Genomic DNA, 72,089 nt, shown 5'->3' on the forward strand with positions numbered 1-72,089 from the left:
GGACGGCTGCCGTGCCCTGTTCTAGGGCCCACCTAGAAACACCAGGTTCGTGAAGATTCCAAACTGCAAATAGAAAACAATCCACGCTGCTAGTTCTACCAGTGCGCCTGGAGAGCATCACTCAGAAAGAAGAAACAAGTCCATCTGTGATTTTCGCCTTGAGATACAGGTGCTTTTCCTTTGTTCTGGTATCGCCCAAAACAAAACACACAGGTATGTTTGGTTTGGTTTGGTCTCATCCAGGAATACGTCATACATTTTCGACCCTCAGCACGGAAAGGAAGAGCGGGGGTTTAGGAGGAGAGCTGAGTGTGGGAAGGGCAGTAAAGCTTTTAGAGAAAAAAACAAAAAACACAAACAATACAAAACGAAAGTTGCAGTCCAACCGTGCAAAATTTGCTTCTCTGGATAAAGCACTTCTTGACAGGTTCACAAGAGTCCCAGGCCCCTCCCGAGTCCTCCCATCCACCCGGAGGGAAAAAACACAGAATGCAAGTGAGGCTGCTCTCGTCCTCAAGGCTCCGCAGACACGCAGGGCACCCACGTGGAAGACGATCCGGGGCCGTCCCTCGCCGGGCGCCCGCTCGGGGCCTGACGGCAGCCTGCGGGCCACCCCCATCCTGGGGTCGGCAGGACCCCCGGCGTCGGGACAACAACACAACGAACAAACAAAAGGGAAGTCAGCGGTGCCCACCACAAGAGCCGGTGCTGACCTCACAATCACAGGTACACGTCGCTCGAATGGATCACTGCAGTGCCCCGGAGACCTCGGTTCCCGAGGAACTGTCCGGATTCCAAGCCAGTCCTGGGGATGGCGAGAGAAGTCGTTCCTCGGCAGTGGTGTCTGATGGGAGGCTGGGCCCGCGCGTCCTGTCCTGGCGAGTCCCGCGGGTCGCCAAGGCTGGGTTCCTGCGTCCTGACGGCAGCTTCCCCGCCGTCTGGGGGGCGCGGCGCTTATAGAGGGAAAACCAAGAAGCCGGAGAAGGTGGAGTACTTCCAGCCCCCCATGAGGTTGCCCCTCTCCAGTTTGAGATGTACTTTGTCTTCCCTTTCCATGAGCAGCAGGACGCCGTTGCTGGCAGCTTCCCTGGTGACATCCTGGTCTCCTGCGAACGCCGAGATCACGGGGTAGCCGTTCTGCATGAGGCTGACCTGAAACGCAGAGCGCAGAGTCAGCAGACCACGAGGGACCCCGCGTCCACACCCTTTGTTCCGACCTGGTTCAGAGACACCCCCCTCTCCCCCAGCAGCTCAGGCTGCTGGTGTGCTCGGCCTCGCCCGGGATGGGGAAGGGCTCTGGGCAAGGAAGAATGATCCCTTCAAACAGGAAAGGGTCCAGCCAGTTTCCAAGGCTACCCACCTGGATGGTTTGTCTGTTGTACACTTTGACCACGTGGAAGCTGAAGCTATAAATCCCTTTTCTCGGTGCTACAAAGATGCTGGAGGCAAGATCGAAATGGTTGCCGATATTTACTAGGACCTGAAAAAGAAGAGGGAGTGAAGCACAAGCGAAGCAAGGCAGCCCTCGCCTTTTGTTTTGATCAGACTGGGATCACCACCAGCTCCAGAGCCCTCACCAACCACCGAGCAGCAAGCAGCCCCAGCTCAGCAGCCCTGGGCTTGCCCAGGAAGGAGCGCCGAGGTGAAAATATCCTGCAAGAGGAGGTGATTTCAAAACCACTCTCAAGGGCTTTCTGTTGCTGTTTTTGTTTTAAAGCATTTTTTTATTTATGCACTCAAACAGCAGAGGAGAATTCTGTGTGTTGGTGGCAAGGGCAGAGAGAAAAGAATGGAAAGCATTAAGCTCAGCTCACAACCTGTAAACTGACTTTGTTTCAAGAGTTTAGGGGATTATAGAGACTTCAACAGGAAGCTTTGTTTAACAACAGAGCCTCCTACAGAATGGGTAGAGAATGGGCTATGGGGCAGGAAGTCAATTAAATGAGATACTTTATATAAGATCAAGCTTGGGACCTCTTTGGTTATGCTCCAGGAGAGAATGTTCTGCATCTGGTTTTTAAACTCCCTTGTTTCCCCAGCACCTGGCACCCTCTCTGAGAGCAGGACAGTAGTTGCTTCGGGGTGGGTGCTGAGTGAAAGAGCAAACCTGATAAGCCCTGGCTGCCCCTGTGGCACCCCGCTTTCCTCTGAGCAATGTGTCTGTTCCCCTAGCTGAGCTACGACATACTACAAACAAGCCTGAATTAATAAAAGGAGAATGAAAATAAGAGCTTGGGGACCCTTAGCTCAAACTAAGGGACCTTCTACAACCTGTAAACATAATGACAAAATTGGCCACCAGATATGAAGTCGCATGGCCCTGCAGATGGCTTTCCTCAAATAAAACCCAAGGGGTGTGTGTGGGGTGCAGACTCCAATGTCAGAAGCAGAACTCAGAGTGGAGGGGCCCCATTGTTACGCAGGCCCTTGCAGATGTTCGAGAGAGAACCTGGCCCCTTTGTCTGAACAATGCCCCCATTCCCACTCACGTGCACCTGCACAACTCTGACAAAAATAAGAAACTCTCCCCCTGCCCCGTGTCGGCTGCTTCTACCACAACCAGCCAGCAGCAACAGCCAAGCCCGAGGTCAGAGATTCTCGCCTCTGCTCAGAAGGTCAATTTCAAGGAATACCTTTCGCTGTCGGTTCTCACTCACTCACTACAGAATAGAAGACGAGCATGCAATTCCCACAGCAAGGCGGAAGGCTGCCAGCAGCGACTGCTGTAAAGACCTGACTGTACCCGCTTCTGCAGCGTGGCTCTGACCGCCACCTCCCTCCCCGTCAACTGGGGGTGTGCACAGAGGATGCTGGGCGCCGCCGTTGAGGGAACAACACTTCAGGGTGCGCCTTCTCCACTAGGAAGACCCCGTTCTGATTCTCATGCCTTAGAAAAGAACACGGAGAGTTCTCCAGCGAAGCCCTGGGAACTGCTTCTGCCTCTCACCTCAAATCCTCGCCCTGAATCTAAAATTCAGAACACTGGTAAATTCCAGGCAACACCGAGCAGCCCTGAAAGTGGCTCTCGGCTATACCGGGCTGGAGAACCAGGGAAGCACCTCTGAACCAGCCTTGCCACAGTCGTTGGTCTATAAAAGCAGTGCCCGGCTACTACTTTCCTGCCCTGCATCACAAGGCTGTCCTGACACCTATATGAAATGACGGATTTGAAAATACTGTCGATACTGTGGAAAGCATTGGTAGGGGAAGAGTAGAAATGGTAATAATGATAATTTAGAAACACATAAAGAAGAAACTATTAATAAGCAATGCGGTTCCCAAATGCCTCTTTCATTGTTGTCGGCTTTATTTGGACATAGTTAAAATAAATACGTTTTATGACTCGTAAATAAAAAGAGATTAAACAAAGAGACCAAAGAAAGGAAACCCAAATGCATGATCCTAACACAGATTAAAATAACTGAAGACACTGCCCTAGAAGGAGGCAGGCTTATCACTATTTTTGGGTTAAGAGCTGGTAAAGAGGAGATAAGTGCATTCGATAAGCTCGGGTGTGCTGTGGGTGGCAGTTGAGTTCCCCATTTCACCGGAAGCATGCAGGAAGGGACTCTAGCTAAAGTCTGGAGGCCACTATAATATTTTCCATTTGTTTCTGAAAAAATAATAGAGAGCAAAGGGGGGAGAACACATGGGCAGGTCACGGGGGCTGGCGCCGGCTATCAGCCTCTCACATATGGGATTGCAAAGACCTGGTTCTATTTCTGAACCTTCAATCTGCCAAACACGGGAGAATCGAGCTGCTCAGGGCTCCTTGTCAGGGTCTTTGCTTTGTTCTGCACTTCTCTGACCCCACTAGAGCACTCTGTGCCTGCCACCCCACTCAGCACGTCCCCGCTGCCTTCTCCTGAGCACCCTCTCCCCAGTCCAGCCCTCAAACGAGCAATAGGTAAATAGTTGCCTAGTGCTGGCCGAGACCTTCCAAGAATCTCCTTCTCAAGGATGGCGGGTTTTAAATGAGCACAACCTTCAAGTTCTCCGGCACAAACAGGGCAGCTCTGTGTCACTTTCCCAGCCAGGAGGAGTCAAAAGGGCATAGTTTCCGCTTGGGAAAGAGCTCTCAGGTCTCTCAGGCTGACGGGCTCTCAGTCACCAGAGCTCCCAGGAAGCCCGTCGCTTTACAGAGAACCAGTCACCTTGTGAAAAGGGGAACTAGGAAGGAGAGCGTCCTGGAAAAGCGAGGAAGGAGAAGGGAGGGCTGGGAAGCCCGGGCGCGCGAGGGCGCGCAGAGTGGCCGGGGTGGGGTGGGGGGGCGGCCCGCTGACCTGGTCGAAGTAGATGGTCATGGTGCGGTTGCTCATCTCGGACGGCTCGTGGTTAGTGCTGCGCGTGGCGGAGAAGGCCACCTTGGCGCTGCCGGAGCGCACGGAGATGCCCAGGGACGAGGTGACGGCGCCGTCGGCCGACGGGCTGGAGTCGCACACCACCAGGCACTTGCCCTCCAGCACGATGGGCTCCGTGTCGTTCTGCGCCCGCACGGGCCAGCCGGCCGGCAGCAGCAGCAGCAGCAGGGCCAGCGCCGCCCCCAGCCCCGAGCCGCCACCGGCCGCGCGCAGCGCCCCCCGGCGCCTGGGCAAGGTCAAGCGCCCGGGCATGGTCAGCGGCGGCCCGCGGCGGCCCCGGCCGGGCGCCCGCATCCGGGCTGGGGGGCAGCGGGGGCGCGCGCGGGCCTGCGCCGGGCCGGGGGGAGCCGCCTCGCGCCTCGGTCCCCTGCGCTGACGGCCAAGGCCAGGGTCGTCCTCAGAAGAAGGGCTCGAGCGGACCTGTCGGGGCGAAGAACCCAAAACCTTAAGACCGGGAGGCGCGGCGGGGCGGGAAAGGGGGTGGGGAGCGAGGGTCCGAGGCCACCCCCCTGGGCCCGCGCGCAGCCACCCCAGTCCCAGAAAAGCCCCCCGGCGAGCTGGACCGCGAGTCCCTGAAGGTCCCCGGGCGGCGCGCCCCGAGGGTGCGGGGAGGCAGCGGCGCGGGGAGCCCTGCGGCTCTGCAGCGACTCGCCCTGGCCGAGGACCCTCCGCCAGCCCCGCGTTCAGGGGCGGAGCGGGACCCGAGAAGCTTCCAAGCCTAAACGAGCCCCGAGGCTTGGCCGCCGCCGGCATTTCAGCGGCATTTCTTGCAAGCCACACCAGGGACCTTTCCAGGTCCCTCCTTCCCTCCCAGCACCTGGTTGTCCTTCCTGGAGAGGCTTTTTAGCAGCCAATTCAGCGAAGGTTTTGTCCATTCTCTACCGAGAGAAGAATCCGCCAGGGAACTGCTTAGGTGAAAAAGAGATGTGACAGGTAGATGATAGATAAATAGATAGATAGATAATGATAGATGATAAATAATGATAGATGATAGATCGATGATAGGTAATGATAGATGATAGATGTTAGATGATAGATAGATAGATAGACAGACAGACAGATAGACAGATGATAGGTAGGTGGGTGGATGGATGACAGCGCGCGCGAGAGAGCGCAAACACCCACTTCAAACGTCCCCGCAGCCCCTAGCGAGCCTCCTGGAAGACGCCCCTCGGGTTCCTCTCCGGCGAGGCGAGGAAGCGAATTCCCAGCTTTTGTTTCTAGACCTCGGGCTCGCCCTTCCAGGCCAGGAGGCGGCCCCTGCAGATTTCCGCTAACTTGGGCGCCCGGTGCCACTTTTACCCTGTCCCTTCTTCTCCCGCTGTGGCTTCGGGCTGTGCCTCGGGGAAAGGGCGATGGGTCAACCGGACGGGTCAAGTCCGTGCCCAGGTGAGCCACGAAAAGCCAAGGAGCCCGTGCCGCACCGCCCACACCCTCCCTCCGGACAAGTGCTCCAAGCTTCTTTTTAAGAAAGTGAAGTTCTTCCTTGGTGGCTCTCCTCGGCCCCGGGACACAGCGATTTCGAGGCCCTCCTTCCCTCTCGGCACCCAGACCCTAGCCCCCGCGGTGCCCTCGTTAAAATACTTCCCGCGACGCGCTCGGCAAGGCGGACCCCGAGGGCAGGCCGGCCTTTTACCTGGAACCTGCATGCCGGCGGGCGCCGCGGTCCGCGAAGTTGTTCTGCTCAGAGGAAATGAGCCGAGCGGGGGCAGGCGCGGGGAGGACGCCGAGCGCGACCCGGGACCGCCCCGCCCCGCCCTGCCCGCCGCCGGCCGCCGCGGGTGCCGGCCCTCGCGGCGCCCCGCACTCCGCGCCCGGCCCGCGCCGCGCCCCACCGCGCCCCGCACCCGGCCCCGCACCGCGCGCCCCGCACCTGCGCGCCCCGGCCGGCCGCCTCCTGGCGGCTCCCGGCGCCCGCGCGTTCGGCGATCCCGCAGCGCGGCTCCGGCCAGCCCCTCGGCCCCGGCTTCCCCGCCGGGCGCCCGCTCCCCGCACCCTGCCTCCGCACCCCCGCGCCGCGCCCCCTCCACCCAGGGCCGGCGCTCACCCCAGCACCCAGCCCGCAGTCCTCCCGGACGGCTCGCCTTGGAAGATCAGGCTCCCTCAAAAGCGCCGCTCGCGTCTCTTCTTCTCGATTCTTTTTCTTTTCCAAAAGCCCTCCAAGTCTTAACCCCGAAGAGCGTGGCCACTTTCATAATTAGGAAGATCCACAAAATAAAAACAGAGAGAGAGCAAAGGCGAACCACACAGAGCGTAAAGACAAAGGCGACAGGACCGGGCAGGAGGGGACCGCGTGGGCTCCGAGGGCGGGAAGGCCGCGGCCCCGGGGGCGCCCGCTCGGGAAGTGCCGGCCCGGCAGGGGCGCAGGCGGCGCGGCCCGCGGGGGTGCGTGCCCGCTGCTCCGCGCCCGGGGTGCGTGCGGCGCGCCGGCCGTGGCGCGCGGCTCTGAAGACGGCGACCCGGAGCTCGGGCGCCCTGGGGAGCGCGCGGGCCGAGCGCTGGCACGGGCGAGGGGCGCCCCCTACGGGCGCCCGCGCTCCCGGGCGCAGGTCCCGGCCCGGGCTCCCGGCGCGGGGTCGGCAGCCCGGGGGACCAGGGTGGGACGTGCTGGCGGTCTTCTCTGACCCCAGGCGCCAGGCCTCGGCGAAAAGATGCCCAGCGCGACGCCAAGAAACATCACGCGCGTTGCTTCCGGGGTCCTTCAGTATCCGCGCCCGTGCAAGAGGAAGCCCTTGGTTTTGCAGATCTATAACTACTGCCGGGATGCGCTCTGCCGCCGGCAGGTCATCCTCGGCCGTCACCGCCTGCGCCGTTTGGTCGGGTCACCGAGCGAAGACGATATTTTAAATAGGAACGCCCTTTTAAAACACATCGTTGCCAAAAAAAAATACTTAGCCCTTTGGCTGGCACGGGATGGCTTTTCTGATAGGCTACTCGAAAATAAACTCTAAGTCTGCTAGTGCTAGTCATAGGAACAGACCGTGGGTCCTTCTTATCCCTGGAGATTTCACACCTAAGCCTCTTGGCTTTGGCAGTTTCAGTCACGGCTCTGGTTCCACCCTATAAACGTGGTTCTTTTCAAGTAGGGGGGTTTGGACGGTCTTATTTCCCCCATAGGTTTCCCGTGGCTGCTCTCCCTATTTCGAGCTGCGGGGCATCAGGGCATCGTATCCGGGCACTGAAGATGAAATTCACCTCAAATCCCTTCAGCTGTGACGGATGTGTAGGAAGGAGGGTGAAATCAGGAATGCATGCTGTGAGGGGACACAGTCTATTGAGTCTAGTTGTAAGGAATGTGACGTGAAAAATCTCTGAGCCAAATGTTTTCTCCTTAACTAACATGCAAAGTAGTGCAAAATCTAATATAGTCCCCTGACTGATGATCCTTCCAAAAAAATTGCACCAAAAATACTTCCTAAAATTATCACTCCATCAAAAAGGGTGCAGCTTTTTGTGTAAGTGTAAATAGCAAAGGACATTAGATCTATGAAAGAAAGGGGGGCACAGACTGATAATTAGACCAATTTGGGGTGCTAATTAAGTAGCAATACCTCTTATCCATAATTCTGTAAATAACATTTGATTTAAGCTACTTTCTTAAATGCTGTGTTATAAGCATTTCCACACACATGAACCCAATTATAATCACATTTGCAAAAGAAAACCACTTCTCTTTGTGGCAATGAAAATGTTTAAATTATAAAAAAGGACACTTTTAATCTATATCGTAAACTAAACTAAATTATGAAAGGAAAACAAGAAACATTCTTACATAATGGGGGAAATAGGTTAGGCTTAAATTTAGGCTTGAGATTCTTTTTAGAAGGAAGTTAGTAATTGTGAAAGGGAGCAGATTGACGGAGTAAATGAATATCATTTATTCACTGACTGATTATTCTACTTAAAAAGAGAGAGTAAGTCAAGTGATGCAATTTTAACCCCTGAACATGCTTAGAAAAAATTTTCAGAATAAAACTAAAATTAAAAGATAAGAATTTTTCACTTATCTCAGTGATTACTTTTTCTGTTCTAGATATTTTTCCCAATGCTACTAAAACGTTCATAGTAACATTTATTTTCTTAGGTATAGAGAAGTCTCCACAGACAATAAAAAACAACAGCAACCGTTTATCGAATACAGTTATTGCACCAAGCCCTATAGCTGTGACATGTTATCTAACACCCGCAACCATCCTATCAGCTTATGGTGGTGTCGGGGAGCCAAGGGGAAGGGATTGTATTGTTAAAGGGGGGAGGATGTTGGGGGCAGGATAATTCAAATTCCCCTCCTCTCATTTTTTCTAAATATTCATTTCTAATAAACTTAAATTTTGGATAGAATCTATCACTGAAATATATTTTCAGCAAGCATTTTTATTTCTTAAACTAACCAGTACACTATATTTAAGATTTTATTCTATGTGTGTCATTCATAGGATCTGTCAACTATTTCATACTCTCAGATAGGAAACTGTATTAGACTTTTTAAAATAAACATTTCAACATTACTAGGCAAAGTGATTGAGATGTGGATTGAATTATGCACCCCAATTTGGACCTGATCTTGGTCTTGGACCATATTGGTGGCTGTGGGCTCATTGTAAATAAAATCTCTTTGAGATGTTATATAAATTTTGATGTGGTCCAATTGAATCAGGTTGAGCTTTAACCTGGATTACTGGAGTCCTTTATTTATTTATTTTTCCTCTCCTCTTCCCCCCCTCCCAAGTTTTCTGCTCTCTGTGTCCATTTGCCGTGTGCTCTTCTGTGACCACTTCCATCCTTATCAGGGGCACAGGGAATCTGTGTTTCCTTTTGTTGCGTCATCTTGCTGTGTCAGCTCTCCATGTGGGCGGTGCCATTCTTGGGCAGGCTGCACTTTCTTTTGCACTGGGCGGCTCTCCTTACAGGGCACACTCCTTGCGCGTGGGGCCCCCTACGCAGGGGACACCCCTGCGTGGCACGGCACTCCTTGCGCACATCAGCACTGCGCATGGGCCAGCTCTACATGGGTCAAGGAGGCCCGGGGTTTAAACCATGGACCTCCCATGTGGTAGGCAGACACACTATCCACTGGGCCAAGTCTGCTTCCCTGGAGTCCTTTATAAGCAGAGAGAAAATCAGATTGAGGCAGAAGCAACAGGGAGCAGCCAGAAGCTGGAAGTCAACGGAACCAGGAGGAGAAAGAAGACACCACCACGTGCATTGTTATATGTCAGAAAAGCGAAGGACCAAGGGTCACTGGTGGCCAGCCCCAGAACACCACAGTGTTATGGGAGAAAGCATCACTTAGGTGATGCCTCAAGTTTGGACTGCTCCTACTCTCAAAACCATGAGCGAAAAAGTTCTGTTGTTTAGGCCAACCCATCTGTATTAGTCAGCTAAGGGGTACTAATGCAAAATTGGTTTGTTTTTATAAAGGGTATTTATTTGGGGTAGGAGCTTACAGATACCAGGACATAGAGCATAAGTTACTTCCCTCACCAAAATCTATTTTCACATGTTGAAGCAAGATGGCTGCCGATGTCTGTGACGGTTCAGGCTTCCTGGGTTCCTCCCTTCCAGGGTCTTGCTTCTCTCTGGGCTCAGGGTTCCTCTCTTCCTGGGGCTGGCTTCTATTTCCTCTGTGTGCTTACTTCCTGGGGCTCCAGCTTAAGGCTTCAGCATCAAACTCCAACATCAAAAGCTACAACATCAAAAACCCTCAACTCTGTCCTTTGCCTTGTTTTTTATCTGCCCTAATGACATGGCCTAATCAAATCATAACTTAATCATGCCGAGGTGCAGACCAGATTACAAACATAATCCAATATCTATTTTTGAAATTCATAGCCATATCAAACTGTTACATCATCTATGGTATTTGTTTTAGCAGGTAGGAAACTAAAAATTATTGTTTCTAAAATTATTATATTTCCAACATGATGCAACCCTATACTAAAAGTTTTGTAAGATGTGGAAAATATACAACGCTAAATATTGCACCCTTAAGTTTATACTTGTTAAATTGTTTAAATATCCATGTTTCTATTTGTCAAGGAAATAAAACCTTTGTTGAAGTACATATTAGTTTAAAAATACATCACAGCAATGAAAATTACAAATATTCAATGCTCTGTGGGAAATTTTATCTAATGAATTAACAAAATACGTAAAATTCTATAAAAATTGGGACCACTTGTAATCAGTTCAAAACCAAAAAAAAGTTTGTCTATAAGAGCAACTGGTTATTTTCATTGTAGACTGAAATTACTAAACAAGCAGTTTTGAAAAACTGGTCAAATTAGCTAAACATTTTGTTGATGCACTTTATAAAAATCCAGATTGGTTGAATTTCAGCATGTTAAGATATTTATTTGCATTATAAAGTCATTTTACATTAAACAAATCATCTTTTATTCAAAGAACAAATTGAAATATTTTAATAGTTTAACACACTATAAACCAGCTATTTTTCCTGACATGCATTTCAACATTCATTAAGCATTTCTTAAAAATATGAGCTTTGAAAATTTTGCTTTTATTGGTAGACTAATAAAATATGTCTCTGAGCACAATGTGATTCTATTTCCCCAATATTACAAAATTAAAATATTGTAAAAGAATACTTTTTATTCTTCTAGAATGCCTTTTGGCTTTTCCCCCAAGATAATTCTAATTATCATGTTTTTGGGGGTGAACATTAGCGTTTATGAGACTTTATAATGCAAAAAGTATTGAAAACACACGAAGTAATTTGTTTCCTTGTTACACCAATGACCCACGCTACATAATTCTTAAGATATATCTTTAAAATGTTATGCAAGGCAAATCAACAGCCTCATGGATTTCTAGTATTTGAAATTTGGGACATGAGCAAACTGAAAAACTCATGGTTTTTATTCTTTTCACTATGTCTCATTGTCTTTCATGCAGGCTAATATTTAATTTATTTTCTGTCATGGTAGGAAATATCTCTATTGCTTTACCAACTTGACTCAAGTGCGTAATGTCAGTCATTTCAATCCTATCAAAAGCATATTTATAACCAGGATGCCATTTATGAATTCTTATTTCTGAAGAAAAGAGTTATTCCTGGATGAAACTTGTTTCTGCAAGGTATTGCCAAATAGTTCTATTGGTCCAGAGGTAGTAGAAAATCATTAACATGCAACTAAAGTGTTACCTATATATATATTTAAATGCTCGTTCTTATAATTTTGCAATTTTCTATTTGGAATTAAATATGTGCATGTTTTCAAGGCTCTTTATAGTCAGAATATTTTGAGTACATGTAGTAAACATGTCATGTGTTTCTCCCAAAAACTAATGAACAGGAAGGGCAAGCATGAATAAGAAATAAAAAAACAAATGACAACTGGTTGCTTTTGTACTTTTGGAAATTTTCTATGAGCTTATAGATAAATGTGTATGTCCCTCTTAAATCCCCCAGTAGGAATAAATTACAAAGATTTGTTTTATGTTTTATTGTTACAGAATTCTTTAAGCCAAATTCTGAAACTAAATTTCAATAAGGTTTAAGTATAGTAGGCATATAGCTATCTTGACTCTCTGAAATATGTTTTATTTTCTAATTTTCCTTCAAATTAAGGGCTGTTGTTCTGTGTCTTCTTACCAAAGGACATGCTCACATCCTCAAAAAGCAAAAAATTGCAGAACAAGATAGAATGAAAGGTGTGAAAATTTGGGAGTTTTGGGGGAGAAGCATCTGGTAGGTCCTGGCTTTTTGAAGGCGCTATGAGCCTGCGTTGGTTCCAGTCTGCAGGGTTGGTGAACCAGTTGGCACAGAGCTGGTGACACCCTTGTCACCTCGTCACCACTGCCTCCACTAAGCTGCCTTCCACGGCCTTTGTGTCCCAGGAATCACAAGGCCTTTCTGTTTCCATTTTCTCATTTCTGTTGCGTTGCTGCAGTAAACTGAACTACTGATGGGAATATTTTAGACCAAGGTAGAACCCATGTATCTAAAACACTGCCTAGATCTGACCACAACTTTTGTTTTGTTTTCAAAATCTACTTGACAGCACTGACTAATTACATCATATTTATCGTACAAACAATATTAACTGTTGATCTTGAGAATATTCTTTGAAAAGAAAGCATCCTAAAGGAATATTAAATAAGGCTTCATAGGACTATTATGGGTTTTTTGTTTATTAAATGTTTTTTAATTTTTTTTTTAAAGATAAATTACAAAAAATGTTTCACAAAAAGTATCAGGGATTCCCATATGCCCCACTCCCCACACCTCCCACCCTTCCCCCAATTACCAACTTCTTTCATTAGTGTGGTACATTCATTGCAATTGATGAACCCATGTGATGAACACATTTGGAGCAATACCACTAAACATGGATTATAGGGCTATTCTGTTTTAATCCTGAGCACCTTGAAATACAGTGTTTCATAGAATTGCCCCTTTTCCAAGATGAGAACAGCTAGTTATCCCTCAGGAGCCATTCTTCTGATGTAATCCACTATAAAAGCCATTTGACACTGATCATAGATTTTAAAGAGAAATAGGGTTATCTTCTGCACAGAGATTAGAGTGCAGGAGCAAATATGTTTAAGCAACGCTTCTCTACCTGAAAGCGGAAGCTGAGCTGGCTGGTCATTTGTACAAGCAGCAGGTTTGCAACTGCAGACCTCGGGTTCTGATCAGGATCACGTGGCCTCCACATGCCCTGGAGGCCCACCCTCCTCGCTGGCTTTCTTCACCAGAGCTCGCCCAGACTACGCGGATGGAAGCTCCTGCCAGATCCGTGGAGGAGAGGAGGCAGTCAAGGGGAGGTGCTGCTCGAGCGTCCCAAACCGTAAGTTTATCCGGGGTATGCGGGATCCTGTCAAAAAGGTAATCGATTTTGATTCGGTTCATCTTGGGTGGGACCCGAAATTCTCCATTTCCAGCAAGTGTGCTGGTCTGTAGGCTGCACTTTGAATTGCCACAGTCTGTTCCTTTGATTTTTCAGGTCACTGGTCAAAACCTGGAAACTACTCTGAAGGTTTGCTATGAAGACATTTGTGAGGAGAATGGGCTTAAATAAAAGAAGTTACACTCACATCAGAAAATAGCATGGCGACTCCATGATACAAATGGAAGCCAATAGCCAACGGTATGGTTTATACGGCTATTCCATTTTGCTATTGCCTGCTGAAGCTATTTTCTCAGGTTTGAGGTGATATATAGTCTACCCACATTGTTTCAAAAAGGAAAGAAATCACGTACGTGTTACAATCCTATACAAAATGCTTTTTGCTTTACTAAAAGCTCAATACTGGCAAGACAAATTAAGAATAACTGAGAAAACAGGAGAAACAGCTTTCTAAGTGTATTTTTAATTGCAAGGCAGACAGTTTATCTTCTGGTATAAGACTGTACCAGGAGTTACACCACAATTGTCATGGAGAGGCACCAGTTCACTTCCATATCACTAGACAAATGCCTGCCTGGGGCTAAAAGTTTTATAATGTTTTTTATGTGAAATGTATAGTAGCCCTCTGTCTCCCCAGTCAAAAGGTATCATGGTTCCTGGCAGCACTGGTAAAGGGGATAGTGAGATGACTATGGGATCTGCTAAGAACTGATATATATAGCAAACCTGTACAGAGGTATAAAAGCAAATATTCTTCAGATTGTAACATCATAATACTCTTTTATTTGAAACTTGGGCTTTGCCTACTCATTGCCGGAAAGTTTGCTATTAAAAAATTACCTTTAAAATAGCAAAATGTGGGACAAAATTCATCCTTGGTAGGTTGACTAAATTTATGCTTGATAAATCATTGTTCCGATTTCTCATGATAATCTATAAGAAAGTATATGCATTTCCCTCTAGGATTCTCATCATTGCCAAACAACAGGCATTTGTTATATTTCTAACATATCTGAAACATAGAGTATATTGCACCATCATTTCTCAAGAGGAAACTATAACCACTTAAGGAGGTGAGGAAGACACATAATGAGTCACAATGCAAAAAGGCAGGATAGTACCAACTGACGGGCAAGGTTGGAATTGCAGAGGGTGTAGGCACAGTCAAGTTTGAAAGCTGACATTGTTGGATGGATTCATGATGTGACTGAAAAAAGAAAGAAAATGCACTTTCACTAGCCAAGAGACAGTCATATTGTATTTCCTAGAATCCTAACTCTAAGCAACTCAAAACATTTTTATCTAGCTCTCAAAAATACTGAAATAAAAATTTCACATAAAATGAATTGCCACACTTAATGGTTATTTTTATAACTTTCTTAATTCTCTATGTGCCTTTGTAAAAACATTTTGTAAATAATACAGATGAGATTAAGTTTTTGGTTTAGTTCAGGTTAGGGGTTCAATTGTGTGGCCCCAAAATACACGGCCAAGTCCTAGCCCTCGTCCTGGCCACGGGACGCCATTTGGAAATAGGGTCTTTGAAGAAGTAATTAGTGAAGATGAGGCCGAACGCGTGAGGGTGGGCTCTAAATCAATATGACTGGTGTCACGATAAGAAGAGGAAACTGGACACAGAAGGAAGCTGGGGAGAAGGCCATGGGAAGTTGGAGATGGCCTGTGCCGCTTGAGTTCTGTGGCCAGGAGGCAGGAACGGCAGGGAGGGCTGGCAGGCCCCCTCCAGAAGCCAGGAGAGACGCATGGGACCGAGGCTCCCTGGCAGACTGCTGAGGGATCCTGCCCTGCTGACCCCTGGTTTTCTGACTTCTGCCTCCAGAAGAGTGAGACAAGATATTTCTGTTGTTTCACACCGCCCCGTTTGTGGTGCTTTGTCACGGTAGCCCTGGGACCTTACGACAGTTCCCAAGGTTGTTTAAGATGTCCTGCACAGAATAGTCTTTGTGTAAATAGGCTAGCATTTATGTATTCCATTTTTATTTCTGTGCATTACACAATTCCCTAAAATGGCATGTGGTTATATTCTTAATATTCACATCGTCTTGTTTGCAGCTCTATCAAGGGGTTTATAATCAGACTTACATTAGGATTACTTGGGTATGTGTCTTGCTTAACCACAAACTGTCACCTCTTTGCAAACAGAATCCACGACCTTTTGTTTTGTTATTTTTCAATACACCTACCACAGCACCTTTGTTTTTCCGGTGTCCTGTGTATGCATGTTGATAAAGTGATTCTGCTGCTCATTAAATAGTAATTTTAGGTGATTCTATCATATGTCTTCATGCTCATTTTCAAAAATGCCTAATAGGCAAAATGATTTAAATAAGTAAAAAAATTCAGATGTTGAGATAAAATCCTATTTTTGTTCATTAACCACTCAAGAAAAAGTAGCCTGAAGAAATTCTGATTTTGTTAGAGTATTGTTTTGGCTTATAGGGCTGTCAGATTTTTTTAGCCTGGTTCATTGCAAAATGATGTACAACCGGAAAGATGGAGCACATTTCCACTTGCCCTTCTCTTTGTATTTCTGAGAGGTCTAAGTTTTGACTGAAATAGAATTCAACAAAAGATAACAGAATTAGGCAGACTGAAAATTTCACAAAACTTTCAGAATTTGGAAGATAACTCTCACATAGGCCCTTCAAGTGTACACTCATTAATAAACTAATTCAGGATTGATATGTGTGGGTCTCCAGACAAGTACACAGGTGTGGCATATGTTTCATGAAACTAAGAAGAAAAGGTTTCGATCCATTGAAAGTAAACAAATGCTGAGATTTTTCAGATAGGTATATAAAACATGGAAATTATGTGAGCATCATTATGTTAATATTAATTAACTATGGGGTTAATTAATATAGGTTAATATTAATTACTATGGGCGAGCAGATGTAGTTCAAGTGGTTGAGTGCCTACTTCCCATGTACAAAGTCCTGGGTTCAATCCCCTGTACTTCAAAATATATATATATGTAAATACACACACACACATATATATATAAATTACTGTGGCTTTTTTTAAAAACAAATCAATTTTGTTGATATATATTAATAAAGCATACAGCTCATCCAAAGTGCACAGTCAATGGTACTTGGTATAATCACATAGCTGTGCATTCATCATTTTAATAATTATTAAAGCATTTTCATTATTTCAATACTAATAATAGTAAACAAAAAAAACAGATAAACAAAAAAATTCTTCACCTCTCTCTGACTCTTTATTTCATTCAAGAAATAAATTTTTCTAACCTCCATAACTTACTTCAGTTAGTGTGAAAGCTCAACTGATGCTCTAAACTCAGAATTACAACTTTTTCTATTTTATGATTTTTTGATTGTACCATTATGCTGAACTTTCACATATAAAAGTCAACGACAGAGATTTTCAAGAGCTGGTTGTCCATTTCCCTTGTAGGTATTCTCCTAGCATTTTGTTGCTCTGTGGTATCCCCCATTCTGTCACAGCTTTCTGAATGTCACTGCTTGTTAACATGTCCATCAGAAAAAAAAGGATTTTTTTATGAAAGAAAGAAGCTTGGTGCATCATACAAATTATACTTTATACTAAACTAATACTTCATATTTCTTTTCAAAATGTATAAAAATCAGCAAATGACTGGCCTAAATGTGTGGTCCAAACAGTCTTCTCTGTAATGTGACTACTAATGACCTTAATAACAGAAGAATAAAACTGTAATTCACAAAATGTGTGGATAAAGGTAGTGACATTAATATTCTCACTTCTCATAAGAGATCTTGAGATGCTTACTAAAATGATGGAACAATTCATTATTTCCAAGTGTAAAGACAACTAATAATGCCATTAAAATTATATGTCTCTATAGCACTTCATAGAGAAAGGAGAAATAAAGCAGGAAATCAGTAGACATTGAATAAAGTTGATCAACTGATAAATAGAGATACAAGCATTTTATTTAGACTTTGGAGAATGGCAGGGGAAAGGGAATAAAAAGAAGTAAAAAAAAAAAAATTCCCTCGGGCATTAGGAAGGTGTTAGGCAAGAGACTATAATAATTATTCAGACCGATGTGTTTCTGTATTTTTTAGTTTGCTACAGTGTGAGCGTATTACTTTGGGAATTATTTATCTTTAAAACCATGCAGTTCCCTCTGATATAAGTGTGCATTTGAACTAAGTGCAACGTGGAGGTGAAGAGGAAGGGTAGGTCCTACAGGTATTCTTGCCAATGTCCAAAGACGGAGGCTTGTCTTGAGCTTTTCTCTTCTTTGGCCTCACCCCTTGATCAACCTTTCCATTTGGGATTTTTGACGACAAGTGCATTTGCGGAGTAGGGATCTGTCTCCTTCCCTTTGGAGTTTCAAAATGGAAACAAGCAAATGAAAGAAGCAGCCATGATCTTCTTTTTGAAGCTCCAAAGGACAAAGAAGAAATATATCCTAGGAAAAATAGTAAGGAATCCCAAGAGACAAAGGTTAGTAAATCAACTAGCAATTGTAAATTGTATAGATATAAATGCTTCAAGTGAGGTTCCCTCAGGAAAAAGATTAATTTTAGGGAAGAAAGGGATAGAAAATATATTTCAGTGATCTGAAACTCAGATACATCTTTATGATTGGATAATTTCAGTAAAAAGGCTAATTTGCCATTCTGTGGATGCACAAAGTAACTGCAGGAAAACTGCCTAATCCAAAATATGGACTTTGGGATGCAAAAAGGAGCAATGAGAGCAGAACAAGCTTATACGCCATAACTCAAGCCTAGAAAACTGTCAAAAAATTATAAGAAATTCATTTAAAAATCACACTAATCTATCATAAGCTGGAGGTAAGTATTTGTATTGAGAAGGAATAAAATAGGGGCATAGGGATACATTTGTGTGGGGCTTTGTGGGCTTGAGGGGGGCTAGGGAGGGGGGATGGGTAATATGGCCCAAGAAATTGGGGGGAGGGTGGGGGAGATTGTCAGGAATGTGGTTGAGAGTATAATGTTGAGAAAACTTTTTCAAAAATATAATAAAGAAGGCTACCTGTTTAAGATGCTTGAAGGGGACAATCTGACACAGGACAGGCTTCTAGGGAGTGTGTGAGTGCTCATTTTGTCATAATGGGTTATATCATTGGATGGAGACCTATGCAATGAGAGTGAAGGTATACCCACATCCTGAGGAGGCTTGATGTTCTCAAATAGAGGGAATTGTATCTCTCAAGAGAAATGGTGGCTCCCAATGCATTAGGATAGTCGAGCATGTCAAGCCCTCAACATTCTTGCAAGTATCTCTGAACATGGCCCTTCAAGCAATGAAGAGTGATTGTCGCTGTGGGCCCTGAGGGGAGGGGGAAAGAGGCATTGAATAGATAGAATCAGTGTAACTGTGGGGCAATGGAAGTGTTCCACAAGATTATGCAAGGATGGATGTAGGACATGTTAAATTACACCAAGAATGTATAGGGGCCTACAGGCTAAAATGAAAATCATAATGTAAAACATAAGATAACTGAAAATTTAGAAAATGTATAGTCTAAAATATAAACCATAATGTAAACCCAAGTGTAACCTTGTTTGAAAGCTATTGTCTCAGTATCTGTACATCAGTTGCAGTAAATATATATAAACATGTAAAAAGATTATTGCTGGGGAAGGGACAAAGTGTCTGATGTTGAATATGTGGGAGTACCATATATTGTATATGTGAATTACTGTGGTCTAAAACTTTTGTGAAGACAAGCTTAATAATTAGAAAAGAAAAAGAAAAAGAAAGGACATAGACACTGAGGAAGAGACAGAAGAAGTTGCCTTGCCAATGTGCATACAAGGCAATACTTACTACGGTGATGGAAGGCAAAACATCAAAAACAAAGCTTTTTCATTTTTTAATTTTTGATACTCAAATTTATTTTTACTTTAATTTTTCTAAAGTAGTTTGTATTCTATATCTAACCTTTAAACCCAATCATTATATTCCATTTTACTATTAATGGAACCTGACAATATATTGGGCTTCATTTTCAGGGAGGTTTTCGGCCACAGAGGGGTTCGTTGGTGGTGGGTGAGGAATACTGGTGTGGGGACTTATTGGTGGGGGGCACATGGTTGGGAGGGAGTTCTCCAGGGCATATGTGAAGCATGCATAAAAATGTTTGGATATTTTCATAGTGGTTACAGTTGGGGAAGATAGCTTGGGGAGTGCTGAGTTCCTGGCTGAGGGAGCTCTGTCGCATTCCCTAATCTCCTGAGTGCAGTGGCTAAGTGGCAATCTCCTGAGTGCAGTGGCTAAGACCGATAAGGAAGGATGGTCCAACAATGAGCCCTTAATGTTAATGACTATGCTTGTGAGTTTGTGTGCCTGAAATAAAAACTAGGCCTAGAACTGCAGTGTGCCTAAGTGTTACCTCCTGGGAGCCTCCATGTTGCTCAAATGTGGCCAGTCTCATAGCCTAACTCAGCATGTAAATGCATTGCCTTCCCCCCAGTGTGGGACATGACTCCTGGGGATGAGCCTTCCTGGCACCGAAGGATTATTACTAAGTACCAGCTGATGACGTGGCTGGATAATGACCTTGAATAAAAGGGTCAACTCAGACCAGCAGAATATTTCAGCCTACATGTAACATCAGGAGTTAAAAATGCTTTTTGACCTTGAATAAAAGAGGGAAATGGAAAGGACAAATGAGTTTATATGGCTATGAGTCTCCAAAAAAAGAGCTGGGAGGTCATCAGAGGAGTCGCCCTTATGCACACCTCAGCAGAGTCCCAGAGACAGCTAAAGTAGGTACAACCCCAGGTATTGGTTCTTCTGAGGGCTATAGAGACCCACAGGTTATACAGTCATGGCAGATGGACTTCGGTGCCATGTCAGTTGGCCCTACTTTGGAGTTTGTGTTCCTGAGTGTAAGGGAGTTGGACTCAGATGTGATCTTTGTTCACAAGCCTCTCCTGTCACTTTTACCAGACCTGTGGTTGGGGCTGGGGTTTAGTGTATACTCAGGGGACCTGAATCTCTGGACTGTTCATGTGATAGCCAGGCCCTGAGCCTCAACAGACTTGTAACTTCTAATCTCTGGTTTATTGGTCTTACCCCAGCCAGCTAACAGGGAGGTGAAGAAGGTCAACCACCACATCAGGGAGCCAAGTATGCCTACAAGTGCAAACAGGAGAACTGCATCCATCATCCAAGTGGAATCTAAGCACCTTCTCAATACAGAGTTGGAGTGGACATAGTCATCCCAGGGTCCACAGAATGGAGGAGTTGAGTATGGATTGGAGTGGACTTGCTGATGCTCTATTCTGGAATTGTTGTCATTAGTGATGGAAGTAAATGTTGTCATTAGTGATGGCATTGAGGTGGAGAAAGTGGCCATGATGGCTGCTGGGGGTGGGGATTAGGAAGAAGAGATGTGATGTGGGGGCATTTTCAGGACTTGGAGTTATCCTGGGTGGTACTGTGGGAACAGTTACTGGACATTGTGTGTCCTCCCATAGCCCACTGTGTGGACTGGGGGGAAGTGTAAACTTAAATGTGGACCATTGACCATGTGGTGCAGCAGTGCTCAGAGATGTGTTCACCAAGTGCAGTGAGTGTCCCGTGATGTTGGAGGAGGTTGCTGTTGTGGGAGGAGGGGGGTAAGGGGAGTGGAGGGTATATGGGGACCTCATATTTTTTGAATATAAAATTAATAAATAAATAAATAAGTAAGTAAGTAAGTAAATAAATAAATAATAAATAGAAAAAACTAAAAAAAATCACACTATTAAATCTAATTGATGTTATGCACTCTAATAAAAAGTTTGAACAAGGAGACGTTTGAAACATTTGGGTAAAATGAGATTTGAAGACAACCGTCAGATTCATTTTTCAGCTTCTGCCTATCCTTCATTTCCATGCAACTGTATTACTAGGGAAGTGCATATTTCTGTAATGAAGAATTTTATAGCATACTTTGGTTCTCAACCCAGCTGGGAAAGAATTAATAGCTAATCACATAATCTCTTCTATAATTTATTCCTCATAATCCTTAGAGTGTAACATGGCCGATAATGTTAAAGGAAGTGAAAATCATAAGACTATTAATATTTGTTGCTTTTATTATACTCTTCTTGTTTTGGCTTGACTAAGATAAAAGCAGTCAATTTGAAATGTACTACAAATTTTGAAATATTTTATGCCTGATTTACCTAGAGAAGATTCAAAACAATGTGGCAAGAATAACTTTAAAAGGGAAACAAATCCCTTCTTGTAACATCTTTTTGGAGTTCTGCCAAAAGCAAAGCAATAAAAACATGGGGAAAAAAAAAAGAGTCTGAGAGTGATGATTTCCAACATTAAGTTTCCTTCCTTTCAAGTTGCAAGCTAGAGTTTAGAATTATTATTTAAAAGTTGTCCCCATAGCCTTTCTGTTATAAGTTACTAAAGTTTGGGGATTGTTAGATATCGAAGCATAACCTAGTCTGTCCTGACTGGTACACACGTTACCTAATTTAATCTTTTGACAAGCTAACAGATTTGAAAATTTTATACTAATTGAAATGGTTCATGCAGAAAAGAAAAAAGATGTCAGGAATAGAATAATTTTTCCAGCTACCAAATGCCACATATGTAATTCTGAACCTGGCCTTACGATAAAGTGTCTCTTTGTATGCCAATGAATGTTCTACCACATGCACATGAATTTCAAGCAGTAATAGCTACTGTCTATTATTTAATCTTAAAAAAGAAAGATAAGAAGATGAAATTCCCTATGCATGTTTATAAACACCCATTTACTGTGAGTTGTGTGTGAACTGAGAAAGAGGTAGTAATTGCTCAGCCTGAAAATAGTCTTTTTCTGTCTCTGTTTCTGTTGTCCTGCAGGAGAGTTACAGCAGAATGGAAAGACTTTACTAGTGAGACAATCGCCTCTCAATCTAAAGGCAAATGAAGGTGTTCCTTAAGACTTGCTTGAGAAAGGTCAGAAAAGCAATAGCCACACCTACTACTGGCAGGTAGATTCTAGGCACTTTATGGTGCCAGGGACCTGAAGACACAAAATTTGGAGGTTAGAAGCTATGTGCTCCAGAAAAATATGTTCTTAAACTTAATCCATTCCTGTGGGTGTGAGCCCATTGCTTCCCTTAGGGTGCAGCCCAACCCAATCAGGATGGGTCTTAATCCTGTTACTGGAGAACTACATAAGCAGAGTGAAATTCAGACAGATAGAGAGAAAGACAGAGGACGCAGACAGGAGCCAGAAGACAAGGGAGAGCCCACCATGTGCTTTGCCATGTGGTAGAGGCATCAGGAACCAAGGATCACTGGCAGCCTGCACAAGAATGTCATTGTCTTCAGACAGAAGTCATCACCTTCACGATGCCTTGATTTTGACTTCTTCTCTCAAAACTGTGAGCCAGTAAATCCCGATTGTTTATCCCAACCCATTGCATGGTATTTGCTTTAGAAATGAGGAAACTAAAACACAAACTTGTATTTTCAAAGACTCAAAACAAGAAGCAGGAGATGAGAAATGCATCTTAAAGCCAAGAGCAACAGTTGAGGATATGCGATAAAAGAACCAAGTTATACACAGACATTTGCCTTTAAACCAACTCCATAAAAACTGAAAATGCTCTTGTCCTTCTTCAGCAAACACGTAAAGAGTTATAGGAAAAGGAAAATTCATTATTTTTTATCCTCCAACATATCAGTGCTTCGGAATCTACTACAGAATTTTTCTCCTACAATATTTGCATTTCAGCACTAATCATATTTTGCCATATAAACAGTAAAAATATGACATAGTATATGCCATTGTATTTTGCTTTGATTTCAATCTTTTTAAAAAATAACATCTCTGATTTTATCATAAAATGAACTAAAATTACCCAAACATAATTGATGGAAAGAGTCAGAACATGGGAAGAACTGGCAGGCAGAATGGGTTATTTGAGGGCAGGGCAATGGGAATACGGAACCTCAGTGCCTTGAAAAAGACCCGGACATAGAAATAACATCCAAGATTTCACCAATGAGGGTGGGAAGTCATAACTTTCAGTATCCTCATGGAGAAGATTCCCAAAAGTACCACATGATAAAAAAGAAATAACTAGACAGAGTAAAAGATAAAGGATATGCAGACCATCACTCTTCTTTTATTTCCCCTTCCTTCTTTTTTCATATTTCCTGCCCTGGAAAGCAGTTTAAAACAAGAAAGCATGTTGTTAATTTTAGGAAAGTGATTGAGTCATGCTCAAATTCCTGGTGGGCCAGAGGGGAAAGAACCAGAAAGGATGTTGCCGACTTGAGGCCAGGGCATCCCAGAGCAAAATCCTAGAAGGATGCCTACAGCTCTACCTGTATCAGAAGTTGCCATGCTGCTTGCCTACAAGTTCAACTCGGACCTAGACTATCAGAACAGATGGAGTCAGGGCCTGACAACCTACAATTTTAACACCCCAAGAGATCTCATACACATAATACTTTGATAACCACAGTGCTTGAGGGAAATTCTTGAAAGCTGACTTGCTCAATACACAATAATGAATGAAAGCATTGGCTTTCAATGAATCCAATCTGCGTTCAAATCCATGCTTTTCCAGTTACTTTTTTTAATCATCAACAAATTGGGTAACCTCTTGACTCATCAATCTCCTTGTGTACAAAATGTGACTCATCTTAGTATTTATTTCCCAGGGTTTCGAGCGGATTACACGAGATACTATGTATGATCTGTGCAGTGCTAGTATATGGCCATGGAAAGCTCTTACTTGGAGGAATGTGCCTGAGGCATTGCCTGGAGCTTCCAGACCTGATGGCATGGGGCATCAGGTAGGTTTCAGCATGATGCTTTCGGTCAAGTATGCAAATGACTCAGCGCTTCGGATAACGGCTCAGAAGATCGCAGACAGGCAGAGAGACCAGGCAAGACCTGGCCTGGTGGCAGGATCCCAGCAAATGCTGTACACACAGTCTCCAAAGAAAAGAGGGAATTCTACTGTTAGCAATCAAAGACCAGAAGCCCTGCTGTGCATGAGTGCGTGAGAGGAAGGCCGTCACTCAGGACACGCTAGTTAGGGTTCCTGCCTGGTAGCCTGTGCCCTAGCGAGCTGAGGCACCTGGCCCTTGGGCATTCTATGCACAAGAACGGGGAGGGCTGGGCCTGGCTCTCAGGTGGCCCAGCTTTGCGCGGTTCCCTGGTGTTATGGCTCCTCCTTCCCAGGTCTGCTGTTGTGCAGTGGAGGCTGCCCCAGGGCCCTGTGGGGCCCCCGAGGCCTGGCAATGTCCTGCCTGGTCAGTGCCGCCTCATTCCTCTGCAGAATTTGGGGCCGGCTGGCTGGTCTGTGCTCCCAGTGGGATTTGGGGGGGGAGGGGGCGGGTGTCTCAGGCCACCTTTCTGAAGGAGCAAGAGGAGGGCCACATGCCTGAGAAAAAGACAGCTGGGAAAACACAGAGGCCCCGGAATCAAAGGTCAGCTCAGAAGTAACCCTGTAAGTATTTTCTCCGTGATACTGTTTATGCAGCTAAAGATTTATAGCGTCACTAGAAACAAAAGTTCTAGAGTGCCATCTGAAGGAGGGGGCCTCCCCTGCTGCCCCCTGGCTCCTAGAGGTCAGTGTGAGGCCCTTGCAGACATTTTGCGAGCTGCGACACCATCAGCACAAGGAACCGGCTGATTTCCATGAGCGACTTTCCAGTTCACTTCACCTAAGTGAGAAGATGGTTGGGCCACAGCCTGACAAGCTTCCTGTTCAGGAAAGCACCAGGAGCTTTGGAGACAAGCCTGCTGCCCCTGTGCAGGTCACACACTGGGGTAGTGCCTTGCTGGACTTGACAGTATTGGTGTGTGTATTATTAGCTTTCATTTTAATATAAAACATCACTCGTTACCAAATATCGCAATAAACCGAAATACACAGTGGATGATAACAGCAGAGAATAGCAATGAAGACGGGTCGATAAAGCTTCTCGTCAACACAGGTTGGGTCGGAGTTTGCAGAGTGATTGGGAGAAAGCTCATTTCCTTACCTCGCACCAGCCTAGGTTCAAAATGGCATCCCTGGCCCAACACTCCTTTGACTTTTTTGAGGCTAAGGCAAAGCTGAGTGACACACAGGCATGGGTGACGTTATTTTGTTTAGCTTCTAAAAGGCACTCCATAAGGCCCTGGAGATAAAAAGTCATTTTGAACCGCAGCCTCCTGAGGATGCTGAGCCCAAACAAAGTGCACTGAGAGATACAAAGCACCTTGATGTTTGTGCTCAGTCTGAGGCCCGCTCTCCTGTGTGGCATTTGTTAATTTTTTATACACGCATTGATCAAGAATCTATCATCTTGATTCTTTTCTTCACGGGGACCTTCCTATCAGCTCTTTCACACTGAACCCAGGAAGGAGCTTATTTTGCAGGTTTCCGGCAGGGGAGGGTGGTGCTCCTCCCAGCCCCTGTTCCCTGGAGAGCCCCCGGGGGCTGCCCAAGGGCACGAGGGCCCTTGGCTATTTTAGTTTTATTTTTTTCTAGGAGGTACTGGGGATTGAACCCGGGACCTCGTGCATGCAGTGTGCTTAACCACACTGAGCTACCCCCGCTCCCGTGCTGACTACCCTGCTCCTCCTTGGCTTTTTGGGAGGCATAGAAGCAAACCAAGGGAATGCAAAAGAGGGCAGACTGACTGGAGACCTCTAAAGCACAGCCGGTTATCTGCTTGATCAGCCCACACCTGAGGCTTTTCAAGGCCTACAAAATGCTTCAACAACCTGAGGAAACACAGGGAAAAGTTGAAATAAACTTTATTTGCATCATGCTTTCCTTAGGACAGGATTAACAGAGTCATCCTGATTTGTTTACACTTTGTCTCCTGCTCTCCTGGCAAGGGCAGAGTAGAATAGCAGTGATAGAGGGGCACATGGGCTGCAAACCCAGAATGTTTACCTTCCGACCCTGGTGTTATGAAACATACTTTTACATTCTGAAGGTTTATATGTTAGAAGAGTTTTAAAAATATATTTTTTAAAAATCCCACAATTCTGTGTATAACATTGTAGGAGGTTTTAGCAGTTCGACATTGTTTATGAATTCCAAAAAAGACACTGGGTTGTGTTTGTAAACTGATCTGTACCTGGGAGTGATTAAGTTATAATTAGGGCTTTGGTTAGGCCTGAGTCGCCAAGGGGTGAGGACTCACCGAGAAAACGGCTCCGTAGAGAAGAGAGTTGGGATTTTGATCACTGACCTCGTGGAGAGAGCAGAGCAGCTGAGCCTGGAGAGAAATGAGCCCTGGGAGAAAGATGAGACTTATCCCAACCTACAGGTGAAATACATATATGAAAAAGGTATATAAGTAAAATGAATAATAGCATATATTTCCATTAAGTTCAAGAAATTAGTAAACTAGAAGTCTCTCCCAGGAAACCAAAAATTATAGAAATTTGAACAAAACTTGCTTAATTTTACCAGGAATATGAAAAATTAATTTCCAAACTGGAAGGGAAATCAAAGATAATATATAAAATTACTCAAGGTTTGGAACCAAATTGTCTGATTATTCAAAATGTTTTACTTTTAGATTCTTACAGCAAAAATAGCATCCATGACTTTAACACATTTTCAGTGTTTTTCCCTTCTCCTTTTCTCCCTCTCTCATTCTCTCTCTCTCTCCTCTATCCCCACCACTCCCACCCCATCACTCTTTCTTTCTTTCTCTCTCACTCTCCCATTTAATATAGCCCTTCTCTGATGATTTGGCGAAATCCCTCTCTACAACAGGAACTTAAAATTTTGGATCTATTGACAGTGAATACATTATTTATTAACTTGCATCAGGAGTCCTTTTGCAACTGGCAGCCTTCAGGAAGCTGCAGATAATTATCCTACCACCACCACCGTGGCGTGTGTTGCTTCCCTTCTCAGCAGTGCACTGTCAGGTACCGGCATTTAAAATGCTGTTCTCTTTTCTGTCATTTGGATATGGAAAGTATAACAAATTGCTTGTTTCACTCGCCATCTCCCCTCTGCCTGTGCACCAATAACTTGTGCATTCGTATGAGGCTTAAAAGTACACAAACATTCATCTCAAGATGCTCTGGAAGCTTGTATGAATTATTATTGGATGGCAGGCAAGGCAAAATCAAAAGGTGTCCTCAAACTCCAGCTGTCTTGGTGCACACTTTGGCAGGTGGTCTGCAATGCTAGTCAGGGTGCATTGTTAGGTTCTCTTCACTTGTGACGACTGACTACAGACAGACAAAACTGACAGCCCTGGACAGAAAAACGGATGACTTCATTTATGTTCCTGCGGCAATCTGTTCGGGGCCAGGAAGCAGTGCACACATTTGAGACTTCAGCTCTTGGAAACAAGCCACGCATCGGATAAATTCTGGGTATGTGAGTGGCGCGTGGGGATGGCGGTGGTGTCTGAATCACATGACTAGAGGTACTGCTGACAGTGTAGGAGAAGCGGGATGAAAAGGTAAGCGAGAGGATGGCAGAAGAGAGGACAGCGTATCTCGGCCTTAAGGAAGGTAATTCCAAAGAGAGAAAAATCCCATTCCATGGGGGTAAAAAGAATTTGAGTTTAGATAGAACGGCTTTTTTTTCCCCAAGAATAAAGATATGGCTCAAAGTTTCCATTTAATCCTAATTTCCCAGGTTATCCTTTGTTTAGCAAAGTGACAGAACACATTTGACCTAACTTGACTAATGAATCTAGGCAGCTCTTTTCAATAGCTTTGGAATAAAAAAAATAGGGCAAGATTTTTTTTTTTTCCACCTCACTACTTTGCTTTACTATTATTTTGGTTAAAAAGAAACCAGTATTGCACAAAGACTGAATGCCTATTTAGACTCTTTGGAAGCAGACAATAGTGGAAAATGAAACCTACTTTTAGGGAGACAGTTTAAAATTTTAGTCTTCCAGGTATAATTTAGGCATGCCGTTATGTAAAAATGCCTTCATGATTCACAGGGATTTTAGGAGCTGGTTGCCTTAGTGATTTTATTCATCTCTCTGATACTGTCTGGCAATTTGAAAGGTGCTTGGGCACACCTGCTGGCAGTTGTTAGTTTTAAACTGCAGGAAATTGAAAGCACGGTGCTTCCAGGACATTGAACTTAGAGTTCTTTTCCTATTTTGGCAAACAGTGCTGAAATAGTGTAAGTCATATCATTGTTAGATTTTTGCCTTAATATTTAGAGAAGCCGCACATGAAAATCAGCACTCTTACAGATAGCATTTTAGTTTCCTGGGCTGCACCAAGCAAATTCCATGAAATGGGGTGACTCAAACAATGGGAATTTAGCTTATGATTTGAAGCCATGAAAATGTCCAGATCAAGGCAGCATCAAGGTGCTGCTTTCTTCCTGAAGACCTGCTTGGGGCGATCCTGGGCTCTTCTATTGCAGGGCGAAGGACGTAGTGGCTTCTGTTGGTCTCTCCCTTCTCTTCCGGGCTTCATTGCCTTCGGCGTCTTGCTTCTGTGACTTTCTCTTTCTCTCTCTGTATTCATTCCTTTTCTAAAGGACTCCCGCAAGAGGATTAAGACCATCCTGAATGAGGTGGGCACAACTTAACTGAAGAAGCCTCATCGAAAGTCCTGCTCACAATGGGTCTACACCCACAGCAACAGTTTAGCTCATTGAACATGATCTTTTTTGGAATCCACAAAAACCTTCAGACTGTCACAGTGGGACCGGCAGACCATTCTCTGTTCACTGTTTCACCACACCTGGCCTGCAGCCTCCTAGCCCAGCTCTCTTCTCCCTCATCCATCTTCCTCTTGGAATTCCTTCAGAGATCCAAAAGTTCCTTAATCTATTTTACAGAGAAGTTTGGCTCCTCTCTGCCTCCAGGTTCAGTTGAGACCCATGTTACATTTCAAACTTAAGATATTTCATAAATCGAAGGGCCATTCTTGTAGTAAGATCTCAGGGAGCAATTGTAATTACACATTGCGTTCATACTTATGCATTGGGCAACATATCAACATAAGAAACAAATGTTTTCTATTAAAAATAAAGAGCTAAAATAAATTACTGTTAAGGTTAATATGGCCGATTTACATTCTTTTTTTTCGCAAACTATTACCTAACTCATCACTTCTAAAAATTTGTTCTAAGAACCTCTTATACTTTTGGAAATTTGGGGTACTCTGTATCATGCATGTGGTTTGACTTTAGTTTTCTCATTAATAAGAAGTGTGGGTGCACTATCTGACAGATTCATTTAAAAATGAAAAAGTTTTAGGTATAAATGTGAATATATTTTCAGGAGTAGACTCTGGCATTCAAAGTCATGATATAGCATGGGATGACTGGAAGAATACTGTAAAGTGTAATTGCAAAACTACAAAACATCAAGACAATTTATACTTGTTTTAGGTAAAACAATTCCTGACCATTGTGTGACTCTTGAATGCTTTTATTAATGTTGGTTTATCTATCCTGCTTTCTGAATGATTGACAAATTTGTCTGTAGCAATGCTCAATGAATTAGTTATGACTTGAATAATAATAGTTTTGTTGCTTTTCATGAGCTAAGCCTAGAAAATCCCATTTTTGAAAGCAATTGGTTATTAGAATATAATTATCACAGAGCTTTCAAGTTAAGTAGATTTTGTATGTTTCTTGCAACACACGTGTGCAGATACAATTTACTTATTCTTTAGGTATAAACAACAAGAGGGACTTAAATTTTCTGAATTTCACATGGGCCAAAGAGGGGGATTTTTGACAATTACAACAATTTGTTTGCATGAGGTAATGAAGGTATTGTTGAATTTTTACAGCTCTTTCCCCTCACAATACCAGGTGAAAATTAGAAAGAAAAAGAAAAGAACTTTTCTGGAATCCTGGCTTCATCATTCATGTTCAACAGTGAATACTGAAATTTATTATACTGTGACATACTCTATTTCTCTAAGAAAGTGTTGGGGATTGAATCATGTACCCCACAAAAGACAAGCTCAAATCTTAATGCTAGTTCCTGCAGGTGTGACCCCATTTGTAAATAGGACCTTTGAAAAGGTCATTATTATTTGAGGTGTGGCCAAAGGAGGCAGGGGGTCCTAATTGTATGATTGGAGCCCATCAGAGGAAACCACAGGACGAACAGAGAAATCAGAGGAAGTCAGAGAGGAGAGGGCAAAGCATGTGAGAGAGGACGGTCCTGGGAGGACGCGCAACCTTGCTCATGCCTTGACCTTGGTCCTCTGCCTTCAAAACTGAGACAATAAATTCTGATTTAAGCCAACTCATTATATGGTATTTTCCATAGAATCCCTGGCAAACTAAGAAAGAAACAGGAAAAAATGCCTAATGGATTTGGCATGAAGATAATGAAAATAACCTTCATTTTTCTGTCATATAAGGGCCAAAACAGATGTTCTTGATTAGGAAGGAGCTTTCCTCTAGGAAGTAATTTGGGAACTCAGACCCTTTCCCTTTTGGCTTCATGGTCTCCAGCGAAGTTACCATATTTGTCTTCAGTACCACTGGAAGACGAAAGAGAAGAAAGGCGCATGATGCCATCACAGCCCAAGGCACACCACTGCTGCTGGAGGCCTCAGATCCCAGAGTTAAGAGCTGTGTGACTGCCCCCACCTATTTGCAAGAGCAGCTGGAAACTGTAACCCAAGCTTGGGTTGCTGGTACTTAGCAACAAAACCATATAGCTTAGCAGAACCATTAATTTTTTTTTTAAGACAAATGAAATGTGAACCTTAAAAATTTTAACTTGATATTCTATTAAAAATGAAATAACAAGCAAAAGAGCATTTGCATTAAGAATCAATCGACATGACTCTTTTTTGTGTTTATCAGTAGGTATACAAAGAAAAAAAACAAAACATGCAAGGCAGTTTGGCATCAGAAGATACTTCCCTAAATATTACTATTCACAAATTTTTGCAAAAATTATTAGGGGTAAATAAGGCATCCGAAAGAAAGTTGTGATAAAATGTGAATTATGACTCTTAATAAAGAACACTGAGAAGTTTTCAGGGAAAGATGTCTGCCTTTAATGTGGTAATGAATATACAAAATGCTACTAAAGGAATCGTGTGATCCCTGGAAAAGAGCCACAAGCTTTAGGACAGAAAGTCTCTCAAGAATTGTATGGTATCTGAGATTTTACCCCACTTGCAAGTTAACAAGTCAGCCTGCCATGGTTTTATGTATGCCAGCAGAAGGCATAAGATTCCTGGGTCAAAAACAAGGAATTTATTAAGTAATAGCAGTAGCAAGTGGAATATTTTCTCACAGCAGTTCTCTGAACCCCAGTTCTCCTTGGGAGATGTAAAAAAGGCAAGGTGTCCATCATATACAACGAGTTGTGTTGTGGAACAGGAACCTGTACTTGAAGGACCTGGATCTTTTATAATGGGTGGTAGGCATGCCTACCCTTTGCTTCTAAAGGAGACATTATTTTATGATGCTTTAAAGTAAGCATATCTACCCTTTCTCCGCCAGAGGGAGAACATGTCTCTGTGTTCTAAAACTGTTAACTGTATAAAAATTCTTGCTAGCATAGTCCATCATAGATGCTGTCAGTGCTGCTGCTCACAAGACATGGAAAAGTGGGGAATGCCCTGGAGACTTTTTCCCCCAACAGGACCATTTTAATTGGAGAAAAATTCATATTCCTTTTTATTTTAAAATTTAATCCAAGATGAGAAAGAAGAAAATACAGATATGGAAGCTGGGGTTTTTCTTCTAAGGTGTTGTATTTGCTGGGCAATAAATAAAGGATAGAATCAAGAAGGTTAATGTAATTTTATTTAAACTTGGTTCTTATCCATTTATTCATTCTTTTCTTCATTATTCCAAAGACTATTTATACTATATACCAGGCACTCTTGTAGACCCTTGGTTTACAACAGTGAACAATATATTTAAAGATCTTTTCTCTCAAGAAGATGAAATTCTGCTTAGGGGAGATATACAACAGACATACATGTACACAAAACAAAAGAAAGCGGTAAATCAAACCATAGGTTAAAAGTGGATAAGTGCTGTATAAAAAATTATCAGTAAGGGGGTTGTGGGAAGATGGCATTGGAACAGCAGTCAGGGCCCAATTCTCTCACAAAAACAACAGAGAAAAAAACCCAAAACTGTCCAAGGGGCCTGAGTTGCTACACAATTTTCAGGAGGGTGAGAGGCAGAGAGACAAAAACCCAAAATACTAGAAAGGGCTTTCCTCCCTTACCCCCAAGATATTACACTGGAGTAAAACCACCGGTTCACTGTAGCTAACTGAGAGGGAAACAGACATCTTCCTATCTGTTAGCTGTTTCAAGGGAAAAGGGAAGGGGAGTTTTGGGAATTTTCTTCACCAAGTTTGGCCTGCAGCACCTGCTTTGAATCTCTGCTCTGGAGATTTGACAAAGAACACAGGAAAGCTGAGACTGAAACACCTCCATGGAAAGGGGCGCCAACTAGTGCCATCTGCTGACCTATCTGGAAATTGCATGGACAAAAACTGCTTTTGGTTCTCTCCATATTCTAAATCCTAGGAGAAAATCTGTGCCCCATTAGTGAGTCCCTGGCCCATTTTGGCAACTTAAGAGGGAAACTTTAAAGACAGAATAAGTTGAATCAAATATCAAAGAAGAGCTATGGAAAAAAAAAACAACAAAAACAGAAAAGGGAGAAATTGCCCATTAGAGCAAATTCACCAACATATTCAGATGCCTAGACATCAGTAAAAAATTACAAGCCAAAGTAGGAAACAGCACGGCCAAAGAAACAAACCAAATATCCTGAAAAGATACAGAATTTAAGACTAATAATCAGTGATTATCACATAACACTCCTAAATCAACGCAAAGAACTTTTAAAAAATATGACTAAAGAGATAAAGATATTAAGAAGATACTGAATGAGCATAAATAACAATTTGAAAGCCAGCAAAGAAAAGTAACCAACTTATAGGGATGAAAATCACAATGGGTGAGATGAAAAATATATTAGTGGCACATAAGAGCAGATCTGAATTGTTGAAGACAGAATTAGTGATTTTGAGATGGAATATCTGAACAGGAAAAAAACAGGAGAAGAAAATGGAAAAAATGGAACAAAGTCATAGGGATCAAATGACAATACAGAATGCACAAACATTCACATTATCAGTGTCCCAGAAGAAGAAAATGGAAAAAGGGCAGAAAGAATATATGAGGAAATAATGACTGAAAACTTTCCAACCCTTATGAAAGACATAAATATCATTGTCCAATAAGGACAATGCATTCCAAACAGAATAAAACTGAATAGACGTACACTGAGACACCTACTATTCAGAATGACAAATATCAGAGATAAAGAGAGGATTCTAAAAACAACAAGAGAAAAGCAAAGCATCACATATGAGGGAAACTCCATATGATTAAGGGCCAACCTCTCATTGGAAACCATGGAGGCAAGAAGAAAGTGTTCTGATGAATTTAAGATATGGAAAGAGAAAAAGTGCCAGCCAGGAATTCTACATTCAGCAAAACTGTCCTTCAAAAATGAGGGTACGTTCAAAGGATTCACAGACAAACAAAAATGATAGAATATGATACCAAACGACCAGATTTACAAAATATACTAAAAGGAATTGATGCAGCCTAAGGGGAATAAACAAGGGCTAGAGATTTGGAGAAGAGTATAGAAATGAAGATTATTAGGAAAGGTAAATTCAAGGGCAAAAAAAAAAAAGGCAATAAAATGATATGACAACAGAGAGCCAAAGGACAAAATAGATGAAGTATGTAACACATTGAATAATAATGGCTTGAACTCCCCAATCAAAAAACATAGACTGATAGAATGGATGAAAAAAAAAAATAGCTGTCTCTACATTGTCTACAAGAGACTCACCTCAGATGTAAGGACACAACCAAGTTAAACATGAAAGGTTGGAAAAATATACGCCATGCAAATAGTAACTAAAAAAGAGCTGAGTAACGATATCAATATCAGACAAAATAGAGACCAAAGGCACAACTGTTATAAAGGATGAAGGTCATTACATATTAATAAAAAGGGCAATTCACCAAGAAGATATAACTGTACTAAATATTTATGGACCTAACCTGAGTGCTTCAAGATACATGAGGCACATACTGTCAAAACTGAAGAGAGAAAGAGATGTCTTCAGTACACCACTCTCAGTATTGGATAGAACATCTACACAGAGGATAAATAAAGAAGTGGAGAACTTGAATAATATGACAAATGAACTAGACCTAGCAGACATCTATAAAGCACTGCACCTCAAAACAGCAGGATTTTCATTCTTTTCAAGTGCTCATGGATCCTTCTCCAAAATAGACCATATGTTCTGTCACAATACACGTCTCAATAAATTTGAAAAGCTTGAAATTATACAAAACACTTTCTCCAGTCAAAATGGAATGACATTAGAAATTAATAATGAATAGTAAAAAGGAAATTCATAAATATATGGAGATTAAACAACATACTCATAAATAATCAGTGTGCCAAAGAAGAAAATGCAAAGGAATTCAGCAAATATCTTGAGACAAATGAAAATGAGAACACAACATATCAAAACCTAGGGTATACAGCAAAGGCAGTGCTGTGAGGGAAATTTATAGACCTCAATGCTTATTTAAAAAGAAGAAAGAGCTAAATTTGAAGATCTAACTGAACACCGGGAGGAACAAGGAAAAGAACAGCAAACTAATCCCAAACGAGGCTAAAGGAAAGAAACAGTAAAGATCAGAGCAGAAATAAATGAAATAGAGAACCAAAAAACAATAAAGAGAATCAACAAATCCAAAAGTTGGTTCTTTGAGAAGATCAACAAAATTGACAAACTCTTAGCTAGACTGACAAAGAAAAAAGGAGAGAAGATGCAAATAAATAAAATTAGAAATGAGAGGGCAGATATTATGACTGACCCCACAGAAATAAGGCATCATAAGAGAATACTATGAACAATTATATGCCAAAAACTAGAAAATATAGATGACATGGAAAAATTCCTAGAAACACATGAACCACCTACACTAACCCTAGAAGAAATAGAAGACCTCAACAAACCAATCACAAGTGAAGAGTTTGAAACCATCATCAAAAACCTCCCAAAAATGAAAAGCCCAGAACCAAGTGGCTGCACAGGTGAATTCTACCAATCATTCAAAGATGATTGAATACCAATCTTGCTCAAGGTCTTCCAAAAAATTGAGCAGGAAAGAACACTACATTCTATGAAGTCAACATCATCCTAGTAGCAAAACCAGATAAAGACAATAAAAAACAAAAAAAATACATACCAATATCTCTATCAATATACATGCAAAAATTATCAACAAAATACTTGCAAACAGAATTCAAAAACAGATTAAAAGAATTATACACCACGATCAAGTGGGTTTTATCCCAGGTAGGCAAAAGTGGTTCAACACAAGAAAATCAATTAATATAATAAACCACATTGATAAACTGAAGAATGAAAATCATATGATCCTCTCAAATGATGCAAAAAAGGAATTTGACAAAATACAGCACCTTTTCTTGATAAAAACACTCCAAAAGTTGAAAATAGAAGGCAGTTTTCTCAATATGGCAAAGTGCGTATATGAAAAGCCTATAGCTAGCACAGTACTCAGTGGTGAAAGGCCAAAGATTTTCGCACTGAGATCAGGAAAAAGACAAGGATGCCCACTGTCATCACTGTTATTCAATATTGTGCTAGTGTTCTAGCTAGCGCATCTAGGCTAGATAAAGAAATAAAAGGCAGTAGTAAATAGGAAAGGAAGAAGTGAAAGTTGCACTATTTGCTGATGATATAATCCTATATTTAGAAAATCCTGAAAAATCCACAACAAAGCTCCTAGAATTAATAGATGAGTTCAGCAAAGTGCTGATGTATTAGTCAGCCAAAGGGGTGCTGATGCAAAATACCAAAATTGGTTTGTTTTTATAAAGGATATTTATTTGGAGTAGAAGTTTACAGATACCAGGCCGTAAAGCATAAGTCTATTTTCACATGTTAGAGCAAGATGGCTGCTGACATCTGCAAGGGTTCAGGCTTCCTGGGTTCCTACCTTCCAGAGTCTTGCTTCTATCTAGGTTTAAGGTTCCTCTCTTCCCAGGACTTGCTTTTTCCTGGGCTCAGGGTTTCTCTCTTCTTGGGCTTGCATCTGTTTCCTCTGTGAGCTTACTTCCTGGCGCACCAACTTAAGGCTTCAGCATCAAACTCCAACATCAAAACTCCAACATCAAAAACCCTTAACTCTGTCCTTTGTCATGCCTTTTATCTGTAAGACTCACCAAAGTCTGGGGACTCAATGCCCTACTGGCAGAAGAGGTTTACATAATTACTTAATCAAGTAAACCTATGAATCCAAATAATCTAATATGCCCAGAGGAAAAGATCAGTTTACAAACATAATCCAATATTTCTTTTTGGAATTCATCAGTAATATCACATTGCTACACTGCGCATTTAAAACTGTGTTTACAAAATATAAATATAAATATAAATATACAGAAAGAAGGGAAAAAATAGTTGCTATTGAGATTGAGAAGTGATGAGTTTTGTTCTTTTGTTTAATATTATTATTTGAATAATGGAAGTGCTCTAAGAATGATTGAAGTGATGAATGCACAAGTATGTGATTACACCAAATACCATTAATTTTACACTTCAGATGGATTTATTCTTAATTGATATGTACTAATAAAATTGATTTGTTAAAAAATAAAAAATAAATGTGACACAGAACATAAAGTGAGAACATGTTATTGGAAAAACAGCATTAATAGACTTGCTCAATGCAGGGTTAAAACAAAACTTCCATTTTTAAAATACACAATATCTGTGAAATGTAATAAAATGAAGCACAATAAAATGAGATATATCTTTATTCACAATTACAAAAGGTAGAATCAACCCAAGTGTCCGTCAACAGATGAACAGGTAAGCAAAATGTTTCATGTGTACCATTTGTGTGTACACACACACACACACACATACATACATACTCACTGGAATATTATTCAGTCTTTAAAAGTAATGAATGATGGATGCAATTCTCCCGCTTCCATGTGGAATCTAAGCCCCCTCTTGATGTAGAAGGCGACTGGACATAACCATTCCAGGGTCCACAGGATGGAGGAATAGAGTATGGATTAGAGTGGACTTACTGGTGTTCTGCTGGGAAACTATTGTGATTAATAGGGGAAGAAATTGTAGTAGTGATGTGGAGATTGTGGCCACAGTGGCTGCTGATGGTAGGAAGATGGAAGAAGGGATATGGTGTGGGGGCATTTTCAGGATTTGGAGTTGTCCTGGGTGGTGCAGGGACGGATGCTGGACATTGTGTGTCCTGCCATGGCCCACTGGGTGAACTGGGGGAGAGTGTGGGCTGCAGTGTGGACCACTGTCCATGTGGTGCAGCGGTGCTCCAGAATGTATTCGCCAGGTGCAGTGGATGTGCCGCAATGAGGGAAGAGGTTGTTGATATGCAAGGGGTGGGGTGGGTGGGGTGGGGAGTATATGAGGACCTCATATTTTTTTAATGTAACATTTAAAAGAAAATAAAGAAGAGAAGAAATAGTACATTAAAAAAAAGTAACGAAGTGTTCTGATACCTGCACCAACATGGATGAAACTTGACAACATCACATTGAATGAAATAAACCATAAATAAAAGGACAAATATTCTAAGATCTCACTAATATGAAGTAATTTGTATGAGTAAATACATAGAATCAGAAACTAGAATACAGGTTACCAGGGGCTGAAGTGGTGTAGGAAGTGGGAGTTAATGCTTAATTGGTATAGAGTTTCTGTCTGGCGTGTTAGAAAAGTATGTTAACAAATGGTGGTGATTGTAGCATAACATTGTACATGTAATTAATACCATGGAGTTATATATTCATATGTGGCTAAAAAGGGAGATTCCAGGTTGTATATATGTTACTAAAATAACTTTTAAAATCAAAATTATATAATTTATATAATTTCAGACATAATTAGTTAAGGTAAGAGGAGGTCAAACTGGATTAGGGTGGATCCTAAATCTACTGTGACTGTTGTACTTATAAGAAGAGGGAATTATATTATATATAATATAAATTATATAATAAAATAAGAGAAATCAGGAGTGTGTGGAGAGGGTCGTTGGGTTTGAGTAATTAAAATACTAGCTTTTGAGTAAAGATCTGAAGGACTTAAGAGCCAGCTATGCAGACACTTCTGGAGGAAGAATCTACACATGCAGGAATTAAGCTGGCAGACGTCAGGAGGTGGAAGCATGCCGCAAGTATTTGAAGAGCATAAGAGGACCTCTGTGGCTTTTAGTAGAGTGACCCAGGGAGGGAGAGGTAGGAGATGAGGGTGGAGAGAAAATGGAAAGTCAGATGATGTCAGCTCTTTGGAAGCTATTGTGAGAACTTTGGTTTTCCCACGAGAGGAAAAGGAGTGATTGCAAGTTTTGAGCAGATAAATGACACATTTAAACTGTATTTAAAAAGATCCACCTCTCTGGCAGCTGCAGTGTGAATAGTTTGGGTTTGGGAGTTAAGCGATTGGGAAGATCCTGCAGTAATTCAAGTGAGAGATAATGGTTTAGGTGAAGGAGAGAGCTGTGGTGGTGATGAAAAATGTTCACATAATGTACATATTTGGAGGTAAAGTAGACTGATTTTATGTGGGGTATGAGAGGAAAGGGGTATGAATTAAGTATGACTCTAAAGTTTTGATCTGAACAATTAGAATGCTGCAGTTCTCATAAACTAAGATGAGTTGAAAACACAGATCTGACCTCTGGCTTAGGTTTCTAGGGCTTCCATAACAAAGCGCTACAAACTGGATGGCTTAAGACCATAGTTCTGGAGGCTAGATATTAGAAATTAAAGCGGTAGGGCTGCCATGTGCCCTCCTGAGTCTCTAGGGGAGGATGCTTCCCCTTCTCCCAGCTTCTGGTGGCCCCAGGCCCTCCTTGGCTGTGGCTGTAGCACTCCAGGTTCTGCCTCCATTTTCCTCTGCATCTGTATCTGTGCTTCCATGTCCACGTTTCCCTCTTCTTATAAGGACAACAGTCACAGTAGATTTAGGATCCACCCTAATCCAGTTTGACCTCCTCTTACCTTAACTAATTATGTCTGAAAAGACCCTATTTCCTAGTAAGGACATATTCTGAGGTCTTGGAAGGACATAAATTTTGGGGTGGGGAGTGTTATTGAAGCCAATACAAAAGTCATTTATCTAGAGATGATATGTAAAGCCACAAGAAAACATGAGATCCCTAAAGGGTGGAAAGAAAATAGAAAAGCTCAACCCTAGGTACTCACAAGCAAAATATTCAGAAGACAAGAAGTATCAAAAGAGACTGAGGAGATCCATGAGATAGCAAAATACAAACAAAATGTGTGGTGTCCTGCATGCAACTGAAGAGAGTAGGTCAAGAAAGTGGGGGCATTCAACTGTGCCAAATGTTGCTAATAGGCCCAGGAACTTAAGTATGAGAATTGTGGATTTTACAATATGGAAGCCACGGTATTGGTGACAAGCACAGCTCTGGGGTATGCTGAAGGGAGAAATCTGATTGGATTGGGTTTAGAAGAAAACAAGAAAAGAATTGGAATCAACACCTATAGACTCCTGTTTTGAGGAGTTTTGCCACAAAGGGAGCAAAGAAATGGGGTGGTCGCTGAGAGAAGAAGTGAAGGCCAAAAAACATTAAGATGAGAATGGGTGAACAGAAGTGATTACGTAGAAAGTGGAGAATTGTTGGGAGTAATATCCCATGCCCATGAGAGGTGATAAAAATCTAGTGCATAGATGGAGGGATGGTGTCACATGGGATCATGGTTAGTTCATTTATGTGAACAAGCAGGAAAGAAAGTAAGTATGTGGGTGAAGATGCCTGAAAGAGGATAGATGTGGTAGTGGGAGTCTGAAAAAGATCTGTTCTGAAAATCAATTCTTTTTTCAGTGAAGTAGAAAATTGAGATTAAAAATGGAGAAAGTGGTGTTGGAAGTTGGGGGAGGGAGGAACAGAGAATGGGGCAGTGCTAGACCAGGGGTATCTAGTACAGTTGCCATGAACTTTGAGAAGCATTTGAAATTCCCATTATGAATTTAAAGGGTGAGTCCATTTATCATGGTTCTATATATTTCTTCTGTCACATCACTGTCCAAATGGAAGCAAGGAGTTGGTGTATTTAACTCAGGTTGTACTTTGTTTTCATGTGAATACAATAAAACAGGAGAGAACCAGGGAGTTGGAGTGTATGCAAGGAAGTAGTTATAAGTTGTCAATCTGGGTGGTTAAGGAAAGGTCTTGGAGCATGTAGGGTCAACTAGATTGAAGAGCCTGGTGGGGTTGGAAGGTTGTTGGGACGTGTATTCTATAAGCCAAATGGGTGCTAGAATGTGTAGGCTTTTATAAAAATATGTATTTGGGGTAGAAACTTATAGTCACAAGGCCATATAGTCACAAGACCATAAAGTGTAAATTACTTCCCTCACCAAAGTCTGTTGCCTCATGTTGGAGCAAGATGGCTGCCAGTCTCTGGGAGGGTTCAGCCTTCCTCTTCCTCCTAAGGTTCCATGGCCCCAACCCCTTCCTTTCTCAGCTGAGGTTAGCATAAGGCTCTTCCCTCTCCCTGGGGCTTGTTTCTTTCTGGGCTTTCTCAGTTCTTTGGGGCTCTGGTTTCTTCAGACTTAGCTCTCTACTGGAGGCTCCAGTGTCCAAAACTCTCTCCTCTGCCATTGTTTTCTCAGTGAACCTCCTCCCGCCAAGGAGGTGGGGACTCAGTCCTACTGACCAGGCTGAATGACAGCCCTAACCATACCTTAATCAAGCAAAAGTGAAACCTCTGAATTTAACACAATCTAAAATGCCCAGAGAAACAGACCAGTTTACAAACACAATCCAATATCTATTTTTGGAATTCATAAACAATGCCAAGCTGCCACAGGGCTGCGGTGAGCTGGAGGAGTGGGAGTGGTCAGGGAACGAGAAGCGCCAGAGGTGCTGCTCTGGTTGGTGATGGCAAAGCTGCAAAGCCATGGAATGGCCGTGGAGTGAGTGCCTGAGGGAGCAGGTCAGGACTGTGGGCACAGAGGACCACAGATCACCTGAGGCTAGGCAGCGGGAAAGACGCGTACATAAATATCCAAGTCACCACCTGTGTAAGAGAGGAACATTTTGGGCAGAGGCAATGGATTGGGAGCAAAAAATATCCAGAAGCGAGGGAGACTCCCAAGGGGCTATGCAGATGACAGCAACCTTGAGGGACAGGGGTGGGCAGAACTTGACGAGGTGTGACCCAACCTGAAGGTTTTCAGGAAGGAGGAGGGGGGGATGCTCTAAAAGCAGTGAGGAGAAAGGAGCCCACTCCTGAATCTGGTGGAAGGGGCTGGAGGGGGAGTGTAGAAGAGTCACCCCTCAAAGGGGTGAGTCCTCAGCAGGGGCCCCTAAAGCTCAGAGGTAGATCTGCAGGGAGGTAAGGATTTTGGTCATTTGACTGATGATGGGCTGGGAATTCTAGAGGACCAGGCGTAGTATTTGGGGGCTGGGAGGAGTATAGCCACATACAGTGACACGGCAACATAAGTAATCATTCCTAGAATATTAACTTTATTTGCCAATTGTGTAATTGAGGCATTTGATACTAAAGCAGGCCACTGCAATGAAAAAAAAATGAGAGGAGTAAGAAAGAAACTAACTTGTTCCTGGATGGCTGCACTTAGTAGCTATTATCCTAGTCCTGAACCTGACGCTACATTTCGACTGTCAGTTATATTATCCATTCAGCGATATTTATTGAGCGGGTACTACATACCAGGGCCTGAGTATAGATTGACCACACAATAGCTAACAATTTTTCTTTATTTTCAAACATCAATTTATTAGACCAAATTATAACCTGTGCACCAACTAAGAAGCATTCCCGAAGGTTTAGATTAAAACTGCTTTTGCGATTAGAGAAGGAGAAAATGAATGTCAGTTCTCTTTGGATGGAGTAGATGGCTCTGAAAAGTCTTTGATGTCTGGGTCAGCCGACTTGCTCACTGGAAGTGAGATCTCACTTGGCACTGGTGTACTTGGTGACGGCCTTGGAGCCCTCGGACGCGGGGTGCTTGGCCAGCTCCCCGGGAAGCAGCAGGTGCATGGCCATCTGGCTCTCCCTGGATGTGAGGGTTGAGCACTTGTTGTAACTCACCACGAGTGATGCCTTGCCCACGATGTCATTGATGAAGGAGTTCATGATGCCCATGGCCTTGGAGAAGATGCAGGTGTCGGGGTGCACCTGCTTCAGCACCCTGCACACACAGATGGAGTAACTCCCTGAGCACACACGCTTGCGCTTCTTGCAGTCCTTCTGCGCCTTGCTCACTGCCTTCTTGGAGCCCTTCTGGAGGGCAGGGACCTGGGTGGGTGCTGGAGCAGGGGCGGGACCAGGGTCTGGGAGGACTCCGGTAGTTCAAACATGACCACGAGTAAACGTGGAAATGTTTGAAAGAATAAGCGGAGGACTCTGCGCCCTCTTTATATAGAGCTTGTTATGCAAATGAAGTGATGAGTAGTCAGTGTCTGATTGGTGAATTCCGGATGAGATCACATATTACCTTTGTCCAATCAAAACAAGTGTATTTCAAGCCTAAGATTAAGTAGAAGCGTTTCATTTTCACACCCAGCTCTAGCGCTGCTAATTTTTTTTTTTTAAGATTTATTTTTTATTTATTTCTCCCCCCACTTGTCTGCTCTCTGTATCCATTCACTGCATGTTCTTCTTTGTCCGCTTCTGTTGTTGTCAGTGGCACCTGGAATCTGTGTTTCTTTTTGTTGCGTCATCTTGCTGCGTTAACGCTCCGTGTGTGCAGCACCATTCCTGGGCAGGCTGCACTTTCTTCTGCGCTGGGCAGCTCTCCATATGGGGCTCACTCCTTGCGCGTGGGGCTCTCCTAGGCGGGGACACCCCTGCGTGGCAGGGCACTCCTTGCACGCATCAGCACTGCGCATGGGCCAGCTCCACACGGGTCAAGGAGGCCCGGGGTTTGAACCGCAGACCTCCCATGTGGTAGACGGACGCCCCAACCACTGGGCCAAGTCCATTTCCCAGGTGTGCTAATTTAATCAGTGTATTTTATGCCAGTGTCTGGACTCGCAAGCAAGGCCAAGGCCAGTTCATCCCACGGCACCGCCTGCTCCACAGGGCAGCGGGCTGGGCCGGGCCAGGTGGGCTTGGCGGTGCCAGATCTGGTGCAGGGACCCTGCAGCTGGCCCTCCGTAGGGACGAGGACCAGCCAGCCCCAGAAAGGTCACATTGGGGGCAGCGTCCTGACCAACTTCCAGACCCGCTGCTGTAGCCAAGCCAGGCCTTGGCCCATTCAGAGTCACCTATCTCTTCTTGGGAAGGCCTGTGCCCCTGGGCTCGCCTTTGTCAGCGCCTACCGGGAAAAGCAAGTCACTATGGAACCGCAGTTGGTAAACTGTAAAAGCATCTGAGCCTCTTTGGGGGTTTCTGGTCCCTTCCTAGGAGTTTCGTGATCACGCTACGCCCTTGGTGTCAAGGAAGAATCTTACAAGGAAAAAAGCAGAACGCGATGACAATTTGCAAAGTTTCCCAAATGACCTCCGGAGTGCGGGCAAAGCATGTCTGCCTTCATTTCAGTTTGGCAAGAGAAAAATTAAGAGCCAGCATGAGGCCTGTACTCCAGGTGCTGTCCCAATGTGCGGTTGCTCCCGTGCAATGCTGTCGATTCAAGGTTAAGAACTCCAGTCCTAACGACACAGCCAACCCCCAAACCCTGCCAATTCTAAATGCACCCAATACCGTGTGCCTCTCCCACCCCACCTGTCCTTCACCTGCATGCGCGCTCGGCAGGGCTCTGAGGACTGGCGTATAAGCTCAAGAATAAAACTTGGCCAATCAGAATGTGGTGGGGATTTTAAATGAAAGCTTCCTTCATGGGGTGATGAAGGTTGTGAGCAATTCACACTCACGGCAGTTCCATCCAGCCCGGAACTGCTCTGGCCGTACTTTGGGGATAAGTCCTTGCTTCCAACTCTCCAGGCCGGTGTCACTTTGAAGGAAGCCAGGCGACGTGTTATAATGTAAAACCATATTCAGGTGAAAACTTAAAGTCCACGGACAGGCACAAAAACAGGGCAGCATCGGAATAAGCTAAAGTATAAAAACTTAACTAATTATTTGAATGGAGTTAGATGGGGAAATGTTCGCTTGCATATTATGAGAAAATTTAAAACTAAATTACAACCTTTGCACCACCTAAGAAACATCTGCCCACGGTTTAGATGAAAACTGCATTTAAGGAAGGAGAAAACAAGTGAACTGAACAGCAGTGGACACAAAATTATTGCGTGGGTAGAGTTAATAGCACTATCATAAAATGTGCTTTCATGAAATCAACGTTTATTTACCACATATCTGTAAACCTACAACACCTCATAAAAGCTAATAAGGAAATACTGTCAGGAATTAGTTGCCAATAATTCTAAACTCAGACGGAAAAAACAAACTAACCAACAAACCTGTAGAGAGAGCGGAAAGTCTGGTACAGGGTGCATCTTTTTTTTAAAATACAGAACGTTTCAGGAATTTGCGTGTCACCCTTGGGCAGGGGCCCTGCTAATCTCGGTATCATTCCGATTTCAGTGCACACGTGCTCCCCAAGTGAGCGCAATTTGTTCAACTTGAAGCCAGCACCCATTTAGCCTCTGAGGAAGGCGTTAGAAGATGGCTCTAGAGCCCTTGGGATGCTTACATCCAGCCTCTTGTGCTTGGATTGTCTCTGCTTGAGTGGATACTTGTGGTTTATGGGTGGGTATTGTGCTTCCCAGTTCAGGAAGGGAGCCTCCAGCGTTTGGGAGACTCTGAGAGAGCAGCAGTAACTAGCCGGCGCATGTTGCCTCAAAACTCTTAAAGCAGCTTCTCATCAGGTTCATGCAAGTGTTCAAGCAAGATATTGGTTGTAAAATGTGGGAATGTTTTAAAATAAGTATTCTCAATGCCATGTAAAGAGCATTTTCATACGTGGCTGCAAAGACTATCAATTGGTTACAATTCTCAAAACAAAATTGCTCAGTTCAGCTCTAATATCCTTTTATTAAGCACAATCTTGTGCCAAATTCTGTGCTGGGATCTAAGGGAAATGGTCTTTTCCTAGAGAAGTTTTCAGGATTTTGAAAAATTACACAGAAATATGGTTCAAGAGGTTTAAAGATAGCTGTATTTTCTGACTTGGTAAGTCCATATCTAGGTTGATAAAAATATGTGCTACATACATATACAATATTTTCATCCCAGTTATATCCAAAAATTAAAATTTGTTCATAGCAGAAAAGAATTGTTTTATTAATAGTATATTTTGCTAAATCTATGAAAAAATATAAGCTTTTAAAAATTACATTTCAATGGAAGTTAATGGGAATGGGAATATTTATAATAAAATTTTGGCCAAAAAACAGATTGACATGTATGGTTTCAGTATTAATTAAATTTATGGCAATATATATACAGACAAAATTAAAAACATAAATCTACGAATATTTTAGCAGTTGTTATATTTAGATCTTTTGGTGTTTTTATCTATACTTTTCCCTTAAACAAAAAAACTCTACCATTGTCATAGCTAGTTTTACCATTAGAAGAAAACACACATTTATAAACCACTCATCTATAAAAATGAGGAAATGAATTTTCTCATCAGTTAAACATTTTACTCTAATTTTGTTCATAGTTTTATCATATTAGTGTGCCATTCTTATGACTTAGGCTATACAGAGTGATAACTGAGGATAAATGGGGAAGTCTGTGATTGCCAGGTAAATGTCATCCCCTCTTACCCAAGCCCAACCTCCCATTTGAATACGAGTTTCAGCAATAGCAGTAGAGATAAACAATCACCTTAATATCCAATATCCAAACGAGTCCATCATAGTTTATTAAATTAACACTTTGGTAACTTAAGTATATTAACCTGTGGAATGGCTCCAAGTGCAAGGGAGCCCCGGGTGTGTGAAAGTCCTCAGGTGGCTTTTGGCAAGGAGCCGCTGGCTTTCACTTTATTACTGATGTACCTTTCTGTAATGGTACTGGTGGATTCACCACAACTGATTCCGTTTCCATCTCCTGAGTGCACGTTTTTAAACAACATTTAGACACATGTTGGTCTTTGAATATGATGAATACGTACACCACAATCGTTTGTATTTAGAATACTACCATTACACTCAGCATTGTAAAGTGAACAGAGCATATTGACATTTTCAAAACATTTCTAATAATTGATTAATAAAGATGTGTTCTACTTCAAAATTATGGCATTACAATTTGCAATTAGCATACAGCCTGTGAGGGCAGTCAGATCTGGGTTGGCACTTTAATTTCCTGGCTGCTAAAACAAATACATGCAGTAGGTTGCCTTAAACAGTGGGAATGTGTTAGCTGATGGTTTTGAGGCTGGGAAGTCTGAATTCAGGGCATCATCAAGGTGAGGCTTTCTCCCAGAAGACTGGCATTCTGGGGCTGCAGGCCTCGGTCCTCGGCTTTTCAGTCACCTGACAATTTACACAGCCTGTCCTGGCTTCTCTGGGTTCGGTTGACTTCTGGCTTCTTCCCTGTGGCTTTGCCGGCACATGTCTGAATTTCCTTCTGTGTATAATGGACTACAATGATAGAATTAAAACACATCTGATTCACTTGGGCCACATCTTAACTGAAGTCACCCAGTGATAGGTCCTATTTACAATGAGTACACATCCCCAGGAATGGAGTGAGTTTAAGAGCTTGTTTTTCTGGAGTTCATAGCTCCAAGGCGCCACAATTGGTACAACCAACTCCATGTCGCCATGGAGCACTGCATGAACATTTTGGAGCTTCAATCTCCAGCATGGTTGTAGGGACAAGTGTCTGGTATACTGTAAGAACTCAATAAATGAAGGTGTGATTTCAAATGTTTCAAGCTGCCATAGCAAAAGTTCTCATGTGTGTTAGCATGTTGAAAATTCACATGACCCTACTAAGCCAGTGATTCATCCACTCATTAAAAAATATTTTCAAAGGAATTACTATCACATTCTTTCAGACACCGTTCTTTTTATTCAAGGAAGGCATGATGTTACACAACATCTCCATTTCTATTGAGGTCATAGATACACTGGGGAAGAGCCAAGCATCATTGTGGTTTGAAGTCATTCTACAAGCATGGAAGAAGCGTGATAATCAATTTCTAAGCGAAAACAGAAAACACTGTTGAAGATCATCTTTCCTCTTTACTGGGATACCACTTTTCCCCTCCTCTTTCTCCTTAAACATGCTTATAAAGATTTGTTTTGTGATAAACATTAAATTTTAGTCTTCTTTTCTAAGGCTTTACATTTAAACAATTTTATTTTTTACATTTTGCAAAGTCTTTTAGCCAAGTTATTAGAGTTTGTGGTATTTACTCATAAATTATATCTTCTTCATTTTTATGCCCATTATATAATACAATTCTTGTTCATGGTAGATACCCACTTATTGATTTTGCATAAAGTAAGTAGGACATTGGATCAGACCAATACCTAAGAATAATATAACTGCCTTTTAATTCTTATGAAATATTATAAAGAAGATGGCAAAATATTCCCTGAATTTACATTATACCATTTTTATTTGGACGAGAATCCCCACCAATGTTTTCACCTTTCCTGAGGCATAATGAAACCATCAAATATAAAAAAAAAGTACATGTGCCCACATATGTACTAGCACATATTTAATATGCATGTTTGTTTAATTTACTTTAATTAAAATGCATCTATTTATTTGATATAATGCTTTTAGGCAAGCTGTTGGTGTCACTAAATGTAAGATGATTAGTAATTTCCAGTTTCAAACATGGAAGCATTCTAGAAACTTGTAATAAGAAAAAAGGATACCCAATTTTTTTCAAGGCCTTTGCTGAAGTAATGAATTGATTGAGATGAAGATTTCTGGTCATATCGTGTTTGTCTCAGAGGATTTAGTAAAGCCAGTATTGAATTAAGGAGATAGAGAATTTAGGAGAATTCTAATAAGTTGACCTCAACTTTTAATACTTTTCAGTAGAAATATGGAAACTAGAATTTTATTCTCCTTTTTCCAAAAAGTGGAATAATTGTTATTCAAACAAAGTAATTTAATATATATAGGAAAAGATTCATAGGAAAAATAGGTATAGGTGACATAATTCTATCTCTGCATTGTAAATGAAAAACACTGGCAAAATTTCTTTTCCAAGCTATCAGAAAACCCAAATTTAAACATTTTACTCATTGAGAAAGACTTAAAATGTATTTGAATATATTTTTAAAACCTTTTTATGATGAAACATAAATGCCTGGAGAAAAGTGCATTAAAGTAAAATATTCAGCTTGTTGACTTATTACATAACATACATATATATATAACCACTACCTAGAGCAAAAACTAGGACATTGCCAGAAAACTAGTACTCACCTATAGGTTTGTATCAATCATAACCCTTTCCTTCCTCCTAAAAGTAACTACTTGCCTGAAATATGAGTATTACGTAATCACCTCACTGCTTTGCTTTTTACTACCCAAATTTTCATCCCTAAATAATATAATATAGCTATGCCTGTTTTTAAAATTTATATTTACCCAGATATTATCTACTCTAATTAAACATTATGTTTCTGAGGTTTATTCATGTTTTTTCATATAAATATAAGGTGTTCATTTCAGTGTTGTGACATACTTCATTGTATGAATAGACCTCAATTTATTTATTCATGCTACTGTTGGTCAACAATTAGGTAGTTTCAAAATGTTGGCAATTGTGAGGAATTATGCCAAGAGCATCTGCATACATGTCTGCTGGGTTCATGCACAAACATGTTTTTGTTGGGTATACACTGATGAAGTAATTGCTGAATCACAGGCCATGTGCATCTTCAACTAAATATAAATTCCTCTTTTCTGCATAGGTGTAACAATTTACCATCAATATAGGAGAATTTCCATGGTCCACATCTTTGTCACCCTCTGGTATTTTGAATGTTTGCCATTCTTGTGGATAATGTTTTATTTATTATTGTTGTTGTTTAATTTATATTTCCTAAGTAACTAATGAGGTTTAATACCTTTCTGCATATATACCAATAATTTGAATCATTGAATACCCTCCTTTATCTTCTATTTCTCTTATCCATTCTTTTAGCCCATTTTCTCGTGGGTGGTCTATATTTTCTTTTTGAAAGGTCAGTGTTCTCCATGTTTCAAAAAGCTTCTTTTCCACTCTCCATGATGAATTTTGGTGAACAAAAGCTCCAAAGTTTAATTCCAATTACTGTATAATCTTTTTATTTAAGGTTATTATTTTTGTGTGTGTTTTGCATAAATATTTTTCTAACCTGAAGTTATGAAACCATTCTTTTAAATGTAATTATTTGTTAAGTTGCTTAGTCAATTTGTGTGCTTGTGTTTTGCCTCATAGCTATAATCCCTCTGGAATAAATTTTTTGTGAATGATATGCATTAGAGTTCAATTTCTTCTTTTTTGTCCTTGTTTTCCTAGTTCCACAACATTTATGAAAGGACCAACCCCTCCCCCACTGCTCTGAGCTGCCACTTATGCCTAAACCAAGCATCTATGTATATAGGGGTCTATTTCAAGGCTTTCTATTTTTTCTGTGTTCTTTGTATACCCTTGCATCAGTACCATATGCTTAGAACTTGGCTTTATATATGACAGTGCAAGTCCTCCCACAATCTTCTTCTTCAAGGGTGCATTGGCTATTTTTGGACCTTAGCATACCCATGTAAATTTTAGAAACAGCTTGTCAAGTTCCATATAAAATGTTGTCACTTTGTTGAGATTTTATTAAATATATAGTCTATTTGGGATGATTTGACATTTTTGTGATGTTGATTCTTACAATACATGAGCATGGTGTATATCTCAAATTATTAAAACTACTTTAAATTCCTGAATTTACTAGTAAACTTTTCTGATATTCTGTAAATCTTTTGTTGGACAAATTTGCAGGTATTTGATATTGTTTAATAATTTTTATATGTTTTATGCTATTTATTCCATTTCTTTTTGTGGCTGGAATGTGTAAACACAATTGAGATTTTTAAAAATATTGAAAGCATAGTCAGCAATCCTCCTGAACTCAATTATTTAATTCTAATAATTTATCTTCAGATTTTGGATTTCCTGCAAAAAGAATTTTGTTGTCTATGACAATATTTGGAGGTTATGGTCTGCTAAGTTTTGGGTTAGGACTAAGGGCAAACACAAGTTTTACAAGACCTTACATAGTTTATAACTCAGCTTTACATCATCTGGTTGATGCAGGAAATAACAATACTTGAAACTGGATTAAAATGACCCTGGGCTGCTAGTGTCTCAGACACCTGGAAGAAACAAACAAACAAAATAGCTATTCCAGAGGAAGATAATATCATCCCTGGTCTTAAACCTTTTCCAAAATTATGTCTTGAAACTCATTGACTAGCCTTTAGTGAAAGAACTAAGAATATAATATATCAAGACAATAAAAAAAGGGAAACAGTGGCAACAACAAGAAATAGAAACAGACCCCTGGAGTTCCAGATATTGTAATTTCCATGTTTTAAAATGTATGGCAGGCCCAAAGAAATTTTTAAAATGAGGAATTTTGGCAAACAACCAGCATGTATAAAATATATGACAGTTAATCTTTAAAAATAATAAATATAAAGTAGACATTCTGGAAATAGAAAATACAACAACTAAGATTTAGAGCTGAGAAAAACAATTAGTTAAATGGTATGAAGGTTTGAAGAAAATTTATAGAATGAAGCACAGAGAATCAAAAGAATAGATTGAAAAAAGCTATAGGATCCAGTGCAAAAGTTTGACATATATTTAACTGGATCCCAAAAGGATGGAAAAAGGAAGAATGGAAGCAAAAATAATATTTGGGGAAACGGACTTGGCCCAGTGGTTAGGGCATCCGTCTACCACATGGGAGGTCCGCAGTTCAAACCCCGGGCCTCCTTGACCCGTGTGGAGCTGGCCCATGCGCAGTGCTGATGCGTGCAAGGAGTGCCACGCCACGCAGGGGTGTCCCCCGTGTAGGGGAGCCCCACGCACAAGGAGTGCGCTCCGTAAGGAGAGCCGCCCAGCATGACAGAAAGTGCAGCCTGCCCAGGAATGGCGCCGCCCACACTTTCCGTGCTGCTGACGACAACAGAAGTGGACAAAGAAACAAGAAACAACAAATAGACACAGAGAACAGACAACCGGGGGGGGGTGGGGGTGGAATTAAATAAATAAATAAATCTTTAAAAAAATAATAATAATAATATTTGAAGACATGTTATCTGAAAATTTTCCAAAACTGACAAAAGACAGTCATTGACAGAGGGAAAAACTACTTTGATAGAATTTTTAACCTCTTTCTAAGCACTTCAAAGATCCTAGAATAGTTTACTACAGTGACACCCCTCCAGACTTTAAATTCCTGAATTTACTAGTAAACTTTTCTGATATTCTGTAAATCTTTTGTTGGACATATTTGCAGGTATTTGATATTGTTTAATAATTTTTATATGTTTTATGCTATTTATTCCATTTCTTTTTGTGGCTGGAATATGTAAACACAATTGAGATTTTTAAAAATATTGAAAGCATAGTCAGCAATCCTCCTGAACTCAATTATTTAATTCTAATAATTTATCTTCAGATTTTGGATTTCCTGCAAAAAGAATTTTGTTGTCTATGACAATATTTGGAGGTTATGGTCTGCTAAGTTTTGGGTTAGGACTCATAAGTTTTTGCTCAGTATTTCAATAATTTCCTATATAACCCCCAAAATTAGACATAATCATTGTTTCAAATAGTTGATGTTTATTTACATCTATCCACATATCCCATTTTCTTCAATCATCTTTCTTTCTTGCATCTTAGGATAACTAAGAGTACATCTCTTCTATTCAAATGAAGAAATACTGGAAAGTATATATGAGGAATCTCTAGGGGTGGAAACTTTATTATTAAAATATCAAGTGCATTCATGTTCAGAAGCATATATATAAATATGTATATATATTTAGGTACTGGGGGCCAGTAGTTGAACCCAGGACCTCATGTGTAGGAAGGCAGTGCACAACAACTGAGCCACATGGACTTCCCTGAGTTGGTTTTTTGTTTGTTTTGCTTGTTGCTCATTTTTGTTTTTTTCAGGAGGCACGGGGAATTGAATCCTTGAACTCCCCTGGGGGAAATGGGAGCTCAACCACTTGAGCCATATCCACTGCCTCCAAGGATATTTATTCAGACAGCAAAGAAGATACGCCTTGAAATTATTTCATATATCGTGTTTATTTACAATATATTTCTTTCTTACATCCAAAAATCTTAAGGCAGTTTAGAGATTTTTTAAAAATTCATAATATGAATTTAAATATGTATTTGAGTTGACCGACTTAATAAATCATTTATGAGAATATTTTGACACGGTGGTTCCTGAAAGACATAGAACTATGTTAACTATGAGTGTATTTGGGACAGTTTGAAGCTTTTTGTGGATCCCACAAAAGATCATGTTCTTTAAGCTAACCCATTCCCGTAGGCATGGGGCCCTTTGACTGGATCACTTCAGTGAGGTGTGACCCAGGGTGGGTCTTGGTCCTCTTGCTGAAGTCCTTTAAATGGGAGAGAGACAAAGCCGCAGATACAGAGATACACAGAGAAAAAGTGTCAGAGACAGAGAAACCCTGAGAGGCTGAGCAAGATGTCCGGAGGCCAGAGGCTGGAACTAGTGGAGCACAAAGGCACAGAGAGAGGCGAGATGAAACATAAGCCTGATGCCCACAGCTGAGCTTGGGGGAAAGGAGTCTAGAGTAGATGGCAGAGACCCAGACTGAGAGCCGCCACTGTGCCTCGCCAGGTAGCAGGAGTCCAGGATTGCCAGCAGCCAATCTTTGGTGAGATAGCGCCTCGGATGATGCCTTGATTTGGACATTTTCACAATCTCAGAACTGTAAGCTTTTAACCTGTTATAATAAAAGCCCATTATAAAGACCATTTCTGGTATTTTGCTCCCAGCAGTTTAGCAAAGTAAACCAGTTTTAAGAAAAAGCATAAAGGCACACCAGGGTGTGAGGGGTTGAGGGTGGTTGAGTGTGCCTGCAAGAAGGTGGGGCGGGGAGGGAACCCAGCCAATTCTGCCTGCAGAAAACATTACCAAAACCAAGGCCCACAGGAACGCATGCCATTTCCCCAGGGAAATCAGGAGGACCCTTAAATTTTATTTCATTTTTTACTTAAAACCATTAATATCATAACTAGGCATCTTTAATGTATTACAAGATGTGTAACTCTCTTTGGATATTTACTTTTTTAAAAAATATATCAGGAACCTCAGAAGACAGAAGTGAATAAGGATTCTATTAGCCTCTGAGAAACCCTAGATCTGAAGTAACCGAGTAAAATTTCTTATTGTTGACAATTATACTAAAATGTAACAAGTGCTTCTCACCTTTGCTGCATGGTAGAATCTTCCCACACAGTGTACATTTTCATTTCTGGGCGCGGGGCTAAGGCACATTTAAAAGTTCCTGGGGCAACTTCAGGGTGCAACAAGAGCTGGAAACCACCTGCCTGAGGTTTCTGAAGCCTGTGCTCTGGGCAGGGCGTTCTGTAGTGCGCTTTGAGCATAGGACCCAATGCTCTGACCAGGCTTATTGACTTATCTTCCTCAATTCTTTCCTCTCTGGCTGGTCTCCAGGACATCTGTCTTCTGCTTGTTCTTCCAAATGCCAGCTACTGATTTAAGGTCCTTGCCCGGTCAGTTCTGCTTGCTATCATGAGTGTCTGTTCAAATACCTCCTCTTCATATCACCCTTCCCCAGCTTCTTAGCAATTACCTTTCCTCAATTTCTCTTTATCACAGTTCCATTCTGATTGTCCTCAGAATCATCATCACTTTTTAAAGTTATTGTGGTTATTTATAGATGTGTATGTTGCTTACGCACACCTTTATCAGGAGAGAACTAACATTGTCTCCTTTATTGGCTGGTATATCCCCAGTAGGATTGGTTGGGATATAGTAGGTGCTCAATAAATATTTGTTAAATAAAAGTTGAGGAAAGCAGATGTGGCTCAAGCAGTTGGGTGCCCGTCTACCACATAGGAGGTCCTGGGTTTGGTTCCCAGTGCCTCCTAAAGAAGATGAGCAAGACAGCAAGCTGATGCAATGGGCTGGTGGGGTGAGCTGATGCAACAAGATGATGCAATGAGATGGCACAACAAAGAGACACAACAAGGAAACACAATGAGGGACACAACAAGCAGGAGCAGAGGTGACTCAAGCCATTGGGCACCTCCCTCCCACATGGGAGGTCCCAGGTTCAGTTCCCAGTGCCTCCTATTATAAAAAAGAAGATGAGCACACAACCAACAGACTCAAAGAGTAGAAAACAAGCACAAACAATGCGGGTAGGGAGGGAAATGGATAATTTTTTTTTTTAATTATCTATGTAAACCATAAAGTATTCTTGTTTTCTCTCTCTCTTTCTTCTCATTCTTCCTCTATATTATAACTGTGGCACATATTTTTCTTCTTCTTCTTCAACCTTAACTGTGTTATGTAGATGGAATATTTAAGTTCAGTAACTAAAGATGGGCAACATTGTCATGAACTTCTTTACCAACTCTATTTCCAAAACTTCCCAAACAGAACCAAGAAGCCTGCTGGAGCTGGCGGAGAGATGCACATTGACAACAGAATAAATATCAGCCCCAAACAAGGCACTGGTCTTCCCCAAGAACCACTAAAAGAAATGAGAAGTAATGCCCTACTCTTTAGGAGTATTCTCTCATCTCATTTTAATTCATGAACCATTAAGCATTCAGCTTAAGCCAACTTGAGCATTTTCTTGATTTGTTCAGCACTATTCATGAAGCTCATTTGTACGCACACGGTATGTTAGTGCCTGGCATTATTAGGTGAAAATGGAATCCAGCTGAAAGGAGAAAGAGTAGACATATATTGGGGAGAAATTACCATATAAATGGACATTAACTAATCTAAGAGTTCTCCAACATAAAATAAATGAAACAGGTCTTTTGGGGTGGTTTTTCTGAGAATTCAAGTTGAAATGCTATTTTAATTCCATATGTTATTTTCTGCTCTAGTAGAGGAACAAAATCCTAGATGAGAGGTTAACATTTTCAAATGTCCATATTGTAGCCAAAAAAAGCGTAGATGAACATACATATTATCTAGTTAAAATGCGTGAAAAAGTACCAAATTGGGGACAACACAGGGCATATTTTATATGGAAATTTAAATAGCATATCATCTACACTCAAGTAACATATAACAAAGATATTATAGGGGTTTAATAAAGTCGGGTGGATACAAAAATCCCCGAGGTTTTAATTCGTCTTTCTGTCTGGCTTATTCATTTATAGAGGAATTCACTGAGATAAGTTCGATAAAAAGAGACATCCAGGGGAGGTGTTTCAAATTAAACAGGAAATATTAGAGGAGCACGAAAACTTTTGAATTTAAATCCCTATGGAATCTAAGATACTTAGAATTTATTTGCTTTACTGTTGACTTAATGCATATCTTGAGTTATAAATCACCCCTTCACTTTGTGTACCTAAAAAGCCAGTTAAGAATATTTAACTTTATTGCAACAACAGCTGGCGAAAATATACAATAAAGTCAGAAAAGTTTTTCCTCTCATATTTCCATTTGTGTTGTTTCTATTCATTTATTAAAATGCACAAACTTTACATATTTGTTGAAGGTCCAAGTTAACTTTCCATTTGATTCAGCGACTAAGATCATGTCTATCTGATTAGTGCTTCACATTACACAAAGCAAACATGAAGCTGACACCAACTCTATGAGGAAACAAATGCTCTGTAAGTATGTATATGACATTTTCACAGTAAGAGGCATGGCCAAGACTTGCAGCTAAACCTTGTGGCTTCATTTATCCACTTTAGCAAGCTGGCCTTAAAATCCCAACAGCATTGATATTTTTTTCCAAATAATGAATTAACTCTTTCCTTTCAACAAAAATTTTGGCTATTGGTATTTCCAGAATCCCTGAGAGTAGTAGCCAGGCAGGGTTTGACTTTACCTAACATCCTTATAGGATACTTAATAATCATCATGAACTCCACATTGTATTTGAATAGGACTTTAGAGTCTACAAATTGCAGCTGTGTAAGTCGGCTCAGTTAGCTACAAGCAAATGGATGTCTTAGTCATTTACTATGTTACCTGCCCGTAAACAAATTGAGGCAGGAAGTTTCCCATTTTGTCACTTTCAAGGGTGTCTGTTATTACAGTTTTGGAATTTCAAGTAAGTGTGAAGAGATCTGTGTATGCTGCAACAGTGCCAGCTGATTGTGACCTCCAAAATGTTTCAAAGTGTCTTTCTAAATTCCCGTTTTTCTCACCCATGGAATCTGCATGGCTTGAACACACAGGAAGGCCAGTGCACTTTGAGGGTCCACTATGTTCTCAGCAAGTTCAGCCCTGGCAATCATACACTGAAGAGACACTACTTCTGAGCCCAAGAAATCAGTCCAGAGACCAGTGGGGACGAAAGACACCTAAAGGGAAGTTCTGGACTCTGAGCACACCGAACCCCACGGGATTGCAAGGAGAACCCGCCCAGAGGGTCGGGAAGAGCACCTGCGAAGCAAAGCTGGTCACGGCTGATCGGAACCTTGCAGATTCAAAAGGAAAAGAAATGAGCATCCCAGGAAGAGGAGGGGGTACGTTTTCCAGGCAGGCGGAAGGCAGGGATGAGACGATGGACGCTCAGACCGGCCTTGCGGGTCAGGGAACAAGTAGGTAAGCTGGAGTACAGTGTGTGGCATGGGGACAGAGTGCGAGGAGATGGGGCTACAGACCAGGGCGAAAGCAAGGCCAAGGAGCACGGTGAAACTTCACTTCTCAGGCACTGAAGATGAACTCACTGGAGATGAACCCACCGGCAGATGTCCTTCTTACAGAGTTCATTCTCCCTGCAGTACGGTTGATCTTTCACAGGAGCGCGAAAGTCATGGCAAGGCACAGATATCCCCTGCAGTTGTGAGGGGTGTATTTAATGACCAGGAGGAGAGCAAAACAGGGATGGAAAATTTAAGAACTATTTAGGAGCAAATGTGTGCTGAACATGGAAACTGATTTCATAGATTGCTGAGAGTAAGAGAAGGAAAGGAGAGTACCCAGGTTTTTGGTTTCATTGACAAGAAAAATACTGGTGGCAATGAATTCAAAAGTCAATTCAAGAGAGGGAATGAGTTTTCTGGAATGACAGTGAGCTCTGTGTTACACCCATTCTGTATCTGCAGTGGCCCTGGGATGTCCTCTTGGACTGATCCTACAGCTAGGAGCCAGAACCACCAAGGTGGTAATTAAACTCAGCCTCTGGCATGGAGGAGATAGCTCCAGAAGATAAGGTAGAGTAACTAACTGGAATTAAAAACAAAGCAGAGAGGTATCATAAAATAAGGATTAAAAGTCAACTCTGGGGGAGGAGATATAGCTCAAGTGGTTAAGCACCTGCTTCCCATGTACGAGGCCCCAGGTTCCATCCATAGTACCTCCTAAAAACAAGCAAACAAACAAAGCCAATTGGGGGAGGTGATGTGACTCAATGGTTGAGTGCCAGCTTCCCATATACAGGCCCATGGTTCAATCCTGGCCTCAGTACCTCAAAAAAGAAAAAAGAAAAAAGAAAGGTGAACCCTGGGAATGAAGTTCTGATACATGTGACAACATGGAGGAAACTTGGAGACATCTTATTGAGTGAAATCAGCCAGAAACAAGACAAATATCATATGGCCTCACCAATATGAAGTAATTAGAATAAGCAAGTTCATAGAGTCAGAAACTAGTCTATAAGTTAGAAGGAAACAGGGTGGAGGTAGGGAATGGGGAATTGATGTTTAAATTATACTGAGTTTGTTTTGGGTGATGGAAACGTTTTGGTAATGAGCAGCGGTGATGCTAGCACAACATTGTAATTAACTGTACTGACATATATATGTGCGTATTCGAATGTGGGTAAAAGGGGAAATGTTAGGTTGTACATATGATAATAGAATAAAAACTAAAAAGAACAAAAACAAACCACCATAAGACCATACAAAACAGTGAATCCTAATGTAAATGATGGATTATAGTGAATAGCGCAATTATAAAAATGGTCTTTCATCAATTATAGCAAACGTACCACACTAATGAAAGGTATTAATAACTGGGTAATATATGGGACCTCTGTATGTATGACTTTCCTATAAGCCTACAATTTCTTTAATTTAAAAAAGTGAACTTTGGATTTAGCAATTAGGGGGCCATTTTTGACTCTACAAGAAGAGTTTCACATCTAAGACTTAAATTGTAGGTGAAGGGGTAGAGACATATAATTCAATTATCTTGGAAAACATGGATGAGATAGAATCTAGTGGGAATAAAAAGTTATTGTTTGGCATGCAATAATGAGGGATATAGGCTATATGGGACACTTGCTATCTGAAAGTTTCAGTAGTATTTGTCATGGTAAATGAATAGGAAAATGCATTAAAAATTACTATGTCATTAACAAATAAATGACACTGTACTGAAGGTAGTATGTAATATTGACTGGATTTTCTTTAAAAACAAAACCAAATAAAAAACCTGGCTAGAGACTTATGGCCTTGGTGCACAGATTTTGACTTAGAATTCAAAGTCCATGATAATGTAGTAACTGAATTCCTTAAAGTTCTTGCACATTCATTTGATGCAGTCAATTAACCTACAGTGTAATAATAAATCATTCTTTCATACAGGTGAGTAGTAATATTTATATCCTAACCTCATTTCTCATTGGCTAAGCAGTTGCAAGATCATGTCATAGATGAGTAAATAAAATAAAATATAAAAGCAAGCATGTAAATACTGTTGCAATGGATCACTGTATTTGTCATATTTATCCCATATAATTCAAATGCTCCATTTCTCCACAGAACACTCCTTGAACATTTATTACTCTGCCTTTGTGGTGTTGCCAAAGACAAAGAGCTGCTGCTGTGTTTGATCACTCTTTGATATATTTGGCCAATTTTTAGCAGAATGGATGCGAATCGAGTCATCAATATGCCAAGTTTGATAGTTGTTTGATCTTCAGCAGTTTTTAGGGAAAAGGGATTAACATTAATTTTTATGATGTAAATGGTGAACTGCCTACCCAAATAGATGTAAGTTTTAAAACACTAAGCCCAGTTGCTGACCTGATTATGTTTCTAATCCAGTTGATTTAAAGCAATGAAAATAACATTGTGGGAAGGACACAGAGTAAAAAGGAAATGTCCAAGAAACCTTTCAGAGTCATTATCAGTGTAATTATTGCTTTGCATAAATCATAAGCAGTAAAATTGTAAAACTCTAAACTTTCTGGAATTTGCTGTGGTGGTGGTAGGTTGTATGACATTAGTAGGTTTTCTATGATGTGTGTTCTACATGAATTTACTCCTGATCATTTCTGTCATTGTAGGAAAGCAGTCATGTTCTTTCACTAAATTAAAATTTATTTAAGACACTGTGGGCCATCAGTGGAGTTAGCATTATCCAGCAGAGAAGTTAACTAAAAAATTTTAAGCTCTATGTGTGTATGAAGAATACCTTTGATATGAGAAAAACTTCTCATGCCATTTAGGATCTCACAGCTTTCTTTATTGAGTGGCCGGTGAATAGGGCAGCATCCCATCTAGGGCATAGAAGTGAACTAGCTACACGGGGGCGGTGGGGAGAGGAAACGCAGAGAGGGCGCGGAGCACGCGAGCAAGTGCTCGGGTTGGCTGACTTTGTTTCCAGTTTACTCAGCAGTGGGGAGCAGGTGCATGTTAGGTGTGAGGAAGTTAGCTGGGGAAGAATGAGGAAGGTAGCTGGCCATGACTGATTGTCTGTTCTTAACGGGGTTTTCTGGGCGAGATGGGCATTTACAGGAAAGAGAAAGTGGCTCAGGTGATTGGTTTTGCTGACTTGGGGCTTCGCATGGGCGCCTCCTCGTTGGCCCTCCTGGGTTTTCTGTACCCCGTCTTCTATAACATGTCATGCTTGAATTCAGACTTGACCCTTTAGTTTCTGTTTCTATATAGAATTGTAAGCAATTTAAGTACATTGTTTATTAATCAAATTAAATACCCATGTATGGCCGTTCTGGGCTCGCAGACATCCACGTCAAAGGCTGTTTGTAGAAGGCTCTGGAACAGGGCCCAGAGAAACAAGGACAGCTGAAGATACCGGAGAAGGAAGGGAATTGGGATTTGCAAAGTCTCTGAAGGAATCAGAGGAAAAAGGAAGGCGAGACCTAGAGACATTGCCTTTCAGTCTGGGAAGGGTCTCGTGGGTGGGGTGAGGAGGGCCGCCTCGCGCCTGGGGTCCCCACTGGATGCAGGCCTGAGGGGCCTAGGTCACGCGTGGGAAACCCGGGGACAGCTGGGGCTGCTCCTGTGGACCATCCACCAGGCCCCCAGGCCTGCTTCCTCCTTGCACACTGTCTGCAGGAAGCAGTAAGTTCACAGGTTTTCAGAAGGTTTCTGACTCTGACGATGTCCTTTCACGTGCCCTGCAGCATGAGATGAGCTATAGATGTCCTGAACCATTCGCTGTGCTACCTTCCTCAACTGCAGGACGGGACTGCTGGCTGACTGCAGCTGGTCTGCTTCCAGCCTACAAGAGAACAAGTAACAACACGGTTATGCTGGACTTAGTCAGACTTTTAGATTTAAGTTTAAGGTCTCATAGAAGGATCGCAATGAAGATTGACTGTCACTGTGAGCCCTAAGGGGAGGGGGAAAGAGGTACTGAATAGATGGAATCAATGTAACTGTGTGGGCAATAGAAGTGTTCCACAAGATTACAAAGGATGGATATAAGACATGTTAAATTACACCAAAAATATATAGGGGCTGATAGGCTAAAATGTAAATCATAATGTAAAACATAAGATAACTAAAAATTTAGATAATTGTATAGTCTAAAATATAAACCACAATGTAACCCAAATGTTACCTTGTTTGAAAGCTATTGTCTCAATAACTGTACATCAGTTTCAGTAAATATAGTATGAATATGTTAAAAGATTATTGCTGTGGAAGGGAAAAGTGTTTTATGTTGAATATGTGGGAGTACTGTATATTGCATATATGAATTACTGTGATCTAAAACTTTTGTGAAGATAAGCTTAATAATTAGGGAAAAAAAAGAAAAAGAAAGGACATAGACACTGAGGAAAGGACAAAAGCAATTGCCTTGCCAATTTGCATACAGGGCAACACTTACTGCAGTGATGGAAGGCAAAACAGCAAAAACAAAGCTTTTGCATTTTTAAATTTTTTGATACCCCAATTTATTTTTACCTTAATTTTTCTAAATTAATATGTATTCTATATCTAACCTTTAAACTCATCACTATATTTCCATTTTACAATTAATGGAAACTGGCAATATATTTGGCTTCACTTTGAAGAAGTTCTGGATCACAGAGAGGTTCAACAATGGCAGGGGAGGAATACTGGTGCGGGATGTTATTGACAGGGGCCACATGGTTGGCAGGGAGCTCTACAGGGCATATATTCAGGGTACATAAAAATACACATAGTGGTTACAATTAAAAACAACAACTGAGGGAGTGCTGAGTTCCTAGCCAGGGGAGCTCTATCACAGTCTGTAAAGAAACAGCAACAATCCCCCAAGTGCAACAGCAAAGACCAAAAAAGAAGGAAGGTCCAACAATGAGCCCTTGATACTAATGACTATGCTTGTGGGCCTGTGCACCTGAAATAAGAACAAGGCCTAGAGCTGCAGGGTGCTTAAGAGTTGCCTCCTGAGAGCCTACATGTTGCTCAATGTGGCCAGTCTTGAAGCCAAACTTGGCGTGTGAATGTGTTGCCTTCCCCTCAGTATGGGACATGACTCCCAGGGATGAGCCTCCCTGGTGCCAAGGGATCACTACCAAGTACCAGCTGATGATGTAACTGGAAAATGACCTTGAATAAAAGGGTCAACTCGGACCAACAGAATATCTCAGTCTACGTATAATACCAGGCGTTAAAAATGTTTTTTGACATGAATAAAAGGGGGAAATGGAAAGGACAAATGAGTTTATTTGGCTATGATTCCTAAAGAGCCGGGAGGTTATCAGAGGGGTTGCACTTATGCACACCTGAGCAGAGTACCAGAGACAGCTAAAGTAGATACAACCCCAGGTATTGGTTCTTCTGAGGGCTACAGAGACCCAAAGGTTCTATGGTCATGGCAGATGGAGTTCAGTGCTTCTCAGTTGGTCCTATTTTGGAGTTTGTGTTTCTGTGTGATGGAGCAGGACTCAGATGTGATCTTTGTCCACAAGTGTCTCCTGTTACTTTTACTGGAACTGTAGTTGATGGTGGGGTTTAATGTATACCAGGGGACCTGAATCTCTGGACTGACCATGTGATAGCCAGTCCCTGAGTCTCAACAGACTTGCAACTCCTACACTCTGGTTTATTGGACTTATGCCACTCAGCTAACATGGAGGTGAAGAAGGTCAACCACCACACCAGGGAGCCAAGAGTGCCTACAACTGAAAGCAGGAGAATTGCATCCAGCATCCATGTGGAATCTAAGCCCCCTCTTGATACAGATGTGGAATGGACACAACCATTCTAAGGTCGACAGGCTGGAGGAATAGAGTATGGATTAGAGTGGACTTACTGATACTCTACTCATGAACTATTGTGATTAATAATCGAAGAAAATGTGACATTGGTGTGGAGAAAGTGGCCATGGTGGCTGCTGGGGGTAGGGAGTGGGAGGAAGAGATGTGATGTGGGGGCATTTTGGGGACTTGGAGTTGTCCTGGGTGGTGCTGCAGGTACTGTTACTGGACACTGTATGTCCTCCCATGGCCCACTGGGTGGACTGTGGGAGAGTGTGGGCTATGGTGTGGACCATTGACCAAGAGGTGCAGCGGTGCTCAGAGATGTATTCACCAAATGCAATGAATGTCTCATGATGATCGAGGAGGTTGTTGTTATGGGGGAAGGAGTGGGGTGAGGGGGGTGGGGTGCATATAGAGACCTCATACTTTTTGAATGTAACATTAAAAAAATAAAGACAAAAAAAAAGATCTCATAGAAACATTATTTCCATGTTTACACGACTTCTTCCTTCAAATACATTCTGGGATCAAACAGTCCCCTGACAAAACATGGCCACAAATGGCAGAGGACAAGACAAATGTCCCTGTGCCCTAGGTCTAATGAGAAGGAAGCGCTCTTCTTATCACCCTCCCTCCCCCCCTGCCATACACATGCTTTTCACCACACTTTCGTTTATCCATTTCTGATATTCTTTTCCTTAAAAAAAACACTTTTTTTCCCAATTTTTTTCTCTTTTTTTCCCTACGTCCTTCTATTTCTATTACTAGGTTTTACAGATTCCTTTTACCTCTGTCAGCCTCCGCCCTACACACACACACACAAACACACACACACACTCAACAATGTACTCGGATCGTCAGTTCTGTAGGCAACTTGCCAAACCACAGACCCAGTGGTCCAATCAAAGGTGAGTCTGGGTGTTACTGTGGGGGGATTTTGTGAATGTGATTAAATCCATACTCAGTTGACTTCAAGGGAGATTATTCCAGATGACCTGGTGGGCCTGATTCAGGCAGTTGAAAGGTTCACAAGACGAGTGGAGGCTTTCCCAGCAAGGTGAGTCCACTCAGGCCTGAGGCCCAGCCTGCCTTCCCGTGCACTTCTTTTTTTTTTTTTTTTTTTTTTTGTGATTTGTAAAGACTTTTCTTTTTTTTTTTTTTTAATTTTTTTATTTTTTATTGACTTTGTAATAATATTACATTAAAAATATATATGTGAGGTCCCATTCAACCCCACCCCCCCACCCCCCCTCTCCCCCCCCCCCCACAACACTCGTTCCCATCATCATGACACATCCATTGGATTTGGTAAGTACATCTTTGGGCACCTCTGCACCTCATATACATTGGTTCACATCATGGCCCATACTCTCCTCTATTCCATCATGTAGGCCCTGTGAGGATTTACAATGTCCGGTGATTACCTCTGAAGCACCATCCAGGGCAGCTCCATGTCCCGAAGACGCCTCCACCTCTCATCTCTTCCTGCCTTTCCCCATACTCTTTGTCCATTATGTCCACTTTTCCCAATCCAATGCCACCTCTTCTATGTGGACACTGGATTGGTTGTGTCCATTACACCTTTATGTCAAGAGGAGGCTCAGATTCCACCTGGATGCTGGATGCAATCCTCCCATTTTCAGTTGTAATCACTCTAGGCTCCATGGTGTGGTGGTTGTCCTTCTTCACCTCCATCTTAGCTGAGTGTGGTAAGTCCAATAAATCAGATTGTAGGTGCTGGAGTCTGTTGAGGCTCAGGATCTGGCTATCACATTGTCAGTCCAGAGATTCAAATCCCCTAAATATATCTTAAACCCCAACATTAACTGCACCTCCAGCACATTAGCATGAAAGTCTTATGAAGGGAGATCCCATCTGAGTCCAGATTCATCACACATAAACACCATTTCCAAAGAGGGGCCATCTGCCCTGGTAGTTAACCCCGTGCACTTCTGACTTGCCTTGCCAGCCCCGCGGTCCCTTAGGCTGGCCTTCTCTGCTAAGTCTCTCTTTACATCCTCTTCCTCATTCCATTTCTCTGGTTGAGCTCTGACTGACACACCTTTATGCTCCCCGCTCTGTGGCGTGATGAAGCCAGAAAAGGTGCCGCCCCTCACCAGCCAGGAAAGGGGCACAACTGCCTTTACTTCTCTGAGCCTTTGTTCCCCTCAGGGCTTGCAGAGAGAATTAAATGGGGGTGTTTCATACATGTCTCATGGCACAGAGGAGAAATGCTCGATAAGGTAGCTCCTTTCCTTCCTCTACCCTATTTTTCTTTTTCTTGTTTATAGTCTTCTCCTCTTAATAACATACTTTGCAATGTGTATGTATCCATCCTGGAAAAACCTTTCCTATTTAAATTTCCACTATCTATAATAATAAAATAGCTTTTTAATGGTACAGGGACATGACTAACTTGAAGTAACTGGGTTCACCAAAATTTTTAACTGGATGCTTCCATTTCTTAGGTTTTAATGTAATAACCAAAGGGTCTTTTTTTTTTTTTTTGAGAATTGCAGTTTAAATAAGTGGTCAGCACACTGCAGACCAATCAGTGAAAAGTAGTCACTTTATATTCTTGAACTATTGAAAGCTTTCAAAGATTTCCATAAAATGCTAATCCAAGCATTCATATTTTATCTTTTCTGTTCCTGCCTTGTTCAGAATAATAGACTTGCGGTAATGAAAATGATGCTGTTTCTTTTCTTTGCCTAGTGCCCGCCGTTCCCTCCTCCAGTTCACCTGCGAGCCTGCTGCGGGGTGAATTGTGTCTCCTGTAGAGGTGGGTTCAAGTCCTAAGCCTTGTCCTTCCGATGGGGGCTCGTTTGGAAAGAAGGTGATTAGTTAAGGGGAGGCCCGTGGAGGAGGGTGGGTGCTGATGCAGGACAACTGGTATCCCTATAAGAGGGAACGCTGGACACAGACACAGCAGAGAAGGCCGTGAGGATCGAAATGGAGATTGACTGCCACAGCTGCACCCGGGGATGCCAAGGAAGCTGGGAGAGGCAAGGAGGGCTTCTCCCCAGCAGGTTTCCGAGGGAGCATGGCCCTGCTGCCATGTCGATGATAGACTTCCAGCTTCCAGAAGGGCAGAGAAGACACATTTCTGTTGTTTCAAGCCACCGGTTTTATGGAGTTTTGCTCTGACGGCCCAGGAGGCGAGGACTGGTCTGTGTGAGAGCTTTGCTACTACAAGTTCTCTGTGGAATGCTTCAGTGGCTGAGACCTAAGCCGAGACTTCTAATCCCCAATTATCTCTCCATTGTGATATCAAAGGAATTAAATTCATAAAACCAAAGCTAATTCCAATTTACCCAATATGCTTCAATAGGAAATGAACAGAGACAATGCACGAAATAAATATATGAAATTTTCATGCTTCAGCCATCCGTGGGAAAAAGTGGTGCCTGGAACCCACTTTCTCTGGAAAGTGCTCTTTGTTGTTTTCTGAAAAGTAGAATGTGGTCTATACCAGTAATTGTCCCACAGTGCTGCAGGCAGTCACACAATGGGCTTGGAAAGCGCTGGTGTTCAGGCTGCACCTCACACCAGTTACATCCAAATCCCTGAGGGTGGACCCAAGGAGAGAGTATTTTTGAAAAGGTATTGCCAAATTGGGAACTTAATCATAGACACTGATCTACTCCTCCTGAAAGTGTGGTTCCAGGCGTCCGGGCATTGCTGTCCCAAAGAGCCTTGTTGGACCTGCAGAATCTTGGGCTCTGTGGCAGTTTGAGATTATTTTATGAATCCCAAAGAGAGAAAGCTTGTTTGTAAATGCATCTATTCTTTTGGGTGTGACTCCCTCCCTTTTGATTATATTGGATTCGGTTGAGGGGCCTCTGATTAAGTTTACGTGATGAAATCAATTTAGGACTTTGGATCAGGCTGTGTCAGTAAGACCTGATTCAGGTTGAGTCCCTGCCCTCTTGGTGGGCTGATATAAATGGACAGTCATTCAAGAAGACAGTCTGGAAGAGAGGGAACTCTATGATCCTTGATCCTGGGGCCCCAGGGAGAGATGATGCCCGCTAGTTTGCACCTGCAGGGCAAGCCTGCGCCAGCCTACATCTCAGATCCTGAAGAAGCTGGGCCCATGGAGCCTTAAGGGAAGAGGAACCCCAGGAAGGAGAGGCCAGGAAGGAGAGCAAGGTCAGTGACCACCTTGCTTCAACACATGGCGATGGACCCTGGTGAGAGAGCAACCTTGATATGGACTCTTCATGGCCTGATAACTGTAAGCTTCTACCCCAAATAAATATCCTTTACAAAAGCCAGCAGATTCCTGGTACTTTGCATCAGCACCCCTTTGGCTGACTAATACAGGCTCCATCCCAGACCAATGCATCAGAGGTGGCTTCTTGACAAGATCCCCGGGGGATTTCCCTGCTAATTAAACTACTGCTTTACTCCTTGGCTAGTTCTGGTCAGATGTCTTCCATGACTTCTTCATTATCTCCCACACAATGAGGACTAGGGACCTGCCTTCTTCAGGAATGTCAACTCTATGCTGTAGAGCACTCTTGTCATATGTATCCTTCATAATTCAAACTCTTCATTTTATCTGTCTGTCATCTGTCTAGCTAACTATCTAGCTGTCTAGCTTTGTAAGGTGGGGGCTGTGTGTTCGAGGGCACACAAAGTTAATCAGGCCCAGATTCTGTCCTTAGAGAGGTTACCTAGGAACTGGCTAGACCAAGAGGAATGGCATGTACTTAATTAAAATCCAAGGCTGAATAGTATTTCTTTAGACATAAACCTGCCACAGAAGAAAGGAACTTGGCAGATTAGAGAAAATTTCTAGGAGAGCATGTCACCTGTTTTGTAACTAATTAGGTCTTACTCATATCTAAACACTTGACCTTGCCTTTTGCAATAAATTAACACCTTTTCTTTTTCCCTCTTTCGAAAGAAGTTTCTAATTGAAATGAATTCATACTCAAGCTAAGTTTCATTCCTCTTGTTCCTATTCTTCACACAGGTCTCTTCTGATGCTATCAAATGACATTTGAGCAGGATGTGGCAGTACAGGCATCTTTGTATTTAATTTATGACTCAACACACTTTCCCTTTGCCCCTCCACTCCCCATCCTTGGTAGAGGTGCTTAATGATTTCTTTTCAGTGCAATGCAGAAGTTAATTAACCTACTCCTGCTAACAATGCCAAGCAAGTTTAGAAACTGAACTCCACTGGCTTTTAGTAACTTTTTTTCCATTTCTCATAACTAATGCAAAGAGATAATACAGTGAGTATTTTGAAAAGTAAAATACTGTAGTTTTGCTAATCCCTCTTTTCTAACTTTAATAAAAGGTTTTTTAAAAACTATATACTATTGCCAACATTTCCTACTGACACGTGCTCAAAGAAGTCAAAGACTACTGGAGTTTAGGGAATGTTTTTCAAGGTGCCTCAGAGACCCCGATGATACATCTGGGGTTACTTCCAATGTCCATTGCAAGTGAGCGCAACAGGAGCTTTTATACACTAGTTAGGAGTTTTCTAACCCATCATGTTCCCTCTTATTAGAGAAATTACCAAGAAATCCAAAGTGAAGTCCTCATCAGTTTTCCTTCCTACTCTGGTTTTTGGCATTAATTTCACTTCCACGTCCTCTGCCCATTGGTGCACACACAGACCAGTTTGCTGAGGAACCAAACACGATGACACCAGCCGCTGTGTGTCTAAGAGCTCAATCTATGTATGAATATCACCTTCTCGTTCCTTCTTTCCAGATCAAAGTTTAAAGCATTCAGTCGCCCCAGCTCTGCTGCATGGACTTGCCCACTAGCTCCTCCCCGCGTGAGGCCAACCGTTGTCCTCACTGTGTCCTTGGGATACTTCCACGAGGCCAAAGCTCTATATATTCTGAGGTCACCTTCAGCGCCAACAGATACTTCCCCCCACCTTTCATCCTTGCATTCTTTTCAAGCCCCAATCCAGGGCAATCTTAACAATACATTTCTTTGGCATTGTTAACAGAAGGAGGTTAATTAACTTCTGCATTGTGTTATTTTATATATTCTTAGGTTACCTTCAGCACCAACAGGTATTTTCCCACCTTTTACCCTTGCCCTAATCCAGGACAATGTTAATAATAATTTTATCCATCACTAATTATTTTCATGGTTATTGTACCATTTCAATACAATAGCCCCCAAAAGCCAGTGTGATCAACTTCTTTGTATTTTTATGTCCATTACCATAGAACAGGTTAATTATATACCCAAACAATATTGATTTGTAGACAGGTATAATTTTCTATATTAATGTGTTCAGTTTTTCTTTCGCCACTGCAGTGGTCATCTGTGAACACACCTGTGTGGTTGGAGCCATAGTTGTGTGTACAGGACTCATGCGGCTGGCGCTTCGGAGGAATATGTTTGGACTGATGATTTTAGCATGAGATGGTCCCTTAGCTGGGTCTTCTGGTCTTATGTCTGAGTTTAAACTTGAAATCGCTCAGAGATTTTGGAATCAAAGGACAGTGCTGCATGGGGTCTATTTTGCAGTGGACGCAAGTGGCTTATGCTTTAGCACTGAAGAAATTCAGCCACTCAGGTGACAGCAGGTCCCTTCTGCACAGAACACATCAGCTCCAGCAGGCGTGGCGGGACCCCTGCCCAAGGCCTCCTTCTCCCCACCACAGCAGGGGCCTTCTCAGGGTCTCACGAGTAGAATTCTGTGCAACAACTATCACATAGGGGGTCAAAAGTGGCGAGGAAGAAATTGATGGATTCTACAGTTTAGGAAATGGACTGCGCTCTTCAACGCACGTGTTCAGTCCCCGGGTTGGAAATGCTGGCAGGCAGCTCACTTTGAAATGCACATGCCTTCATTTCAGGAGCTAATGAGCTCCTTTCCAAGGAGAAAGACTAGCAAGTGTTCCCTTTCTCCTGTGGACCAGTTGTTGGGTACTTCTTTTTATCCAAGCTGCTTCACAAACTAGAAGAGTTGAAAAGCTCTCTTCCTGGTGGCTTCTAAGCCACCCCACGAATGGCAGATTTCATGGCTTTCTTTCTGATATGTGATGCTAATTACTCTTCATTTCTATAACCTTTTACGTGTGTCAACAGAATGAAATGTTAGCAGAAACAACATTTACAGGAGATACTTAGATCTCCCTTTGAGTCTAGATTTGTGGGTGATTGAGTCCCTTCTCTCCTTTTCATTTCAGTTTTTAAATTCCATCTTTCGTCTACACTGCTAATCAGCCTTCAATTTCTCTAATCGGGCTGTCACTTTTATCGGTAGCATTAAACATATTACAAATTCTTTTTCTAACCACATCTAGCAGTCGTCTAATCAATATCTTCCTGGCAGCTGTTTTATTTCCAGAGAGAATAGTATTTAGCTCAGGCATATTAGAGGCATACTCCCTGAGCTCTTTCAATAGGCTTGCAACCTCTTATCTGACTACTTTTGCCAAAATGAGCCATATATATCTGTAATTATTCTTCTCTCTGAGGCTTATAAGACTGCAGAAATATCTCAGAATTATTCTCGGTGAATTTATAATAGAATTCCCCCAATACTTTTCATCTGGCAACTGCTTTATTCCTTGTAAACAAGTCCTGGAAAGAGAAATCCTTCATAAGAATCCTTTCTTTTCCTTCACAGCTTTTGAATCCTGTATAAATCCCCATTTTAACCTCTGCTTTCTTGTCTCCTAAGGAGCTGAATGCAGGGAGAATAAAAGAACCAGCCACTCCCGTCCTTTCATACTTTCCCTTCGCTCTTTCTCTTCTTCCTTCGGATCTCGGAGCACCACAGAGGTCCCAAGGCTTCAGTTCACTTCTGCAGCCCTCCGCCCAGCCGTCACCTTTTTGCCCTGGTTGTTGACACTCTCCAGTCACCTGGCTCCAGCTGGACGTGGACAGCTCCTTCGTGACACGTCTTCATCTTATAGATCTCACCTTTCTCCAGATTCCTGAATAATACTTTACTAGATTTGTGAGCAGCCAGTGAAGCATGAGGTGCATCTGACAAGCCTGGGTCTCTCCGAGGAACTGCCAAGGGGACAGGCGTGGTGTCCCACGCCAAGGGGACAGGCGTGGGAGCACGTCTGACGCTTTCTAATAGAGCACGGAGACTGTTTCCCAAGTAGAGGGCCCTATAGTCTCCACCTAGAACGACAGTTCTAAAATAGCAGCATTTCCTTCACAAGCCACACATCAATGTCTTACATGAAGTCCAGTTTGCCCACCCGGGTGTAACTCCCTGCAAGCCACATGGGGTGAGCCAACACTTACTGCACCCCTTTCAGAGCCAACTTGCGATGTGGTGCTGTCTTCATTTCTCTCCACTGCCTAGCCTTTGTCATCCTTGGGGCCAGGCTACAAAGCTGCAGATGCCCTTTTTGGTGCCATGATGTCCTTTGAGTGACGTCATCACCCTGGGGCAGTACATTTGGCTGAAATTGTCAGGTTGCTCATTTATACACATGTGTGTGTGTGTGAGGAAGGTGTGCACAATCAAGAGCTTGCACATATTTGCTTGTGTGCATGCTCTTCATGTGCATTCAGAGAACTTTAAAGGTCCACTGCCAACAAATTAAGTGTGAAGTCCTCAGCCTGACATCCTACGGCCTTTTTACAGTGGCCTTAGGGACTTTGTCTCCTCTGCTGAGATGCAGATGGTCTAGATTTTTCTGTGCTTGATGTCCGCCCCGCCTCCCCACAGTCCTCTATCACCTGCCCCAGTTCTGTCAACTGCTTTAAGGCTCAGTTAAAATGTCATTCTGTTCTACTGAGTTTTTTGTTTTGCCTCCAACAGGCACCTACCCCACCCAGAACTTTTAAACCCAGTGTAATTTCTCTTATGACTGGTGTGCTGTTTTGTTGTATTTCATGGATGTCTTTGTATTTTTTTCCTGCCAGAATAAACAACAAGCTCCTTAAAAACGGCTCTTCCTTTTTTCTCTTTGTAGCCTTCACCAGCCATTTTCCTATTCACATTGCAGCCACTTCATAAATATGCCCTTGACTTGAAGTGCGCCGTTCACTGGAACTCCACCTGCCTTGCCGGGATCTGGCATACAGCTAGTATTCCACTGTGTCTTTTTAGATTGCTATTAGCCACAGGGATTTTCTTCTTCATTTTGGTGGAAAGATTGCTCTGCCAGCCCATTTCCACCTTGATGCAGCATGCCCTTGTGATCTAAACCTTTCTGTGAGTGATGCTCATTTACAATCCCATCATCCAG

General features: G+C 42.2%; 2 protein-coding genes and 1 pseudogene across 2 annotated transcripts in view; all 3 read right to left on the bottom strand.

The window, feature by feature from the left end:
- The window catches only part of CBLN2 (cerebellin 2 precursor), a 9,206-nt gene extending 2,679 nt beyond the window's left edge, over positions 1 to 6,527 (bottom strand). Inside the window, exons 1-4 of the mRNA XM_004450444.5 lie at positions 6,409 to 6,527; positions 4,284 to 4,781; positions 1,361 to 1,480; positions 1 to 1,152 (exon numbers count right to left, since the gene is read on the bottom strand). The exon at positions 1 to 1,152 is cut by the window's left edge and continues 2,679 nt beyond it. Of these exons, the coding sequence (XP_004450501.1) occupies positions 955 to 1,152; positions 1,361 to 1,480; positions 4,284 to 4,655 (690 nt within the window). The 5' untranslated portion in view covers positions 4,656 to 4,781; positions 6,409 to 6,527 and the 3' untranslated portion in view covers positions 1 to 954. The remainder of the gene's footprint in view (positions 1,153 to 1,360; positions 1,481 to 4,283; positions 4,782 to 6,408) is intronic.
- A 35,722-nt stretch (positions 6,528 to 42,249) lies between these two features.
- On the bottom strand, positions 42,250 to 44,292 carry LOC101416055 (histone H2B type 2-E-like). Its single transcript, XM_071208398.1, has 2 exons — positions 44,172 to 44,292; positions 42,250 to 42,605 (listed from the first exon to the last, which is right to left on the bottom strand). Exons 1-2 carry the CDS (start codon positions 44,290 to 44,292, stop codon positions 42,250 to 42,252), a joined length of 477 nt encoding a protein of 158 aa, XP_071064499.1.
- Positions 44,293 to 44,764: 472 nt separating this feature from the next.
- Positions 44,765 to 44,864, bottom strand: LOC111762302 (U6 spliceosomal RNA; annotated as a pseudogene).
- Between the last annotated feature and the right edge of the window lie 27,225 nt (positions 44,865 to 72,089).

This window comes from Dasypus novemcinctus, chromosome 16 (genome assembly GCF_030445035.2).
Source record: "Dasypus novemcinctus isolate mDasNov1 chromosome 16, mDasNov1.1.hap2, whole genome shotgun sequence".
Classification (NCBI taxonomy): domain Eukaryota; kingdom Metazoa; phylum Chordata; class Mammalia; order Cingulata; family Dasypodidae; genus Dasypus; species Dasypus novemcinctus.

Coding starts and splice junctions, on each gene's coding strand:
- LOC101416055 (XM_071208398.1), bottom strand. CDS start 44,292: ATGGTTTTACATTATAACACGTCGCCTGGCTTCCTTCAAAGTGACACC. Junction 42,606..44,171: donor CCGGGCTGGATGGAACTGCC/GTGAGTGTGAAT, acceptor CCCCTGCTCCAG/CACCCACCCAGGTCCCTGCC.